Here is a 72,089-nt window from a genome sequence, read left to right as displayed (position 1 = left end):
GTATGAACGTACGTTTGAGCATAAGAGTCTCAACTTTACTAATGCTGAACTGGTAGGAATTGGCTAAAATGATGATGGTAAATAATCTATTCATCGTTTTTATTATTTCCATTAACTGTAGCATAACCCTTCCTCTCTCAACTTATCAGCTGGCTTAATTGCTATCGGTGTACCATATCCTAACACAAATGAATTGAGAAGGGTTCACTGCCACTTGTCTGGCAAAAAGATCTATATATCTATGTCCTAATGTATGTGCTACAGTTGTTTAGAGAGTGTTAGCAAGTGAGGCGTGGGATTCAAAGTAGTATGGGAGGTTAAAATTACAAATTGGGATTTGATTTTCTAATGAGCTGTTGATTTTCACAATAATATAGACTCCATGGTATTGATCTGTTTACCCTTTGTAAAAATTGTGCTAACAGTGGACTTTTCCATCTGCAGATTATACTGAATGGCCAGCAGTGGCAGCGTTTCACCACAGAATTTCTCTGCCTTGCCGAGACTGAAGAAAAAAAAAAAAAGCAAGTCTTCCGGCATACGGCATCATTTGACCAATTTATATGGTAAGTAAAACTCACAATCATTCCTTTAGGCATTAAAAAGACGTTCACAGCTTTTGAATTTCCTCATTACCTTCTAGTGGGAGCCTGTGCCTGAATATATTTTCTTTCAATATAGAAGTAATATGGATCACATTGTGTTGGTCATGATAGCTAACAAAAACTGACTGCCTTCAACACTACTAAAGCCTGCTTTAGATCCTAGTGCTAGCAATGTTCCACTTGTGGAATTTGCTGCCTTTGAGTTTGAAATGCACTATCTCACTTGAGAACGATAGTGTTTCCTTCTCACAGAAGGAAGCTCATTTAACGTCTTCCCCTGCACTTTGTATGTTGGACTCTGATACTCAAGATGGATTGGTATAAAGGATAATCTCTATTTTTGTATCCCCATCCACTTTCAAAAAGGCCCCTATGCTTTGAGTGGTTCAGAGTCCTTTATCATTCCCCCTCCTACTTGCCTTACAAACACAGATAGTAACCTACTGCATACCTTCTGAAATCTCATCCTCCTCTGTGGTCAGCTTCCACAAGGACAATTGGTCCACTGGTGCTCTGACGTCATAAAGCTAAAGCAAGAATGTTATCTGACCTGAGGGCCACTCTGTTGCCTAGCAAGCTGACATCATAAAGCAAAAACAAGATGTTGTCTGACATGAGGGCCACTCTGTTGCCTATTAATCAGTAGGATACATTCATCTTGGTAATTAAATGAGTAGTAGGGTAGACAGGATGCCCTACTACAAACTAAGATGTTAAGATGAAAGAAATTGGGCACTTTCTGAGACTTCTGAATTTGTATGAACGTACGTTTGAGCATAAGAGTCTCAACTTTACTATTGCTGAACTGGTAGGAATTGGCTAAAATGAGGATGGTAAATAATCTATTCATCGTTTTTATTATTTCCATTAACTGTAGCATAACCCTTCCTCTCTCAACTTATCAGCTGGCTTAATTGCTATCGGTGTACCATATCCTTACACAAATGAATTGAGAAGGGTTCACTGCCACTTGTCTGGCAAAAAGATCTATAGATCTATGTCCTAATGTATGTGCTACAGTTGTTTAGAGAGTGTTAGCAAGTGAGGCGTGGGATTCAAAGAAGTATGGGAGGTTAAAATTACAAATTGGGATTTGATTTTCTAATGAGCTGTTGATTTTCACAATAATATAGACTCCATGGTATTGATCTGTTTACCCTTTGTAAAAATTGTGCTAACAGTGGACTTTTCCATCTGCAGATTATACTGAATGGCCAGCAGTGGCAGCGTTTCACCACAGAATTTCTCTGCCTTGCCGAGACTGAAGAAAAAAAAAAAAAGCAAGTCTTCCGGCATACGGCATCATTTGACCAATTTATATGGTAAGTAAAACTCACAATCATTCCTTTAGGCATTAAAAAGACGTTCACAGCTTTTGAATTTCCTCATTACCTTCTAGTGGGAGCCTGTGCCTGAATATATTTTCTTTCAATATAGAAGTAATATGGATCACATTGTGTTGGTCATGATAGCTAACAAAAACTGACTGCCTTCAACACTACTAAAGCCTGCTTTAGATACTAGTGCTAGCAATGTTCCACTTGAGGAATTTGCTGCCTTTGAGTTTGAAATGCACTATCTCACTTGAGAACGATAGTGTTTCCTTCTCACAGAAGGAAGCTCATTTAACGTCTTCCCCTGCACTTTGTATGTTGGACTCAGATACTCAAGATGGATTGGTATAAAGGATAATCTCTATTTTTGTATCCCCATCCACTTTCAAAAAGGCCCCTATGCTTTGAGTGGTTCAGAGTCCTTTATCATTCCCCCTCCTACTTGCCTTACAAACACAGATAGTAACCTACTGCATACCTTCTGAAATCTCATCCTCCTCTGTGGTCAGCTTCCACAAGGACAATTGGTCCACTGGTGCTCTGACGTCATAAAGCTAAAGCAAGAATGTTGTCTGACCTGAGGGCCACTCTGTTGCCTAGCAAGCTGACATCATAAAGCAAAAACAAGATGTTGTCTGACATGAGGGCCACTCTGTTGCCTATTAATCAGTAGGATACATTCATCTTGGTAATTAAATGAGTAGTAGGGTAGACAGGATGCCCTACTACAAACTAAGATGTTAAGATGAAAGAAATTGGGCACTTTCTGAGACTTCTGAATTTGTATGAACGTACGTTTGAGCATAAGAGTCTCAACTTTACTATTGCTGAACTGGTAGGAATTGGCTAAATTGAGGATGGTAAATAATCTATTCATCGTTTTTATTATTTCCATTAACTGTAGCATAACCCTTCCTCTCTCAACTTATCAGCTGGCTTAATTGCTATCGGTGTACCATATCCTAAAACAAATGAATTGAGAAGGGTTCACTGCCACTTGTCTGGCAAAAAGATCTATAGATCTATGTCCTAATGTATGTGCTACAGTTGTTTAGAGAGTGTTAGCAAGTGAGGCGTGGGATTCAAAGAAGTATGGGAGGTTAAAATTACAAATTGGGATTTGATTTTCTAATGAGCTGTTGATTTTCACAATAATATAGACTCCATGGTATTGATCTGTTTACCCTTTGTAAAAATTGTGCTAACAGTGGACTTTTCCATCTGCAGATTATACTGAATGGCCAGCAGTGGCAGCGTTTCACCACAGAATTTCTCTGCCTTGCCGAGACTGAAGAAAAAAAAAAAAAGCAAGTCTTCCGGCATACGGCATCATTTGACCAATTTATATGGTAAGTAAAACTCACAATCATTCCTTTAGGCATTAAAAAGACGTTCACAGCTTTTGAATTTCCTCATTACCTTCTAGTGGGAGCCTGTGCCTGAATATATTTTCTTTCAATATAGAAGTAATATGGATCACATTGTGTTGGTCATGATAGCTAACAAAAACTGACTGCCTTCAACACTACTAAAGCCTGCTTTAGATCCTAGTGCTAGCAATGTTCCACTTGTGGAATTTGCTGCCTTTGAGTTTGAAATGCACTATCTCACTTGAGAACGATAGTGTTTCCTTCTCACAGAAGGAAGCTCATTTAACGTCTTCCCCTGCACTTTGTATGTTGGACTCTGATACTCAAGATGGATTGGTATAAAGGATAATCTCTATTTTTGTATCCCCATCCACTTTCAAAAAGGCCCCTATGCTTTGAGTGGTTCAGAGTCCTTTATCATTCCCCCTCCTACTTGCCTTACAAACACAGATAGTAACCTACTGCATACCTTCTGAAATCTCATCCTCCTCTGTGGTCAGCTTCCACAAGGACAATTGGTCCACTGGTGCTCTGACGTCATAAAGCTAAAGCAAGAATGTTATCTGACCTGAGGGCCACTCTGTTGCCTAGCAAGCTGACATCATAAAGCAAAAACAAGATGTTGTCTGACATGAGGGCCACTCTGTTGCCTATTAATCAGTAGGATACATTCATCTTGGTAATTAAATGAGTAGTAGGGTAGACAGGATGCCCTACTACAAACTAAGATGTTAAGATGAAAGAAATTGGGCACTTTCTGAGACTTCTGAATTTGTATGAACGTACGTTTGAGCATAAGAGTCTCAACTTTACTATTGCTGAACTGGTAGGAATTGGCTAAATTGAGGATGGTAAATAATCTATTCATCGTTTTTATTATTTCCATTAACTGTAGCATAACCCTTCCTCTCTCAACTTATCAGCTGGCTTAATTGCTATCGGTGTACCATATCCTAACACAAATGAATTGAGAAGGGTTCACTGCCACTTGTCTGGCAAAAAGATCTATAGATCTATGTCCTAATGTATGTGCTACAGTTGTTTAGAGAGTGTTAGCAAGTGAGGCGTGGGATTCAAAGAAGTATGGGAGGTTAAAATTACAAATTGGGATTTGATTTTCTAATGAGCTGTTGATTTTCACAATAATATAGACTCCATGGTATTGATCTGTTTACCCTTTGTAAAAATTGTGCTAACAGTGGACTTTTCCATCTGCAGATTATACTGAATGGCCAGCAGTGGCAGCGTTTCACCACAGAATTTCTCTGCCTTGCCGAGACTGAAGAAAAAAAAAAGCAAATCTTCCGGCATACGGCATCATTTGACCAATTTATATGGTAAGTAAAACTCACAATCATTCCTTTAGGCATTAAAAAGACGTTCACAGCTTTTGAATTTCCTCATTACCTTCTAGTGGGAGCCTGTGCCTGAATATAATTTCTGTCAATATGGAAGTAATATGGCTCACATTGTGTTGGTCATGATAGCTAACAAAAACTGACTGCCTTCAACACTACTAAAGCCTGCTTTAGATCCTGGTGCTAGCAATGTTCCACTTGGGGAATTTGCTGCCTTTGAGTTTGAAATGCACTATCTCACTTTAGAACGATAGTGTTTCCTTCTCACAGAAGGAAGCTCATTTAACGTCTTCCCCTGCACTTTGTATGTTGGACTCTGATACTCAAGATGGATTGGTATTAAGGATAATCTCTATTTTTGTATCCCCATCCACTTTCAAAAAGGCCCCTATGCTTTGAGTGGTTCATAGTCCTTTACCATTCCCCCTCCTACTTGCCTTACAAACACAGATAGTAACCTACTGCATACCTTCTGAAATCTCATCCTCCTGTGTGGTCAGCTTCCACAAGGACAATTGGTCCACTGGTGCTCTGACGTCATAAAGCTAAAGCAAGAATGTTGTCTGACCTGAGGGCCACTCTGTTGCCTAGCAAGCTGACATCATAAAGCAAAAAGAAGATGTTGTCTGACATGAGGGCCACTCTGTTGCCTATTAATCAGTAGGATACATTCATCTTGGTAATTAAATGAGTAGTAGGGTAGACAGGATGCCCTACTACGAACTAAGATGTTAAGATGAAAGAAATTGGGGCACTTTCTGAGACTTCTGAATTTGTATGAACGTACGTTTGAGCATAAGAGTCTCAACTTTACTAATGCTGAACTGGTAGGAATTGGCTAAAATGATGATGGTAAATAATCTATTCATCGTTTTTATTATTTCCATTAACTGTAGCATAACCCTTCCTCTCTCAACTTATCAGCTGGCTTAATTGCTATCGGTGTACCATATCCTAACACAAATGAATTGAGAAGGGTTCACTGCCACTTGTCTGGCAAAAAGATCTATATATCTATGTCCTAATGTATGTGCTACAGTTGTTTAGAGAGTGTTAGCAAGTGAGGCGTGGGATTCAAAGTAGTATGGGAGGTTAAAATTACAAATTGGGATTTGATTTTCTAATGAGCTGTTGATTTTCACAATAATATAGACTCCATGGTATTGATCTGTTTACCCTTTGTAAAAATTGTGCTAACAGTGGACTTTTCCATCTGCAGATTATACTGAATGGCCAGCAGTGGCAGCGTTTCACCACAGAATTTCTCTGCCTTGCCGAGACTGAAGAAAAAAAAAAAAAGCAAGTCTTCCGGCATACGGCATCATTTGACCAATTTATATGGTAAGTAAAACTCACAATCATTCCTTTAGGCATTAAAAAGACGTTCACAGCTTTTGAATTTCCTCATTACCTTCTAGTGGGAGCCTGTGCCTGAATATATTTTCTTTCAATATAGAAGTAATATGGATCACATTGTGTTGGTCATGATAGCTAACAAAAACTGACTGCCTTCAACACTACTAAAGCCTGCTTTAGATCCTAGTGCTAGCAATGTTCCACTTGTGGAATTTGCTGCCTTTGAGTTTGAAATGCACTATCTCACTTGAGAACGATAGTGTTTCCTTCTCACAGAAGGAAGCTCATTTAACGTCTTCCCCTGCACTTTGTATGTTGGACTCTGATACTCAAGATGGATTGGTATAAAGGATAATCTCTATTTTTGTATCCCCATCCACTTTCAAAAAGGCCCCTATACTTTGAGTGGTTCAGAGTCCTTTATCATTCCCCCTCCTACTTGCCTTACAAACACAGATAGTAACCTACTGCATACCTTCTGAAATCTCATCCTCCTCTGTGGTCAGCTTCCACAAGGACAATTGGTCCACTGGTGCTCTGACGTCATAAAGCTAAAGCAAGAATGTTATCTGACCTGAGGGCCACTCTGTTGCCTAGCAAGCTGACATCATAAAGCAAAAACAAGATGTTGTCTGACATGAGGGCCACTCTGTTGCCTATTAATCAGTAGGATACATTCATCTTGGTAATTAAATGAGTAGTAGGGTAGACAGGATGCCCTACTACAAACTAAGATGTTAAGATGAAAGAAATTGGGCACTTTCTGAGACTTCTGAATTTGTATGAACGTACGTTTGAGCATAAGAGTCTCAACTTTACTATTGCTGAACTGGTAGGAATTGGCTAAAATGAGGATGGTAAATAATCTATTCATCGTTTTTATTATTTCCATTAACTGTAGCATAACCCTTCCTCTCTCAACTTATCAGCTGGCTTAATTGCTATCGGTGTACCATATCCTTACACAAATGAATTGAGAAGGGTTCACTGCCACTTGTCTGGCAAAAAGATCTATAGATCTATGTCCTAATGTATGTGCTACAGTTGTTTAGAGAGTGTTAGCAAGTGAGGCGTGGGATTCAAAGAAGTATGGGAGGTTAAAATTACAAATTGGGATTTGATTTTCTAATGAGCTGTTGATTTTCACAATAATATAGACTCCATGGTATTGATCTGTTTACCCTTTGTAAAAATTGTGCTAACAGTGGACTTTTCCATCTGCAGATTATACTGAATGGCCAGCAGTGGCAGCGTTTCACCACAGAATTTCTCTGCCTTGCCGAGACTGAAGAAAAAAAAAAAAGCAAGTCTTCCGGCATACGGCATCATTTGACCAATTTATATGGTAAGTAAAACTCACAATCATTCCTTTAGGCATTAAAAAGACGTTCACAGCTTTTGAATTTCCTCATTACCTTCTAGTGGGAGCCTGTGCCTGAATATATTTTCTTTCAATATAGAAGTAATATGGATCACATTGTGTTGGTCATGATAGCTAACAAAAACTGACTGCCTTCAACACTACTAAAGCCTGCTTTAGATCCTAGTGCTAGCAATGTTCCACTTGTGGAATTTGCTGCCTTTGAGTTTGAAATGCACTATCTCACTTGAGAACGATAGTGTTTCCTTCTCACAGAAGGAAGCTCATTTAACGTCTTCCCCTGCACTTTGTATGTTGGACTCTGATACTCAAGATGGATTGGTATAAAGGATAATCTCTATTTTTGTATCCCCATCCACTTTCAAAAAGGCCCCTATGCTTTGAGTGGTTCAGAGTCCTTTATCATTCCCCCTCCTACTTGCCTTACAAACACAGATAGTAACCTACTGCATACCTTCTGAAATCTCATCCTCCTCTGTGGTCAGCTTCCACAAGGACAATTGGTCCACTGGTGCTCTGACGTCATAAAGCTAAAGCAAGAATGTTATCTGACCTGAGGGCCACTCTGTTGCCTAGCAAGCTGACATCATAAAGCAAAAACAAGATGTTGTCTGACATGAGGGCCACTCTGTTGCCTATTAATCAGTAGGATACATTCATCTTGGTAATTAAATGAGTAGTAGGGTAGACAGGATGCCCTACTACAAACTAAGATGTTAAGATGAAAGAAATTGGGCACTTTCTGAGACTTCTGAATTTGTATGAACGTACGTTTGAGCATAAGAGTCTCAACTTTACTATTGCTGAACTGGTAGGAATTGGCTAAAATGAGGATGGTAAATAATCTATTCATCGTTTTTATTATTTCCATTAACTGTAGCATAACCCTTCCTCTCTCAACTTATCAGCTGGCTTAATTGCTATCGGTGTACCATATCCTTACACAAATGAATTGAGAAGGGTTCACTGCCACTTGTCTGGCAAAAAGATCTATAGATCTATGTCCTAATGTATGTGCTACAGTTGTTTAGAGAGTGTTAGCAAGTGGGGCGTGGGATTCAAAGAAGTATGGGAGGTTAAAATTACAAATTGGGATTTGATTTTCTAAGGAGCTGTTGATTTTCACAATAATATAGACTCCATGGTATTGATCTGTTTACCCTTTTAAAAATTGTGCTAACAGTGGACTTTTCCATCTGCAGATTATACTGAATGGCCAGCAGTGGCAGCGTTTCACCACAGAATTTCTCTGCCTTGCCGAGACTGAAGAAAAAAAAAAAGCAAATCTTCCGGCATACGGCATCATTTGACCAATTTATATGGTAAGTAAAACTCACAATCATTCCTTTAGGCATTAAAAAGACGTTCACAGCTTTTGAATTTCCTCATTACCTTCTAGTGGGAGCCTGTGCCTGAATATAATTTCTGTCAATATGGAAGTAATATGGCTCACATTGTGTTGGTCATGATAGCTAACAAAAACTGACTGCCTTCAACACTACTAAAGCCTGCTTTAGATCCTGGTGCTAGCAATGTTCCACTTGGGGAATTTGCTGCCTTTGAGTTTGAAATGCACTATCTCACTTTAGAACGATAGTGTTTCCTTCTCACAGAAGGAAGCTCATTTAACGTCTTCCCCTGCACTTTGTATGTTGGACTCTGATACTCAAGATGGATTGGTATTAAGGATAATCTCTATTTTTGTATCCCCATCCACTTTCAAAAAGGCCCCTATGCTTTGAGTGGTTCATAGTCCTTTACCATTCCCCCTCCTACTTGCCTTACAAACACAGATAGTAACCTACTGCATACCTTCTGAAATCTCATCCTCCTGTGTGGTCAGCTTCCACAAGGACAATTGGTCCACTGGTGCTCTGACGTCATAAAGCTAAAGCAAGAATGTTGTCTGACCTGAGGGCCACTCTGTTGCCTAGCAAGCTGACATCATAAAGCAAAAAGAAGATGTTGTCTGACATGAGGGCCACTCTGTTGCCTATTAATCAGTAGGATACATTCATCTTGGTAATTAAATGAGTAGTAGGGTAGACAGGATGCCCTACTACGAACTAAGATGTTAAGATGAAAGAAATTGGGGCACTTTCTGAGACTTCTGAATTTGTATGAACGTACGTTTGAGCATAAGAGTCTCAACTTTACTAATGCTGAACTGGTAGGAATTGGCTAAAATGATGATGGTAAATAATCTATTCATCGTTTTTATTATTTCCATTAACTGTAGCATAACCCTTCCTCTCTCAACTTATCAGCTGGCTTAATTGCTATCGGTGTACCATATCCTAACACAAATGAATTGAGAAGGGTTCACTGCCACTTGTCTGGCAAAAAGATCTATATATCTATGTCCTAATGTATGTGCTACAGTTGTTTAGAGAGTGTTAGCAAGTGAGGCGTGGGATTCAAAGTAGTATGGGAGGTTAAAATTACAAATTGGGATTTGATTTTCTAATGAGCTGTTGATTTTCACAATAATATAGACTCCATGGTATTGATCTGTTTACCCTTTGTAAAAATTGTGCTAACAGTGGACTTTTCCATCTGCAGATTATACTGAATGGCCAGCAGTGGCAGCGTTTCACCACAGAATTTCTCTGCCTTGCCGAGACTGAAGAAAAAAAAAAAAAGCAAGTCTTCCGGCATACGGCATCATTTGACCAATTTATATGGTAAGTAAAACTCACAATCATTCCTTTAGGCATTAAAAAGACGTTCACAGCTTTTGAATTTCCTCATTACCTTCTAGTGGGAGCCTGTGCCTGAATATATTTTCTTTCAATATAGAAGTAATATGGATCACATTGTGTTGGTCATGATAGCTAACAAAAACTGACTGCCTTCAACACTACTAAAGCCTGCTTTAGATCCTAGTGCTAGCAATGTTCCACTTGTGGAATTTGCTGCCTTTGAGTTTGAAATGCACTATCTCACTTGAGAACGATAGTGTTTCCTTCTCACAGAAGGAAGCTCATTTAACGTCTTCCCCTGCACTTTGTATGTTGGACTCTGATACTCAAGATGGATTGGTATAAAGGATAATCTCTATTTTTGTATCCCCATCCACTTTCAAAAAGGCCCCTATGCTTTGAGTGGTTCAGAGTCCTTTATCATTCCCCCTCCTACTTGCCTTACAAACACAGATAGTAACCTACTGCATACCTTCTGAAATCTCATCCTCCTCTGTGGTCAGCTTCCACAAGGACAATTGGTCCACTGGTGCTCTGACGTCATAAAGCTAAAGCAAGAATGTTATCTGACCTGAGGGCCACTCTGTTGCCTAGCAAGCTGACATCATAAAGCAAAAACAAGATGTTGTCTGACATGAGGGCCACTCTGTTGCCTATTAATCAGTAGGATACATTCATCTTGGTAATTAAATGAGTAGTAGGGTAGACAGGATGCCCTACTACAAACTAAGATGTTAAGATGAAAGAAATTGGGCACTTTCTGAGACTTCTGAATTTGTATGAACGTACGTTTGAGCATAAGAGTCTCAACTTTACTATTGCTGAACTGGTAGGAATTGGCTAAAATGAGGATGGTAAATAATCTATTCATCGTTTTTATTATTTCCATTAACTGTAGCATAACCCTTCCTCTCTCAACTTATCAGCTGGCTTAATTGCTATCGGTGTACCATATCCTTACACAAATGAATTGAGAAGGGTTCACTGCCACTTGTCTGGCAAAAAGATCTATAGATCTATGTCCTAATGTATGTGCTACAGTTGTTTAGAGAGTGTTAGCAAGTGAGGCGTGGGATTCAAAGAAGTATGGGAGGTTAAAATTACAAATTGGGATTTGATTTTCTAATGAGCTGTTGATTTTCACAATAATATAGACTCCATGGTATTGATCTGTTTACCCTTTGTAAAAATTGTGCTAACAGTGGACTTTTCCATCTGCAGATTATACTGAATGGCCAGCAGTGGCAGCGTTTCACCACAGAATTTCTCTGCCTTGCCGAGACTGAAGAAAAAAAAAAAAAGCAAGTCTTCCGGCATACGGCATCATTTGACCAATTTATATGGTAAGTAAAACTCACAATCATTCCTTTAGGCATTAAAAAGACGTTCACAGCTTTTGAATTTCCTCATTACCTTCTAGTGGGAGCCTGTGCCTGAATATATTTTCTTTCAATATAGAAGTAATATGGATCCCATTGTGTTGGTCATGATAGCTAACAAAAACTGACTGCCTTCAACACTACTAAAGCCTGCTTTAGATCCTAGTGCTAGCAATGTTCCACTTGAGGAATTTGCTGCCTTTGAGTTTGAAATGCACTATCTCACTTGAGAACGATAGTGTTTCCTTCTCACAGAAGGAAGCTCATTTAACGTCTTCCCCTTCACTTTGTATGTTGGACTCAGATACTCAAGATGGATTGGTATAAAGGATAATCTCTATTTTTGTATCCCAATCCACTTTCAAAAAGGCCCCTATGCTTTGAGTGGTTCAGAGTCCTTTATCATTCCCCCTCCTACTTGCCTTACAAACACAGATAGTAACCTACTGCATACCTTCTGAAATCTCATCCTCCTCTGTGGTCAGCTTCCACAAGGACAATTGGTCCACTGGTGCTCTGACGTCATAAAGCTAAAGCAAGAATGTTGTCTGACCTGAGGGCCACTCTGTTGCCTAGCAAGCTGACATCATAAAGCAAAAACAAGATGTTGTCTGACATGAGGGCCACTCTGTTGCCTATTAATCAGTAGGATACATTCATCTTGGTAATTAAATGAGTAGTAGGGTAGACAGGATGCCCTACTACAAACTAAGATGTTAAGATGAAAGAAATTGGGGCACTTTCTGAGACTTCTGAATTTGTATGAACGTACGTTTGAGCATAAGAGTCTCAACTTTACTATTGCTGAACTGGTAGGAATTGGCTAAAATGAGGATGGTAAATAATCTATTCATCGTTTTTATTATTTCCATTAACTGTAGCATAACCCTTCCTCTCTCAACTTATCAGCTGGCTTAATTGCTATCGGTGTACCATATTTTAACACAAATGAATTGAGAAGGGTTCACTGCCACTTGTCTGGCAAAAAGATCTATAGATCTATGTCCTAATGTATGTGCTACAGTTGTTTAGAGAGTGTTAGCAAGTGAGGCGTGGGATTCAAAGAAGTATGGGAGGTTAAAATTACAAATTGGGATTTGATTTTCTAAGGAGCTGTTGATTTTCACAATAATATAGACTCCATGGTATTGATCTGTTTACCCTTTTAAAAATTGTGCTAACAGTGGACTTTTCCATCTGCAGATTATACTGAATGGCCAGCAGTGGCAGCGTTTCACCACAGAATTTCTCTGCCTTGCCGAGACTGAAGAAAAAAAAAAAAGCAAATCTTCCGGCATACGGCATCATTTGACCAATTTATATGGTAAGTAAAACTCACAATCATTCCTTTAGGCATTAAAAAGACGTTCACAGCTTTTGAATTTCCTCATTACCTTCTAGTGGGAGCCTGTGCCTGAATATATTTTCTTTCAATATAGAAGTAATATGGATCACATTGTGTTGGTCATGATAGCTAACAAAAACTGACTGCCTTCAACACTACTAAAGCCTGCTTTAGATCCTAGTGCTAGCAATGTTCCACTTGTGGAATTTGCTGCCTTTGAGTTTGAAATGCACTATCTCACTTGAGAACGATAGTGTTTCCTTCTCACAGAAGGAAGCTCATTTAACGTCTTCCCCTGCACTTTGTATGTTGGACTCTGATACTCAAGATGGATTGGTATAAAGGATAATCTCTATTTTTGTATCCCCATCCACTTTCAAAAAGGCCCCTATGCTTTGAGTGGTTCAGAGTCCTTTATCATTCCCCCTCCTACTTGCCTTACAAACACAGATAGTAACCTACTGCATACCTTCTGAAATCTCATCCTCCTGTGTGGTCAGCTTCCACAAGGACAATTGGTCCACTGGTGCTCTGACGTCATAAAGCTAAAGCAAGAATGTTGTCTGACCTGAGGGCCACTCTGTTGCCTAGCAAGCTGACATCATAAAGCAAAAAGAAGATGTTGTCTGACATGAGGGCCACTCTGTTGCCTATTAATCAGTAGGATACATTCATCTTGGTAATTAAATGAGTAGTAGGGTAGACAGGATGCCCTACTACGAACTAAGATGTTAAGATGAAAGAAATTGGGGCACTTTCTGAGACTTCTGAATTTGTATGAACGTACGTTTGAGCATAAGAGTCTCAACTTTACTAATGCTGAACTGGTAGGAATTGGCTAAAATGAGGATGGTAAATAATCTATTCATCGTTTTTATTATTTCCATTAACTGTAGCATAACCCTTCCTCTCTCAACTTATCAGCTGGCTTAATTGCTATCGGTGTACCATATCCTAACACAAATGAATTGAGAAGGGTTCACTGCCACTTGTCTGGCAAAAAGATCTATAGATCTATGTCCTAATGTATGTGCTACAGTTGTTTAGAGAGTGTTAGCAAGTGAGGCGTGGGATTCAAAGAAGTATGGGAGGTTAAAATTACAAATTGGGATTTGATTTTCTAATGAGCTGTTGATTTTCACAATAATATAGACTCCATGGTATTGATCTGTTTACCCTTTGTAAAAATTGTGCTAACAGTGGACTTTTCCATCTGCAGATTATACTGAATGGCCAGCAGTGGCAGCGTTTCACCACAGAATTTCTCTGCCTTGCCGAGACTGAAGAAAAAAAAAAAAAGCAAGTCTTCCGGCATACGGCATCATTTGACCAATTTATATGGTAAGTAAAACTCACAATCATTCCTTTAGGCATTAAAAAGACGTTCACAGCTTTTGAATTTCCTCATTACCTTCTAGTGGGAGCCTGTGCCTGAATATATTTTCTTTCAATATAGAAGTAATATGGATCACATTGTGTTGGTCATGATAGCTAACAAAAACTGACTGCCTTCAACACTACTAAAGCCTGCTTTAGATCCTAGTGCTAGCAATGTTCCACTTGTGGAATTTGCTGCCTTTGAGTTTGAAATGCACTATCTCACTTGAGAACGATAGTGTTTCCTTCTCACAGAAGGAAGCTCATTTAACGTCTTCCCCTGCACTTTGTATGTTGGACTCTGATACTCAAGATGGATTGGTATAAAGGATAATCTCTATTTTTGTATCCCCATCCACTTTCAAAAAGGCCCCTATGCTTTGAGTGGTTCAGAGTCCTTTATCATTCCCCCTCCTACTTGCCTTACAAACACAGATAGTAACCTACTGCATACCTTCTGAAATCTCATCCTCCTCTGTGGTCAGCTTCCACAAGGACAATTGGTCCACTGGTGCTCTGACGTCATAAAGCTAAAGCAAGAATGTTATCTGACCTGAGGGCCACTCTGTTGCCTAGCAAGCTGACATCATAAAGCAAAAACAAGATGTTGTCTGACATGAGGGCCACTCTGTTGCCTATTAATCAGTAGGATACATTCATCTTGGTAATTAAATGAGTAGTAGGGTAGACAGGATGCCCTACTACAAACTAAGATGTTAAGATGAAAGAAATTGGGCACTTTCTGAGACTTCTGAATTTGTATGAACGTACGTTTGAGCATAAGAGTCTCAACTTTACTATTGCTGAACTGGTAGGAATTGGCTAAAATGAGGATGGTAAATAATCTATTCATCGTTTTTATTATTTCCATTAACTGTAGCATAACCCTTCCTCTCTCAACTTATCAGCTGGCTTAATTGCTATCGGTGTACCATATCCTTACACAAATGAATTGAGAAGGGTTCACTGCCACTTGTCTGGCAAAAAGATCTATAGATCTATGTCCTAATGTATGTGCTACAGTTGTTTAGAGAGTGTTAGCAAGTGAGGCGTGGGATTCAAAGAAGTATGGGAGGTTAAAATTACAAATTGGGATTTGATTTTCTAATGAGCTGTTGATTTTCACAATAATATAGACTCCATGGTATTGATCTGTTTACCCTTTGTAAAAATTGTGCTAACAGTGGACTTTTCCATCTGCAGATTATACTGAATGGCCAGCAGTGGCAGCGTTTCACCACAGAATTTCTCTGCCTTGCCGAGACTGAAGAAAAAAAAAAAAAGCAAGTCTTCCGGCATACGGCATCATTTGACCAATTTATATGGTAAGTAAACCTCACAATCATTCCTTTAGGCATTAAAAAGACGTTCACAGCTTTTGAATTTCCTCATTACCTTCTAGTGGGAGCCTGTGCCTGAATATAATTTCTGTCAATATGGAAGTAATATGGCTCACATTGTGTTGGTCATGATAGCTAACAAAAACTGACTGCCTTCAACACTACTAAAGCCTGCTTTAGATCCTGGTGCTAGCAATGTTCCACTTGGGGAATTTGCTGCCTTTGAGTTTGAAATGCACTATCTCACTTTAGAACGATAGTGTTTCCTTCTCACAGAAGGAAGCTCATTTAACGTCTTCCCCTGCACTTTGTATGTTGGACTCTGATACTCAAGATGGATTGGTATTAAGGATAATCTCTATTTTTGTATCCCCATCCACTTTCAAAAAGGCCCCTATGCTTTGAGTGGTTCATAGTCCTTTACCATTCCCCCTCCTACTTGCCTTACAAACACAGATAGTAACCTACTGCATACCTTCTGAAATCTCATCCTCCTGTGTGGTCAGCTTCCACAAGGACAATTGGTCCACTGGTGCTCTGACGTCATAAAGCTAAAGCAAGAATGTTGTCTGACCTGAGGGCCACTCTGTTGCCTAGCAAGCTGACTTGCCCCAGTATTGGAACTTTCATAGATTCCCATGCTTTGTATCATTCCCCGTCGTCGGAATGGGAGCCTCGGTAAATAGTAAAAAACTAAAGTAGTAAGCACAAAGTGAAAAAATAGGCCTAGGCCTCATCTCATTTTGTAGCTTATCCACCTCTTTGTGTAAAAGAGACCAAATTCCTGCAGCAGCCAATCAGAGCAGCCTCACCCCATAGAACCTTCCTGAGAGAAGCTCAGAGCCTCAGATTTTCTACCGCACGTTGTGCAAGGGAGTCTCCATTGAGCTCTGCTCAGTTTTCTTCAGTTTTTTCTTCAACAACTTGGATTTTTTCTCAACATGTCGGAGAGGAAAGCCCTTTTTAGAGCCTGTGCCACCTGCTCTAAGAAGAGGTTGTTTGTCGAGGACAAACATGAGGATTGTATCTACTGTTTGTATCCGGACCACAAACCGTTAGACTGTCCGATTTGCAGATCCTTCTCAGCCAAGACCCAGAGGGACAGAGAAGGACGTCTCCTCACATGGCTTCAGAAGGTGAAGGACCGAAAGGACATTATCTCTTCGGACAGTGAGGGCTCCTCGTCTATGGTGTCATCCAGGAGGTCTCAAAAGAGGGGTAGGTCCCCCCTTTCTGCTTCAGACGAGTCCCGTCACAAGGCCTTACCAGGGACCTCTGATAGGTCTGACAGGCCGGCTGCCCAAAAATCTCCTCACCGAGGTGAAAAGGAGAGGCAGGGTAAGCCTGAGGAACTTCTGACATCAAAAAAGGTGAGAAAGGCTTCTACAGTCTCTTCGCCTTCCTCAGAGAAGGATCGTGGGGTCAAAAAACCTTCAACCCCGATTCAGGAGGTGGCTTCAGACAAGAAGCATAAACCGTCGACGACTAAACTCCCAGGTACGTCGTCTACGAGTGTTAAAAAGGACAACTCTACCAAGGTTGCCTCGTCGACGGGCTCGTCGACGATGGCTGCGTCGACGCCGTCTCCGTCGACTGCTTTCAAGGCTCCGGAATCCTGCTCGTCGTCGACGAGGGTGACCACCTCCACGTCGACGACAATGTCTGCAAAGCTGCCGTCGACGGCGGTGTCGTCGACGAGGACGACTTCGACGACGACGATATCGACGACGCCGGTTGCCATGCTGATGACGACGAGCTCGTCGACGGTCCCGTCGACGATTCCACCATCGTCGACGATGAGCTTCACCTCGTCGACGACACTATCCTCGTCGACGAAGACAGTTTCTATGTCTACGCTTCCACTGTCGACACTGATACAGAAGACCTCCCCGTCGACGACGGCCTCGTCGACGAGGGCCTCGTCGACGACGACCTCGTCGACGATGGAATTGGCGGGAAAACATGTTTTTTCGCTGAAAAGGAAGCATATCACGCCAGAGATGACGTCTCCTCGCCAGGTTCAGAAGCTACCACCAACACTACTATTGGAGGATGACTCTGAGGAAGAGACTTTCAGTGAATTTGGGCAGGCCTATAGCCCTTCTGACCTCCAGGTTAAGGTGCAGGAGTTTAGCTCTGAGGAGGAGCAGATGGAACGACAGCACTATGCTCCAGAACATTATTATGAGGGGGAATGTACTGCTTCCAGGCAGGTGCCTCCACAACAACCGATGCGTCAGTTACCCGAGGGTATGGTGGCAATACCATCCGCTTTAGTGACGGATTTACAACTTATGTTGCGGGATTACAAGCAACGTTTCCCGACGCCTCCGGAAGGCCAGCAAGTGCGCTCCACGACACCTCCGCCTCAGACATTGCGTCCTGTGGCAGACCATTCTTTACCCTCAAGAGAGCGTGCCGCTGCGCTGGAAGGGCGCCCTCAAGAGGTAGTGCAGGTGCAGGACACTGATGATGATGATGATGCTGCGTCTTCAGATGCAGACCAGCAAGCGTATCCTGATCAGGATCAACAGACGCCATGGAATACTACTGACCCTATGGATCCGGACAACACCGACCCGGATAATATTACTTCGCCTCCAGCGGATGTTGGAGGGTTTCACAACTTAATGGACAGGGCATCCAAAAGATTTGGTCTCCCAGTGACCACAGTGCAATCGGATTGCTTTTTATATGACTTTAAAGAACCATTCAGGAAGTCAGTGAGGTCCATTCCAATCATCGAGCATGTCTGGTCTGAGGGCTTGAAGGCTATGCATAATCCGGCTACAGTCCTCCCGGTACTTCCGAGACTAGAAAAGAAGTATAAGGCACCGGATGGCAGTCCAGCATGTTTACTTGGCCAACCGAAACCGGATTCGGTCATTTCGCAGGCTGCCCAGAGCAAGTCCAAAAATCCTTCTGCGCCGATGACTACGCCGCCGGATAAGGAGGGCAGGCGCCTAGACAATGTGGGCAAGAGGTTTTCAGCTATGGCCAGTCTCCTGGTTCGGGCGGCCAATGCGTTAGCGATTCTGGGACGCTATGATCGACAAATGTGGTGCGATCTGGCCCCATTTGTTGACGAACTGCAGGATTCGTCTAAGGAAGATGTCAAGAAAATTTTGCTCGAAGGGGAGCGGGCCTCTTCGGAAGTCATTGATGTGGCAATGGATATTGCAACCACCGCATTCCGTGCACTAGCTGGCTCGGCGGTTCTGCGACGCCAGGGGTGGTTAAAGGCCACATGGTTCAGGCAGGAGGTACAGAATAAGATCTTGGATCTGCCATATGACGGTGAGATGCTATTTGGCAAGCACGTTGATGAGGCCCTGCAGGGAATCAAAAAGGACACGGATACAGCTAAGTCCTTGGGTACATTACAGTATCGTAAGGTGCCATTCAGAGGAGCTAGAGGAAGAGGCTTTTCGTCTTACCGTGGAGGTAATCAAAATCGCTACTCCTCTGGATCTCAGTCCAGCCAGTCGTATAAACCACAATACACTCAAAGGGGCTCTTTCTCTCGCCAGCAGCCTAGAGGACGCCAGGGGCAGCAAAGGAGAGACAACACCAGGAAACAATAGCGGCCAGGTGGCTCTTTCCACTGTTCCTGTTCCCTCATTCACATCTGTGGGGGGCAGGATTTCCCATTGCCTACACAACTGGATAATTATTACATCGGATCAGTGGGTCCTCCAGATTGTCAGAGAAGGACACACATTGGAGTTTCAAGACCTTCCTCCAACAAGAGCGCCGGATGCCTTCCTTCCGAAACATCTCAGGCTCCTTCATCTCGAAGCCCACCAACTTTTCATCAAGGGGGCAGTAGAGCCTGTACCTCTTTCGCAAAAGGGAAAGGGGTTCTATTCCAGGTTCTTCCTGGTTCGGAAGACAAAGAACAAGTGGCGTCCAATTTTAGATCTACGGCAGCTCAACACTTATCTCGTGAAGTTGTCCTTCAGGATGGTCACTCTTCAGGACATCCTTCGTCTGCTCAATCCGGGGGATTACATGGCGACCCTCGATTTGGAGGACGCCTACTTCCACGTTCCTATCCATCCAGCTCACAGGCAATATCTGCGCTTTACAGTGGGCAAGAGTCACTTTCAATTCAAGGTACTGCCATTTGGTCTCCGGTCCGCCCCACGGATCTTCACAAAGGTTCTGGCTCCGGTGGCAGCTTTTCTCAGAAAACAAGCTATTCAGGTGTTTCCATACCTGGACGATTGGCTGCTGAAAGCTCCATCTGTTCAAGAAGCGTCCAGTGCAGTCCGGACGTGCAAGGATCTGTTCGAGAGGCTAGGTCTTCGCCTCAACAAGGAGAAATCGGTTTTATACCCAGCCAGGTCAACAAGGTTCCTGGGTGCCATCCTGAACACGGACAGTTGCTCAGCCCTTCCATCGGAGGAGCGCCAGACCAAACTAATGTGTTCAGCTCGTCTTCTCCAATCTCGAAAGACACTGACAGTTCGCAAGTACAAGTCGCTTCTCGGATCGATTTCATCTTGCATTCCTTTAGTTCCGCACTGCAGGCTCAGGATGCGTCCACTACAAGAGCAACTGGACAGGCAGTGGCGGCAAGTCACAGGATCCTTCGACGACAAAGTTGTCGTTACCAAAGAAATGAGAAAAGCAGGCGGCTGGTGGCTGGAAAAAGACAATCTTTCCAAGGGTTTATCGTTCCTCATTCCTCCATCTCCCCTGATTGTAACAACGGATGCTTCCATGGAAGGATGGGGAGCGGTCCTCCAGGAGCTGAAGGTCAGCGGTCACTGGAGTCCAGTGCAACGCAAGTTCCACATCAACCTCCTGGAACTTCTTGCGATCCGCTTGGCGCTTCAAGCTTTTCTTCCGAGGATTCAAAACAGGACAGTGCTGGTTCGTACGGACAACACTACAGCCATGCACTACATAAACAAACAGGGTGGCACAAGATCCTCCACCCTCTCCAAGGAAGCCCAAACGATATGGAACTGGTTGATACAGAACAACGTCGCCCTTTCGGCGGAACATCTAGCGGGGACGCTCAATGTCAGGGCGGACGCTTTGAGCCGTCAGAGGACAGTCTCTCACGAGTGGGAGCTGGATCAGACCGTTCTGGAGGATCTCTTTGCTCGATGGGGGACACCATCAATCGACCTGTTTGCGACTCCCCAGAACGCCAAATGCCTGTCCTTCGCAAGCAGGGTTCACCATCGGGAATCCTTGGGGAATGCGCTTTTGATTGCCTGGTCAGGCGCCTTTGTTTACGCTTTTCCTCCCATTCCACTGATTCCGAAGTTGGTCAGCAAACTCAAGGTGGAACCGTGCAGGATGATTTTGATCGCTCCAGCATGGCCCAGACAAGTTTGGTACTCGGAGCTACTTCTCCTCTCCCAGGACCAGCCAGTTCTCCTTCAGCCTATTCCAACTTTGCTAACAATGTCTCACGGTCAGGTTCTACATCCGGACTTGAAGTCCCTGCGATTGACAGCGTGGCTCCTGAGTTCAGAGAGTTCCAGGGATTAGATCTCCCAAGTGAATGTAGAGACATTCTGGCTCAGGCTCGGGCCCCTAGTACCAACAAGACCTATCGGGCCAAATGGAAGAGATTCTGTGTTTGGTGCCAGAAGGAAGGTTTACACCCGTATACTTCTTCTCCACACAAGCTCTTGCCTTACCTCCTTTCTCTGGCAAAATCGGGATTGGCTCCATCGTCGATAAAAGTCCATCTGGCAGCCATCTCTAGATTCAGACGTTCATCTTCAGGGCCTTTCCCTATGGTCGGCTAGGATTGTCAAACAGTTCCTGAAAGGTTTGTTCAGGGTTTTTCCTCCAGTTCGGCCACCTCCTCCAACCTGGCACTTGAATCTGGTTCTGTCATCCCTCATGAAAGCCCCTTTTGAACCTGTGCATAAGTCTGACCTTAAGTTTCTTTCCTGGAAAGTGGCTCTTCTCTTGGCCCTGACATCGGCTCGTAGAGTAAGCGAGATACAGGCTTTCACGATTGAGGAACCTTTTCTCCAGTTTAAGAATAATGTGCTGATTCTACGGACAAATCCTAAATTTATCCCGAAAGTTCCTTCGGAATTCCACCTAAATGAACCCGTGGTCTTGAAACCATTTTTTCCAAAACCTTCTTCACCTGCGGAAAGAACTCTGCACTCTCTGGACATTCACAGATGCCTGAAATTCTATCTGGAGCGAACGAAGCAGTTCAGGAAATCTTCACAGCTCTTTGTCTCCTTCAGTGCTCCACGCAAGGGTTGTGCTGTTTCGAAGGCTTGTATTTCCCGTTGGATTTCCAGTGCTATACAATTTTGTCACCAGGCGGCTGGGAAACCTCTGCAGCGAGCAGTCCGTGCTCACTCTACCAGATCCATGGCTTCATCTGCGGCGTTATTCGCAGGAGTCCCTATCAAGGACATTTGCAGGGCGGCTACGTGGAGCAGTGTCCACACCTTCACCCGCCACTATTGTCTGGATTCTTCTGTGAGGGAGGATGCAGCAGTGGGCCAAGCAGTCCTGAGGAACCTTTTCCAATAAGTCGGTGAGCTTTCCTTTCTATCCCGCCTTCCTTGGCATATTTTGTATACTGCATTATTGTCATATTTCATGATCCTATGTGTTATACTGTTTTACAGAGATGTGTCACATTTTCAGGTTTAGGTATGACAAAATATGTTTTTCTTTACTGCTAGTTACTCTGATACAAAGCATGGGAATCTATGAAAGTTCCAATACTGGGGCAAGAAAACAAGTTACTTACCTGTAACTTTGGTTCCCCAGTATTGGTAACTTTCATAGATTCCCATGCGCCCACCCGCCTCCCCTGGGAAAGCTCACTCTTCTGATCTTGATGGATAGCTATATACAACGGCTACGAAAATCTGAGGCTCTGAGCTTCTCTCAGGAAGGTTCTATGGGGTGAGGCTGCTCTGATTGGCTGCTGCAGGAATTTGGTCTCTTTTACACAAAGAGGTGGATAAGCTACAAAATGAGATGAGGCCTAGGCCTATTTTTTCACTTTGTGCTTACTACTTTAGTTTTTTACTATTTACCGAGGCTCCCATTCCGACGACGGGGAATGATACAAAGCATGGGAATCTATGAAAGTTACCAATACTGGGGAACCAAAGTTACAGGTAAGTAACTTGTTTTCATCATAAAGCAAAAAGAAGATGTTGTCTGACATGAGGGCCACTCTGTTGCCTATTAATCAGTAGGATACATTCATCTTGGTAATTAAATGAGTAGTAGGGTAGACAGGATGCCCTACTACGAACTAAGATGTTAAGATGAAAGAAATTGGGGCACTTTCTGAGACTTCTGAATTTGTATGAACGTACGTTTGAGCATAAGAGTCTCAACTTTACTAATGCTGAACTGGTAGGAATTGGCTAAAATGATGATGGTAAATAATCTATTCATCGTTTTTATTATTTCCATTAACTGTAGCATAACCCTTCCTCTCTCAACTTATCAGCTGGCTTAATTGCTATCGGTGTACCATATCCTAACACAAATGAATTGAGAAGGGTTCACTGCCACTTGTCTGGCAAAAAGATCTATATATCTATGTCCTAATGTATGTGCTACAGTTGTTTAGAGAGTGTTAGCAAGTGAGGCGTGGGATTCAAAGTAGTATGGGAGGTTAAAATTACAAATTGGGATTTGATTTTCTAATGAGCTGTTGATTTTCACAATAATATAGACTCCATGGTATTGATCTGTTTACCCTTTGTAAAAATTGTGCTAACAGTGGACTTTTCCATCTGCAGATTATACTGAATGGCCAGCAGTGGCAGCGTTTCACCACAGAATTTCTCTGCCTTGCCGAGACTGAAGAAAAAAAAAAAAAGCAAGTCTTCCGGCATACGGCATCATTTGACCAATTTATATGGTAAGTAAAACTCACAATCATTCCTTTAGGCATTAAAAAGACGTTCACAGCTTTTGAATTTCCTCATTACCTTCTAGTGGGAGCCTGTGCCTGAATATATTTTCTTTCAATATAGAAGTAATATGGATCACATTGTGTTGGTCATGATAGCTAACAAAAACTGACTGCCTTCAACACTACTAAAGCCTGCTTTAGATCCTAGTGCTAGCAATGTTCCACTTGTGGAATTTGCTGCCTTTGAGTTTGAAATGCACTATCTCACTTGAGAACGATAGTGTTTCCTTCTCACAGAAGGAAGCTCATTTAACGTCTTCCCCTGCACTTTGTATGTTGGACTCTGATACTCAAGATGGATTGGTATAAAGGATAATCTCTATTTTTGTATCCCCATCCACTTTCAAAAAGGCCCCTATGCTTTGAGTGGTTCAGAGTCCTTTATCATTCCCCCTCCTACTTGCCTTACAAACACAGATAGTAACCTACTGCATACCTTCTGAAATCTCATCCTCCTCTGTGGTCAGCTTCCACAAGGACAATTGGTCCACTGGTGCTCTGACGTCATAAAGCTAAAGCAAGAATGTTATCTGACCTGAGGGCCACTCTGTTGCCTAGCAAGCTGACATCATAAAGCAAAAACAAGATGTTGTCTGACATGAGGGCCACTCTGTTGCCTATTAATCAGTAGGATACATTCATCTTGGTAATTAAATGAGTAGTAGGGTAGACAGGATGCCCTACTACAAACTAAGATGTTAAGATGAAAGAAATTGGGCACTTTCTGAGACTTCTGAATTTGTATGAACGTACGTTTGAGCATAAGAGTCTCAACTTTACTATTGCTGAACTGGTAGGAATTGGCTAAAATGAGGATGGTAAATAATCTATTCATCGTTTTTATTATTTCCATTAACTGTAGCATAACCCTTCCTCTCTCAACTTATCAGCTGGCTTAATTGCTATCGGTGTACCATATCCTTACACAAATGAATTGAGAAGGGTTCACTGCCACTTGTCTGGCAAAAAGATCTATAGATCTATGTCCTAATGTATGTGCTACAGTTGTTTAGAGAGTGTTAGCAAGTGAGGCGTGGGATTCAAAGAAGTATGGGAGGTTAAAATTACAAATTGGGATTTGATTTTCTAATGAGCTGTTGATTTTCACAATAATATAGACTCCATGGTATTGATCTGTTTACCCTTTGTAAAAATTGTGCTAACAGTGGACTTTTCCATCTGCAGATTATACTGAATGGCCAGCAGTGGCAGCGTTTCACCACAGAATTTCTCTGCCTTGCCGAGACTGAAGAAAAAAAAAAAAAGCAAGTCTTCCGGCATACGGCATCATTTGACCAATTTATATGGTAAGTAAAACTCACAATCATTCCTTTAGGCATTAAAAAGACGTTCACAGCTTTTGAATTTCCTCATTACCTTCTAGTGGGAGCCTGTGCCTGAATATATTTTCTGTCAATATGGAAGTAATATGGCTCACATTGTGTTGGTCATGATAGCTAACAAAAACTGACTGCCTTCAACACTACTAAAGCCTGCTTTAGATCCTGGTGCTAGCAATGTTCCACTTGGGGAATTTGCTGCCTTTGAGTTTGAAATGCACTATCTCACTTTAGAACGATAGTGTTTCCTTCTCACAGAAGGAAGCTCATTTAACGTCTTCCCCTGCACTTTGTATGTTGGACTCTGATACTCAAGATGGATTGGTATTAAGGATAATCTCTATTTTTGTATCCCCATCCACTTTCAAAAAGGCCCCTATGCTTTGAGTGGTTCATAGTCCTTTACCATTCCCCCTCCTACTTGCCTTACAAACACAGATAGTAACCTACTGCATACCTTCTGAAATCTCATCCTCCTGTGTGGTCAGCTTCCACAAGGACAATTGGTCCACTGGTGCTCTGACGTCATAAAGCTAAAGCAAGAATGTTGTCTGACCTGAGGGCCACTCTGTTGCCTAGCAAGCTGACATCATAAAGCAAAAAGAAGATGTTGTCTGACATGAGGGCCACTCTGTTGCCTATTAATCAGTAGGATACATTCATCTTGGTAATTAAATGAGTAGTAGGGTAGACAGGATGCCCTACTACGAACTAAGATGTTAAGATGAAAGAAATTGGGGCACTTTCTGAGACTTCTGAATTTGTATGAACGTACGTTTGAGCATAAGAGTCTCAACTTTACTAATGCTGAACTGGTAGGAATTGGCTAAAATGAGGATGGTAAATAATCTATTCATCGTTTTTATTATTTCCATTAACTGTAGCATAACCCTTCCTCTCTCAACTTATCAGCTGGCTTAATTGCTATCGGTGTACCATATCCTAACACAAATGAATTGAGAAGGGTTCACTGCCACTTGTCTGGCAAAAAGATCTATAGATCTATGTCCTAATGTATGTGCTACAGTTGTTTAGAGAGTGTTAGCAAGTGAGGCGTGGGATTCAAAGAAGTATGGGAGGTTAAAATTACAAATTGGGATTTGATTTTCTAATGAGCTGTTGATTTTCACAATAATATAGACTCCATGGTATTGATCTGTTTACCCTTTGTAAAAATTGTGCTAACAGTGGACTTTTCCATCTGCAGATTATACTGAATGGCCAGCAGTGGCAGCGTTTCACCACAGAATTTCTCTGCCTTGCCGAGACTGAAGAAAAAAAAAAAAAGCAAGTCTTCCGGCATACGGCATCATTTGACCAATTTATATGGTAAGTAAAACTCACAATCATTCCTTTAGGCATTAAAAAGACGTTCACAGCTTTTGAATTTCCTCATTACCTTCTAGTGGGAGCCTGTGCCCGAATATATTTTCTTTCAATATAGAAGTAATATGGATCACATTGTGTTGGTCATGATAGCTAACAAAAACTGACTGCCTTCAACACTACTAAAGCCTGCTTTAGATCCTAGTGCTAGCAATGTTCCACTTGAGGAATTTGCTGCCTTTGAGTTTGAAATGCACTATCTCACTTGAGAACGATAGTGTTTCCTTCTCACAGAAGGAAGCTCATTTAACGTCTTCCCCTGCACTTTGTATGTTGGACTCAGATACTCAAGATGGATTGGTATAAAGGATAATCTCTATTTTTGTATCCCCATCCACTTTCAAAAAGGCCCCTATGCTTTGAGTGGTTCAGAGTCCTTTATCATTCCCCCTCCTACTTGCCTTACAAACACAGATAGTAACCTACTGCATACCTTCTGAAATCTCATCCTCCTCTGTGGTCAGCTTCCACAAGGACAATTGGTCCACTGGTGCTCTGACGTCATAAAGCTAAAGCAAGAATGTTGTCTGACCTGAGGGCCACTCTGTTGCCTAGCAAGCTGACATCATAAAGCAAAAACAAGATGTTGTCTGACATGAGGGCCACTCTGTTGCCTATTAATCAGTAGGATACATTCATCTTGGTAATTAAATGAGTAGTAGGGTAGACAGGATGCCCTACTACAAACTAAGATGTTAAGATGAAAGAAATTGGGCACTTTCTGAGACTTCTGAATTTGTATGAACGTACGTTTGAGCATAAGAGTCTCAATTTTACTATTGCTGAACTGGTAGGATTTGGCAAAAATGAGGATGGTAAATAATCTATTCATCATTTTTATTATTTCCATTAACTGTAGCATAACCCTTCCTCTCTCAACTTATCAGCTGGCTTATTTGCTATCAGTGTACCATATCCTAACACAAATGAATTGAGAAGGGTTCACTGCCACTTGTCTGGGAAAAAGATCTATAGATCTATGTCCTAATGTATGTGCTACAGTTGTTTAGAGAGTGTTAGCAAGTGAGGCGTGGGATTCAAAGAAGTATGGGAGGTTAAAATTACAAATTGGGATTTGATTTTCTAATGAGCTGTTGATTTTCACAATAATATAGACTCCATAGTATTGATCTGTTTACCCTTTGTAAAAATGGTACTAACAGTGGACTTTTCCATCTGCAGATTATACTGAATGGCCAGCAGTGGCAGCGTTTCACCACAGAATTTCTCTGCCTTGCCGAGACTGAAGAAAAAAAAAAAACAAATCTTCCGGCATACGGCATCATTTGACCAATTTATATGGTAAGTAAACCTCACAATCATTCCTTTAGGCATTAAAAAGACGTTCACAGGTTTTGAATTTCCTCATTACCTTCTAGTGGGAGCCTGTGCCTGAATATAATTTCTGTCAATATGGAAGTAATATGGCTCACATTGTGTTGGTCATGATAGTTAACAAAAACTGACTGCCTTCAACACTACTAAAGCCTGCTTTAGATCCTGGTGCTAGCAATGTTCCACTTGAGGAATTTGCTGCCTTTGAGTTTGAAATGCACTATCTCACTTTAGAACGATAGTGTTTCCTTCTCACAGAAGGAAGCTCATTTAACGTCTTCCCCTGCACTTTGTATGATGGACTCTGATACTCAAGACGGATTGGTATTAAGGATAATCTCTATTTTTGTATCCCCATCCACTTTCAAAAAGGCCCCTATGCTTTGAGTGGTTCAGAGTCCTTTATCATTCCCCCTCCTACTTGCCTTACAAACATAGATAGTAACCTACGGCATACCTTCTGAAATCTCATCCTCCTGTGTGGTCAGCTTCCACAAGGACAATTGGTCCACTGGTGCTCTGACGTCATAAAGCTAAAGCAAGAATGTTGTCTGACTTGAGGGCCACTCTCTTGCCTAGCAAGCTGACATCATAAAGCAAAAACAAGATGTTGTCTGACATGAGGGCCACTCTGTTGCCTATTAATCAGTAGGATACATTCATCTTGGTAATTAAATGAGTAGTAGGGTAGACAGGATGCCCTACTACAAACTAAGATGTTAAGATGAAAGAAATTGGGCACTTTCTGAGACTTCTGAATTTGTATGAACGTACGTTTGAGCATAAGAGTCTCAACTTTACTATTGCTGAACTGGTAGGAATTGGCTAAAATGAGGATGGTAAATAATCTATTCATCGTTTTTATTATTTCCATTAACTGTAGCATAACCCTTCCTCTCTCAACTTATCAGCTGGCTTAATTGCTATCGGTGTACCATATCCTTACACAAATGAATTGAGAAGGGTTCACTGCCACTTGTCTGGCAAAAAGATCTATAGATCTATGTCCTAATGTATGTGCTACAGTTGTTTTGAGAGTGTTAGCAAGTGAGGCGTGGGATTCAAAGAAGTATGGGAGGTTAAAATTACAAATTGGGATTTGATTTTCTAATGAGCTGTTGATTTTCACAATAATATAGACTCCATGGTATTGATCTGTTTACCCTTTGTAAAAATTGTGCTAACAGTGGACTTTTCCATCTGCAGATTATACTGAATGGCCAGCAGTGGCAGCGTTTCACCACAGAATTTCTCTGCCTTGCCGAGACTGAAGAAAAAAAAAAATAAGCAAGTCTTCCGGCATACGGCATCATTTGACCAATTTATATGGTAAGTAAAACTCACAATCATTCCTTTAGGCATTAAAAAGACGTTCACAGCTTTTGAATTTCCTCATTACCTTCTAGTGGGAGCCTGTGCCTGAATATATTTTCTTTCAATATAGAAGTAATATGGATCACATTGTGTTGGTCATGATAGCTAACAAAAACTGACTGCCTTCAACACTACTAAAGCCTGCTTTAGATCCTAGTGCTAGCAATGTTCCACTTGAGGAATTTGCTGCCTTTGAGTTTGAAATGCACTATCTCACTTGAGAACGATAGTGTTTCCTTCTCACAGAAGGAAGCTCATTTAACGTCTTCCCCTGCACTTTGTATGTTGGACTCGGATACTCAAGATGGATTGGTATAAAGGATAATCTCTATTTTTGTATCCCCATCCACTTTCAAAAAGGCCCCTATGCTTTGAGTGGTTCAGAGTCCTTTATCATTCCCCCTCCTACTTGCCTTACAAACACAGATAGTAACCTACTGCATACCTTCTGAAATCTCATCCTCCTCTGTGGTCAGCTTCCACAAGGACAATTGGTCCACTGGTGCTCTGACGTCATAAAGCTAAAGCAAGAATGTTGTCTGACCTGAGGGCCACTCTGTTGCCTAGCAAGCTGACATCATAAAGCAAAAACAAGATGTTGTCTGACATGAGGGCCACTCTGTTGCCTATTAATCAGTAGGATACATTCATCTTGGTAATTAAATGAGTAGTAGGGTAGACAGGATGCCCTACTACAAACTAAGATGTTAAGATGAAAGAAATTGGGCACTTTCTGAGACTTCTGAATTTGTATGAACGTACGTTTGAGCATAAGAGTCTCAACTTTACTATTGCTGAACTGGTAGGAATTGGCTAAATTGAGGATGGTAAATAATCTATTCATCGTTTTTATTATTTCCATTAACTGTAGCATAACCCTTCCTCTCTCAACTTATCAGCTGGCGTAATTGCTATCGGTGTACCATATCCTAACACAAATGAATTGAGAAGGGTTCACTGCCACTTGTCTGGCAAAAAGATCTATAGATCTATGTCCTAATGTATGTGCTACAGTTGTTTAGAGAGTGTTAGCAAGTGAGGCGTGGGATTCAAAGAAGTATGGGAGGTTAAAATTACAAATTGGGATTTGATTTTCTAATGAGCTGTTGATTTTCACAATAATATAGACTCCATGGTATTGATCTGTTTACCCTTTGTAAAAATTGTGCTAACAGTGGGCTTTTCCATCTGCAGATTATACTGAATGGCCAGCAGTGGCAGCGTTTCACCACAGAATTTCTCTGCCTTGCCGAGACTGAAGAAAAAAAAAAAAGCAAGTCTTCCGGCATACGGCATCATTTGACCAATTTATATGGTAAGTAAAACTCACAATCATTCCTTTAGGCATTAAAAAGACATTCACAGCTTTTGAATTTCCTCATTACCTTCTAGTGGGAGCCTGTGCCTGAATATAATTTCTGTCAATATGGAAGTAATATGGCTCACATTGTGTTGGTCATGATAGTTAACAAAAACTGACTGCCTTCAACACTACTAAAGCCTGCTTTAGATCCTGGTGCTAGCAATGTTCCACTTGGGGAATTTGCTGCCTTTGAGTTTGAAATGCACTATCTCACTTTAGAACGATAGTGTTTCCTTCTCACAGAAGGAAGCTCATTTAACGTCTTCCCCTGCACTTTGTATGATGGACTCCGATACTCAAGACGGATTGGTATTAAGGATAATCTCTATTTTTGTATCCCCATCCACTTTCAAAAAGGCCCCTATGCTTTGAGTGGTTCAGAGTCCTTTATCATTCCCCCTCCTACTTGCCTTACAAACACAGATAGTAACCTACGGCATACCTTCTGAAATCTCATCCTCCTGTGTGGTCAGCTTCCACAAGGACAATTGGTCCACTGGTGCTCTGACGTCATAAAGCTAAAGCAAGAATGTTGTCTGACCTGAGGGCCACTCTGTTGCCTAGCAAGCTGACATCATAAAGCAAAAACAAGATGTTGTCTGACATCAGGGCCACTCTGTTGCCTATTAATCAGTAGGATACATTCATCTTGGTAATTAAATGAGTAGTAGGGTAGACCAGATGCCCTACTACAAACTAAGATGTTAAGATGAAAGAAATTGAGGCACTTTCTGAGACTTCTGAATTTGTATGAACGTACGTTTGAGCATAAGAGTCTCAACTTTACTATTGCTGAACTGGTAGGAATTGGCTAAAATGAGGATGGTAAATAATCTATTCATCGTTTTTATTATTTCCATTAACTGTAGCATAACCCTTCCTCTCTCAACTTATCAGCTGGCTTAATTGCTATCGGTGTACCATATCCTAACACAAATGAATTGAGAAGGGTTCACTGCCACTTGTCTGGCAAAAAGATCTATAGATCTATGTCCTAATGTATGTGCTACAGTTGTTTAGAGAGTGTTAGCAAGTGAGGCGTGGGATTCAAAGAAGTATGGGAGGTTAAAATTACAAATTGGGATTTGATTTTCTAATGAGCTGTTGATTTTCACAATAATATAGACTCCATGGTATTGATCTGTTTACCCTTTGTAAAAATTGTGCTAACAGTGGACTTTTCCATCTGCAGATTATACTGAATGGCCAGCAGTGGCAGCGTTTCACCACAGAATTTCTCTGCCTTGCCGAGACTGAAGAAAAAAAACAAAAGCAAGTCTTCCGGCATACGGCATCATTTGACCAATTTATATGGTAAGTAAAACTCACAATCATTCCTTTAGGCATTAAAAAGACGTTCACAGCTTTTGAATTTCCTCATTACCTTCTAGTGGGAGCCTGTGCCTGAATATATTTTCTTTCAATATAGAAGTAATATGGATCACATTGTGTTGGTCATGATAGCTAACAAAAACTGACTGCCTTCAACACTACTAAAGCCTGCTTTAGATCCTAGTGCTAGCAATGTTCCACTTGAGGAATTTGCTGCCTTTGAGTTTGAAATGCACTATCTCACTTGAGAACGATAGTGTTTCCTTCTCACAGAAGGAAGCTCATTTAACGTCTTCCCCTGCACTTTGTATGTTGGACTCAGATACTCAAGATGGATTGGTATAAAGGATAATCTCTATTTTTGTATCCCCATCCACTTTCAAAAAGGCCCCTATGCTTTGAGTGGTTCAGAGTCCTTTATCATTCCCCCTCCTACTTGCCTTACAAACACAGATAGTAACCTACTGCATACCTTCTGAAATCTCATCCTCCTCTGTGGTCAGCTTCCACAAGGACAATTGGTCCACTGGTGCTCTGACGTCATAAAGCTAAAGCAAGAATGTTGTCTGACCTGAGGACACTCTGTTGCCTAGCAAGCTGACATCATAAAGCAAAAACAAGATGTTGTCTGACATGAGGGCCACTCTGTTGCCTATTAATCAGTAGGATACATTCATCTTGGTAATTAAATGAGTAGTAGGGTAGACAGGATGCCCTACTACAAACTAAGATGTTAAGATGAAAGAAATTGGGCACTTTCTGAGACTTCTGAATTTGTATGAACGTACGTTTGAGCATAAGAGTCTCAACTTTACTATTGCTGAACTGGTAGGAATTGGCTAAATTGAGGATGGTAAATAATCTATTCATCGTTTTCATTATTTCCATTAACTGTAGCATAACCCTTCCTCTCTCAACTTATTAGCTGGCTTAATTGCTATCGGTGTACCATATCCTAACACAAATGAATTGAGAAGGGTTCACTGCCACTTGTCTGGCAAAAAGATCTATAGATCTATGTCCTAATGTATGTGCTACAGTTGTTTAGAGAGTGTTAGCAAGTGAGGCGTGGGATTCAAAGAAGTATGGGAGGTTAAAATTACAAATTGGGATTTGATTTTCTAATGAGCTGTTGATTTTCACAATAATATAGACTCCATGGTATTGATCTGTTTACCCTTTGTAAAAATTGTGCTAACAGTGGGCTTTTCCATCTGCAGATTATACTGAATGGCCAGCAGTGGCAGCGTTTCACCACAGAATTTCTCTGCCTTGCCGAGACTGAAGAAAAAAAAAAAGCAAGTCTTCCGGCATACGGCATCATTTGACCAATTTATATGGTAAGTAAAACTCACAATCATTCCTTTAGGCATTAAAAAGACGTTCACAGCTTTTGAATTTCCTCATTACCTTCTAGTGGGAGCCTGTGCCTGAATATAATTTCTGTCAATATGGAAGTAATATGGCTCACATTGTGTTGGTCATGATAGTTAACAAAAACTGACTGCCTTCAACACTACTAAAGCCTGCTTTAGATCCTGGTGCTAGCAATGTTCCACTTGGGGAATTTGCTGCCTTTGAGTTTGAAATGCACTATCTCACTTTAGAACGATAGTGTTTCCTTCTCACAGAAGGAAGCTCATTTAACGTCTTCCCCTGCACTTTGTATGATGGACTCCGATACTCAAGACGGATTGGTATTAAGGATAATCTCTATTTTTGTATCCCCATCCACTTTCAAAAAGGCCCCTATGCTTTGAGTGGTTCAGAGTCCTTTATCATTCCCCCTCCTACTTGCCTTACAAACACAGATAGTAACCTACTGCATACCTTCTGAAATCTCATCCTCCTCTGTGGTCAGCTTCCACAAGGACAATTGGTCCACTGGTGCTCTGACGTCATAAAGCTAAAGCAAGAATGTTGTCTGACCTGAGGGCCACTCTGTTGCCTAGCAAGCTGACATCATAAAGCAAAAACAAGATGTTGTCTGACATGAGGGCCACTCTGTTGCCTATTAATCAGTAGGATACATTCATCTTGGTAATTAAATGAGTAGTAGGGTAGACAGGATGCCCTACTACAAACTAAGATGTTAAGATGAAAGAAATTGGGCACTTTCTGAGACTTCTGAATTTGTATGAACGTACGTTTGAGCATAAGAGTCTCAACTTTACTATTGCTGAACTGGTAGGAATTGGCTAAAATGAGGATGGTAAATAATCTATTCATCGTTTTTATTATTTCCATTAACTGTAGCATAACCCTTCCTCTCTCAACTTATCAGCTGGCTTAATTGCTATCGGTGTACCATATCCTTACACAAATGAATTGAGAAGGGTTCACTGCCACTTGTCTGGCAAAAAGATCTATAGATCTATGTCCTAATGTATGTGCTACAGTTGTTTAGAGAGTGTTAGCAAGTGAGGCGTGGGATTCAAAGAAGTATGGGAGGTTAAAATTACAAATTGGGATTTGATTTTCTAATGAGCTGTTGATTTTCACAATAATATAGACTCCATGGTATTGATCTGTTTACCCTTTGTAAAAATTGTGCTAACAGTGGACTTTTCCATCTGCAGATTATACTGAATGGCCAGCAGTGGCAGCGTTTCACCACAGAATTTCTCTGCCTTGCCGAGACTGAAGAAAAAAAAAAAAAGCAAGTCTTCCGGCATACGGCATCATTTGACCAATTTATATGGTAAGTAAAACTCACAATCATTCCTTTAGGCATTAAAAAGACGTTCACAGCTTTTGAATTTCCTCATTACCTTCTAGTGGGAGCCTGTGCCTGAATATATTTTCTTTCAATATAGAAGTAATATGGATCACATTGTGTTGGTCATGATAGCTAACAAAAACTGACTGCCTTCAACACTACTAAAGCCTGCTTTAGATCCTAGTGCTAGCAATGTTCCACTTGTGGAATTTGCTGCCTTTGAGTTTGAAATGCACTATCTCACTTGAGAACGATAGTGTTTCCTTCTCACAGAAGGAAGCTCATTTAACGTCTTCCCCTGCACTTTGTATGTTGGACTCAGATACTCAAGATGGATTGGTATAAAGGATAATCTCTATTTTTGTATCCCCATCCACTTTCAAAAAGGCCCCTATGCTTTGAGTGGTTCAGAGTCCTTTATCATTCCCCCTCCTACTTGCCTTACAAACACAGATAGTAACCTACTGCATACCTTCTGAAATCTCATCCTCCTCTGTGGTCAGCTTCCACAAGGACAATTGGTCCACTGGTGCTCTGACGTCATAAAGCTAAAGCAAGAATGTTGTCTGACTTGAGGGCCACTCTGTTGCCTAGCAAGCTGACATCATAAAGCAAAAACAAGATGTTGTCTGACATGAGGGCCACTCTGTTGCCTATTAATCAGTAGGATACATTCATCTTGGTAATTAAATGAGTAGTAGGGTAGACAGGATGCCCTACTACAAACTAAGATGTTAAGATGAAAGAAATTGGGCACTTTCTGAGACTTCTGAATTTGTATGAACGTACGTTTGAGCATAAGAGTCTCAACTTTACTATTGCTGAACTGGTAGGAATTGGCTAAATTGAGGATGGTAAATAATCTATTCATCGTTTTCATTATTTCCATTAACTGTAGCATAACCCTTCCTCTCTCAACTTATTAGCTGGCTTAATTGCTATCGGTGTACCATATCCTAACACAAATGAATTGAGAAGGGTTCACTGCCACTTGTCTGGCAAAAAGATCTATAGATCTATGTCCTAATGTATGTGCTACAGTTGTTTAGAGAGTGTTAGCAAGTGAGGCGTGGGATTCAAAGAAGTATGGGAGGTTAAAATTACAAATTGGGATTTGATTTTCTAATGAGCTGTTGATTTTCACAATAATATAGACTCCATGGTATTGATCTGTTTACCCTTTGTAAAAATTGTGCTAACAGTGGGCTTTTCCATCTGCAGATTATACAGAATGGCCAGCAGTGGCAGCGTTTCACCACAGAATTTCTCTGCCTTGCCGAGACTGAAGAAAAAAAAAAAAGCAAGTCTTCCGGCATACGGCATCATTTGACCAATTTATATGGTAAGTAAAACTCACAATCATTCCTTTAGGCATTAAAAAGACGTTCACAGCTTTTGAATTTCCTCATTACCTTCTAGTGGGAGCCTGTGCCTGAATATAATTTCTGTCAATATGGAAGTAATATGGCTCACATTGTGTTGGTCATGATAGTTAACAAAAACTGACTGCCTTCAACACTACTAAAGCCTGCTTTAGATCCTGGTGCTAGCAATGTTCCACTTGGGGAATTTGCTGCCTTTGAGTTTGAAATGCACTATCTCACTTTAGAACGATAGTGTTTCCTTCTCACAGAAGGAAGCTCATTTAACGTCTTCCCCTGCACTTTGTATGATGGACTCCGATACTCAAGACGGATTGGTATTAAGGATAATCTCTATTTTTGTATCCCCATCCACTTTCAAAAAGGCCCCTATGCTTTGAGTGGTTCAGAGTCCTTTATCATTCCCCCTCCTACTTGCCTTACAAACACAGATAGTAACCTACTGCATACCTTCTGAAATCTCATCCTCCTCTGTGGTCAGCTTCCACAAGGACAATTGGTCCACTGGTGCTCTGACGTCATAAAGCTAAAGCAAGAATGTTGTCTGACCTGAGGGCCACTCTGTTGCCTAGCAAGCTGACATCATAAAGCAAAAACAAGATGTTGTCTGACATGAGGGCCACTCTGTTGCCTATTAATCAGTAGGATACATTCATCTTGGTAATTAAATGAGTAGTAGGGTAGACAGGATGCCCTACTACAAACTAAGATGTTAAGATGAAAGAAATTGGGCACTTTCTGAGACTTCTGAATTTGTATGAACGTACGTTTGAGCATAAGAGTCTCAACTTTACTATTGCTGAACTGGTAGGAATTGGCTAAATTGAGGATGGTAAATAATCTATTCATCGTTTTTATTATTTCCATTAACTGTAGCATAACCCTTCCTCTCTCAACTTATCAGCTGGCGTAATTGCTATCGGTGTACCATATCCTAACACAAATGAATTGAGAAGGGTTCACTGCCACTTGTCTGGCAAAAATATCTATAGATCTATGTCCTAATGTATGTGCTACAGTTGTTTAGAGAGTGTTAGCAAGTGAGGCGTGGGATTCAAAGAAGTATGGGAGGTTAAAATTACAAATTGGGATTTGATTTTCTAATGAGCTGTTGATTTTCACAATAATATAGACTCCATGGTATTGATCTGTTTACCCTTTGTAAAAATTGTGCTAACAGTGGGCTTTTCCATCTGCAGATTATACTGAATGGCCAGCAGTGGCAGCGTTTCACCACAGAATTTCTCTGCCTTGCCGAGACTGAAGAAAAAAAAAAAAGCAAGTCTTCCGGCATACGGCATCATTTGACCAATTTATATGGTAAGTAAAACTCACAATCATTCCTTTAGGCATTAAAAAGACGTTCACAGCTTTTGAATTTCCTCATTACCTTCTAGTGGGAGCCTGTGCCTGAATATAATTTCTGTCAATATGGAAGTAATATGGCTCACATTGTGTTGGTCATGATAGTTAACAAAAACTGACTGCCTTCAACACTACTAAAGCCTGCTTTAGATCCTGGTGCTAGCAATGTTCCACTTGGGGAATTTGCTGCCTTTGAGTTTGAAATGCACTATCTCACTTTAGAACGATAGTGTTTCCTTCTCACAGAAGGAAGCTCATTTAACGTCTTCCCCTGCACTTTGTATGATGGACTCCGATACTCAAGACGGATTGGTATTAAGGATAATCTCTATTTTTGTATCCCCATCCACTTTCAAAAAGGCCCCTATGCTTTGAGTGGTTCAGAGTCCTTTATCATTCCCCTCCTACTTGCCTTACAAACACAGATAGTAACCTACGGCATACCTTCTGAAATCTCATCCTCCTGTGTGGTCAGCTTCCACAAGGACAATTGGTCCACTGGTGCTCTGACGTCATAAAGCTAAAGCAAGAATGTTGTCTGACCTGAGGGCCACTCTGTTGCCTAGCAAGCTGACATCATAAAGCAAAAACAAGATGTTGTCTGACATCAGGGCCACTCTGTTGCCTATTAATCAGTAGGATACATTCATCTTGGTAATTAAATGAGTAGTAGGGTAGACCGGATGCCCTACTACAAACTAAGATGTTAAGATGAAAGAAATTGAGGCACTTTCTGAGACTTCTGAATTTGTATGAACGTACGTTTGAGCATAAGTCTCAACTTTACTATTGCTGAACTGGTAGGAATTGGCTAAAATGAGGATGGTAAATAATCTATTCATCGTTTTTATTATTTCCATTAACTGTAGCATAACCCTTCCTCTCTCAACTTATCAGCTGGCTTAATTGCTATCGGTGTACCATATCCTAACACAAATGAATTGAGAAGGGTTCACTGCCACTTGTCTGGCAAAAAGATCTATAGATCTATGTCCTAATGTATGTGCTACAGTTGTTTAGAGAGTGTTAGCAAGTGAGGCGTGGGATTCAAAGAAGTATGGGAGGTTAAAATTACAAATTGGGATTTGATTTTCTAATGAGCTGTTGATTTTCACAATAATATAGACTCCATAGTATTGATCTGTTTACCCTTTGTAAAAATTGTGCTAACAGTGGACTTTTCCATCTGCAGATTATACTGAATGGCCAGCAGTGGCAGCGTTTCACCACAGAATTTCTCTGCCTTGCCGAGACTGAAGAAAAAAAAAAAAAGCAAGTCTTCCGGCATACGGCATCATTTGACCAATTTATATGGTAAGTAAAACTCACAATCATTCCTTTAGGCATTAAAAAGACGTTCACAGCTTTTGAATTTCCTCATTACCTTCTAGTGGGAGCCTGTGCCTGAATATATTTTCTTTCAATATAGAAGTAATATGGATCACATTGTGTTGGTCATGATAGCTAACAAAAACTGACTGCCTTCAACACTACTAAAGCCTGCTTTAGATCCTAGTGCTAGCAATGTTCCACTTGTGGAATTTGCTGCCTTTGAGTTTGAAATGCACTATCTCACTTGAGAACGATAGTGTTTCCTTCTCACAGAAGGAAGCTCATTTAACGTCTTCCCCTGCACTTTGTATGTTGGACTCTGATACTCAAGATGGATTGGTATAAAGGATAATCTCTATTTTTGTATCCCCATCCACTTTCAAAAAGGCCCCTATGCTTTGAGTGGTTCAGAGTCCTTTATCATTCCCCCTCCTACTTGCCTTACAAACACAGATAGTAACCTACTGCATACCTTCTGAAATCTCATCCTCCTCTGTGGTCAGCTTCCACAAGGACAATTGGTCCACTGGTGCTCTGACGTCATAAAGCTAAAGCAAGAATGTTATCTGACCTGAGGGCCACTCTGTTGCCTAGCAAGCTGACATCATAAAGCAAAAACAAGATGTTGTCTGACATGAGGGCCACTCTGTTGCCTATTAATCAGTAGGATACATTCATCTTGGTAATTAAATGAGTAGTAGGGTAGACAGGATGCCCTACTACAAACTAAGATGTTAAGATGAAAGAAATTGGGCACTTTCTGAGACTTCTGAATTTGTATGAACGTACGTTTGAGCATAAGAGTCTCAACTTTACTATTGCTGAACTGGTAGGAATTGGCTAAAATGAGGATGGTAAATAATCTATTCATCGTTTTTATTATTTCCATTAACTGTAGCATAACCCTTCCTCTCTCAACTTATCAGCTGGCTTAATTGCTATCGGTGTACCATATCCTTACACAAATGAATTGAGAAGGGTTCACTGCCACTTGTCTGGCAAAAAGATCTATAGATCTATGTCCTAATGTATGTGCTACAGTTGTTTAGAGAGTGTTAGCAAGTGAGGCGTGGGATTCAAAGAAGTATGGGAGGTTAAAATTACAAATTGGGATTTGATTTTCTAATGAGCTGTTGATTTTCACAATAATATAGACTCCATGGTATTGATCTGTTTACCCTTTGTAAAAATTGTGCTAACAGTGGACTTTTCCATCTGCAGATTATACTGAATGGCCAGCAGTGGCAGCGTTTCACCACAGAATTTCTCTGCCTTGCCGAGACTGAAGAAAAAAAAAAAAAGCAAGTCTTCCGGCATACGGCATCATTTGACCAATTTATATGGTAAGTAAAACTCACAATCATTCCTTTAGGCATTAAAAAGACGTTCACAGCTTTTGAATTTCCTCATTACCTTCTAGTGGGAGCCTGTGCCTGAATATATTTTCTGTCAATATGGAAGTAATATGGCTCACATTGTGTTGGTCATGATAGCTAACAAAAACTGACTGCCTTCAACACTACTAAAGCCTGCTTTAGATCCTGGTGCTAGCAATGTTCCACTTGGGGAATTTGCTGCCTTTGAGTTTGAAATGCACTATCTCACTTTAGAACGATAGTGTTTCCTTCTCACAGAAGGAAGCTCATTTAACGTCTTCCCCTGCACTTTGTATGTTGGACTCTGATACTCAAGATGGATTGGTATTAAGGATAATCTCTATTTTTGTATCCCCATCCACTTTCAAAAAGGCCCCTATGCTTTGAGTGGTTCATAGTCCTTTACCATTCCCCCTCCTACTTGCCTTACAAACACAGATAGTAACCTACTGCATACCTTCTGAAATCTCATCCTCCTGTGTGGTCAGCTTCCACAAGGACAATTGGTCCACTGGTGCTCTGACGTCATAAAGCTAAAGCAAGAATGTTGTCTGACCTGAGGGCCACTCTGTTGCCTAGCAAGCTGACATCATAAAGCAAAAAGAAGATGTTGTCTGACATGAGGGCCACTCTGTTGCCTATTAATCAGTAGGATACATTCATCTTGGTAATTAAATGAGTAGTAGGGTAGACAGGATGCCCTACTACGAACTAAGATGTTAAGATGAAAGAAATTGGGGCACTTTCTGAGACTTCTGAATTTGTATGAACGTACGTTTGAGCATAAGAGTCTCAACTTTACTAATGCTGAACTGGTAGGAATTGGCTAAAATGAGGATGGTAAATAATCTATTCATCGTTTTTATTATTTCCATTAACTGTAGCATAACCCTTCCTCTCTCAACTTATCAGCTGGCTTAATTGCTATCGGTGTACCATATCCTAACACAAATGAATTGAGAAGGGTTCACTGCCACTTGTCTGGCAAAAAGATCTATAGATCTATGTCCTAATGTATGTGCTACAGTTGTTTAGAGAGTGTTAGCAAGTGAGGCGTGGGATTCAAAGAAGTATGGGAGGTTAAAATTACAAATTGGGATTTGATTTTCTAATGAGCTGTTGATTTTCACAATAATATAGACTCCATGGTATTGATCTGTTTACCCTTTGTAAAAATTGTGCTAACAGTGGACTTTTCCATCTGCAGATTATACTGAATGGCCAGCAGTGGCAGCGTTTCACCACAGAATTTCTCTGCCTTGCCGAGACTGAAGAAAAAAAAAAAAAGCAAGTCTTCCGGCATACGGCATCATTTGACCAATTTATATGGTAAGTAAAACTCACAATCATTCCTTTAGGCATTAAAAAGACGTTCACAGCTTTTGAATTTCCTCATTACCTTCTAGTGGGAGCCTGTGCCCGAATATATTTTCTTTCAATATAGAAGTAATATGGATCACATTGTGTTGGTCATGATAGCTAACAAAAACTGACTGCCTTCAACACTACTAAAGCCTGCTTTAGATCCTAGTGCTAGCAATGTTCCACTTGAGGAATTTGCTGCCTTTGAGTTTGAAATGCACTATCTCACTTGAGAACGATAGTGTTTCCTTCTCACAGAAGGAAGCTCATTTAACGTCTTCCCCTGCACTTTGTATGTTGGACTCAGATACTCAAGATGGATTGGTATAAAGGATAATCTCTATTTTTGTATCCCCATCCACTTTCAAAAAGGCCCCTATGCTTTGAGTGGTTCAGAGTCCTTTATCATTCCCCCTCCTACTTGCCTTACAAACACAGATAGTAACCTACTGCATACCTTCTGAAATCTCATCCTCCTCTGTGGTCAGCTTCCACAAGGACAATTGGTCCACTGGTGCTCTGACGTCATAAAGCTAAAGCAAGAATGTTGTCTGACCTGAGGGCCACTCTGTTGCCTAGCAAGCTGACATCATAAAGCAAAAACAAGATGTTGTCTGACATGAGGGCCACTCTGTTGCCTATTAATCAGTAGGATACATTCATCTTGGTAATTAAATGAGTAGTAGGGTAGACAGGATGCCCTACTACAAACTAAGATGTTAAGATGAAAGAAATTGGGCACTTTCTGAGACTTCTGAATTTGTATGAACGTACGTTTGAGCATAAGAGTCTCAATTTTACTATTGCTGAACTGGTAGGATTTGGCAAAAATGAGGATGGTAAATAATCTATTCATCATTTTTATTATTTCCATTAACTGTAGCATAACCCTTCCTCTCTCAACTTATCAGCTGGCTTATTTGCTATCAGTGTACCATATCCTAACACAAATGAATTGAGAAGGGTTCACTGCCACTTGTCTGGGAAAAAGATCTATAGATCTATGTCCTAATGTATGTGCTACAGTTGTTTAGAGAGTGTTAGCAAGTGAGGCGTGGGATTCAAAGAAGTATGGGAGGTTAAAATTACAAATTGGGATTTGATTTTCTAATGAGCTGTTGATTTTCACAATAATATAGACTCCATAGTATTGATCTGTTTACCCTTTGTAAAAATGGTACTAACAGTGGACTTTTCCATCTGCAGATTATACTGAATGGCCAGCAGTGGCAGCGTTTCACCACAGAATTTCTCTGCCTTGCCGAGACTGAAGAAAAAAAAAAAACAAATCTTCCGGCATACGGCATCATTTGACCAATTTATATGGTAAGTAAACCTCACAATCATTCCTTTAGGCATTAAAAAGACGTTCACAGGTTTTGAATTTCCTCATTACCTTCTAGTGGGAGCCTGTGCCTGAATATAATTTCTGTCAATATGGAAGTAATATGGCTCACATTGTGTTGGTCATGATAGTTAACAAAAACTGACTGCCTTCAACACTACTAAAGCCTGCTTTAGATCCTGGTGCTAGCAATGTTCCACTTGAGGAATTTGCTGCCTTTGAGTTTGAAATGCACTATCTCACTTTAGAACGATAGTGTTTCCTTCTCACAGAAGGAAGCTCATTTAACGTCTTCCCCTGCACTTTGTATGATGGACTCTGATACTCAAGACGGATTGGTATTAAGGATAATCTCTATTTTTGTATCCCCATCCACTTTCAAAAAGGCCCCTATGCTTTGAGTGGTTCAGAGTCCTTTATCATTCCCCCTCCTACTTGCCTTACAAACATAGATAGTAACCTACGGCATACCTTCTGAAATCTCATCCTCCTGTGTGGTCAGCTTCCACAAGGACAATTGGTCCACTGGTGCTCTGACGTCATAAAGCTAAAGCAAGAATGTTGTCTGACTTGAGGGCCACTCTCTTGCCTAGCAAGCTGACATCATAAAGCAAAAACAAGATGTTGTCTGACATGAGGGCCACTCTGTTGCCTATTAATCAGTAGGATACATTCATCTTGGTAATTAAATGAGTAGTAGGGTAGACAGGATGCCCTACTACAAACTAAGATGTTAAGATGAAAGAAATTGGGCACTTTCTGAGACTTCTGAATTTGTATGAACGTACGTTTGAGCATAAGAGTCTCAACTTTACTATTGCTGAACTGGTAGGAATTGGCTAAAATGAGGATGGTAAATAATCTATTCATCGTTTTTATTATTTCCATTAACTGTAGCATAACCCTTCCTCTCTCAACTTATCAGCTGGCTTAATTGCTATCGGTGTACCATATCCTTACACAAATGAATTGAGAAGGGTTCACTGCCACTTGTCTGGCAAAAAGATCTATAGATCTATGTCCTAATGTATGTGCTACAGTTGTTTTGAGAGTGTTAGCAAGTGAGGCGTGGGATTCAAAGAAGTATGGGAGGTTAAAATTACAAATTGGGATTTGATTTTCTAATGAGCTGTTGATTTTCACAATAATATAGACTCCATGGTATTGATCTGTTTACCCTTTGTAAAAATTGTGCTAACAGTGGACTTTTCCATCTGCAGATTATACTGAATGGCCAGCAGTGGCAGCGTTTCACCACAGAATTTCTCTGCCTTGCCGAGACTGAAGAAAAAAAAAAATAAGCAAGTCTTCCGGCATACGGCATCATTTGACCAATTTATATGGTAAGTAAAACTCACAATCATTCCTTTAGGCATTAAAAAGACGTTCACAGCTTTTGAATTTCCTCATTACCTTCTAGTGGGAGCCTGTGCCTGAATATATTTTCTTTCAATATAGAAGTAATATGGATCACATTGTGTTGGTCATGATAGCTAACAAAAACTGACTGCCTTCAACACTACTAAAGCCTGCTTTAGATCCTAGTGCTAGCAATGTTCCACTTGAGGAATTTGCTGCCTTTGAGTTTGAAATGCACTATCTCACTTGAGAACGATAGTGTTTCCTTCTCACAGAAGGAAGCTCATTTAACGTCTTCCCCTGCACTTTGTATGTTGGACTCGGATACTCAAGATGGATTGGTATAAAGGATAATCTCTATTTTTGTATCCCCATCCACTTTCAAAAAGGCCCCTATGCTTTGAGTGGTTCAGAGTCCTTTATCATTCCCCCTCCTACTTGCCTTACAAACACAGATAGTAACCTACTGCATACCTTCTGAAATCTCATCCTCCTCTGTGGTCAGCTTCCACAAGGACAATTGGTCCACTGGTGCTCTGACGTCATAAAGCTAAAGCAAGAATGTTGTCTGACCTGAGGGCCACTCTGTTGCCTAGCAAGCTGACATCATAAAGCAAAAACAAGATGTTGTCTGACATGAGGGCCACTCTGTTGCCTATTAATCAGTAGGATACATTCATCTTGGTAATTAAATGAGTAGTAGGGTAGACAGGATGCCCTACTACAAACTAAGATGTTAAGATGAAAGAAATTGGGCACTTTCTGAGACTTCTGAATTTGTATGAACGTACGTTTGAGCATAAGAGTCTCAACTTTACTATTGCTGAACTGGTAGGAATTGGCTAAATTGAGGATGGTAAATAATCTATTCATCGTTTTTATTATTTCCATTAACTGTAGCATAACCCTTCCTCTCTCAACTTATCAGCTGGCGTAATTGCTATCGGTGTACCATATCCTAACACAAATGAATTGAGAAGGGTTCACTGCCACTTGTCTGGCAAAAAGATCTATAGATCTATGTCCTAATGTATGTGCTACAGTTGTTTAGAGAGTGTTAGCAAGTGAGGCGTGGGATTCAAAGAAGTATGGGAGGTTAAAATTACAAATTGGGATTTGATTTTCTAATGAGCTGTTGATTTTCACAATAATATAGACTCCATGGTATTGATCTGTTTACCCTTTGTAAAAATTGTGCTAACAGTGGGCTTTTCCATCTGCAGATTATACTGAATGGCCAGCAGTGGCAGCGTTTCACCACAGAATTTCTCTGCCTTGCCGAGACTGAAGAAAAAAAAAAAAGCAAGTCTTCCGGCATACGGCATCATTTGACCAATTTATATGGTAAGTAAAACTCACAATCATTCCTTTAGGCATTAAAAAGACATTCACAGCTTTTGAATTTCCTCATTACCTTCTAGTGGGAGCCTGTGCCTGAATATAATTTCTGTCAATATGGAAGTAATATGGCTCACATTGTGTTGGTCATGATAGTTAACAAAAACTGACTGCCTTCAACACTACTAAAGCCTGCTTTAGATCCTGGTGCTAGCAATGTTCCACTTGGGGAATTTGCTGCCTTTGAGTTTGAAATGCACTATCTCACTTTAGAACGATAGTGTTTCCTTCTCACAGAAGGAAGCTCATTTAACGTCTTCCCCTGCACTTTGTATGATGGACTCCGATACTCAAGACGGATTGGTATTAAGGATAATCTCTATTTTTGTATCCCCATCCACTTTCAAAAAGGCCCCTATGCTTTGAGTGGTTCAGAGTCCTTTATCATTCCCCCTCCTACTTGCCTTACAAACACAGATAGTAACCTACGGCATACCTTCTGAAATCTCATCCTCCTGTGTGGTCAGCTTCCACAAGGACAATTGGTCCACTGGTGCTCTGACGTCATAAAGCTAAAGCAAGAATGTTGTCTGACCTGAGGGCCACTCTGTTGCCTAGCAAGCTGACATCATAAAGCAAAAACAAGATGTTGTCTGACATCAGGGCCACTCTGTTGCCTATTAATCAGTAGGATACATTCATCTTGGTAATTAAATGAGTAGTAGGGTAGACCGGATGCCCTACTACAAACTAAGATGTTAAGATGAAAGAAATTGAGGCACTTTCTGAGACTTCTGAATTTGTATGAACGTACGTTTGAGCATAAGAGTCTCAACTTTACTATTGCTGAACTGGTAGGAATTGGCTAAAATGAGGATGGTAAATAATCTATTCATCGTTTTTATTATTTCCATTAACTGTAGCATAACCCTTCCTCTCTCAACTTATCAGCTGGCTTAATTGCTATCGGTGTACCATATCCTAACACAAATGAATTGAGAAGGGTTCACTGCCACTTGTCTGGCAAAAAGATCTATAGATCTATGTCCTAATGTATGTGCTACAGTTGTTTAGAGAGTGTTAGCAAGTGAGGCGTGGGATTCAAAGAAGTATGGGAGGTTAAAATTACAAATTGGGATTTGATTTTCTAATGAGCTGTTGATTTTCACAATAATATAGACTCCATGGTATTGATCTGTTTACCCTTTGTAAAAATTGTGCTAACAGTGGACTTTTCCATCTGCAGATTATACTGAATGGCCAGCAGTGGCAGCGTTTCACCACAGAATTTCTCTGCCTTGCCGAGACTGAAGAAAAAAAACAAAAGCAAGTCTTCCGGCATACGGCATCATTTGACCAATTTATATGGTAAGTAAAACTCACAATCATTCCTTTAGGCATTAAAAAGACGTTCACAGCTTTTGAATTTCCTCATTACCTTCTAGTGGGAGCCTGTGCCTGAATATATTTTCTTTCAATATAGAAGTAATATGGATCACATTGTGTTGGTCATGATAGCTAACAAAAACTGACTGCCTTCAACACTACTAAAGCCTGCTTTAGATCCTAGTGCTAGCAATGTTCCACTTGAGGAATTTGCTGCCTTTGAGTTTGAAATGCACTATCTCACTTGAGAACGATAGTGTTTCCTTCTCACAGAAGGAAGCTCATTTAACGTCTTCCCCTGCACTTTGTATGTTGGACTCAGATACTCAAGATGGATTGGTATAAAGGATAATCTCTATTTTTGTATCCCCATCCACTTTCAAAAAGGCCCCTATGCTTTGAGTGGTTCAGAGTCCTTTATCATTCCCCCTCCTACTTGCCTTACAAACACAGATAGTAACCTACTGCATACCTTCTGAAATCTCATCCTCCTCTGTGGTCAGCTTCCACAAGGACAATTGGTCCACTGGTGCTCTGACGTCATAAAGCTAAAGCAAGAATGTTGTCTGACCTGAGGACACTCTGTTGCCTAGCAAGCTGACATCATAAAGCAAAAACAAGATGTTGTCTGACATGAGGGCCACTCTGTTGCCTATTAATCAGTAGGATACATTCATCTTGGTAATTAAATGAGTAGTAGGGTAGACAGGATGCCCTACTACAAACTAAGATGTTAAGATGAAAGAAATTGGGCACTTTCTGAGACTTCTGAATTTGTATGAACGTACGTTTGAGCATAAGAGTCTCAACTTTACTATTGCTGAACTGGTAGGAATTGGCTAAATTGAGGATGGTAAATAATCTATTCATCGTTTTCATTATTTCCATTAACTGTAGCATAACCCTTCCTCTCTCAACTTATTAGCTGGCTTAATTGCTATCGGTGTACCATATCCTAACACAAATGAATTGAGAAGGGTTCACTGCCACTTGTCTGGCAAAAAGATCTATAGATCTATGTCCTAATGTATGTGCTACAGTTGTTTAGAGAGTGTTAGCAAGTGAGGCGTGGGATTCAAAGAAGTATGGGAGGTTAAAATTACAAATTGGGATTTGATTTTCTAATGAGCTGTTGATTTTCACAATAATATAGACTCCATGGTATTGATCTGTTTACCCTTTGTAAAAATTGTGCTAACAGTGGGCTTTTCCATCTGCAGATTATACTGAATGGCCAGCAGTGGCAGCGTTTCACCACAGAATTTCTCTGCCTTGCCGAGACTGAAGAAAAAAAAAAAAGCAAGTCTTCCGGCATACGGCATCATTTGACCAATTTATATGGTAAGTAAAACTCACAATCATTCCTTTAGGCATTAAAAAGACGTTCACAGCTTTTGAATTTCCTCATTACCTTCTAGTGGGAGCCTGTGCCTGAATATAATTTCTGTCAATATGGAAGTAATATGGCTCACATTGTGTTGGTCATGATAGTTAACAAAAACTGACTGCCTTCAACACTACTAAAGCCTGCTTTAGATCCTGGTGCTAGCAATGTTCCACTTGGGGAATTTGCTGCCTTTGAGTTTGAAATGCACTATCTCACTTTAGAACGATAGTGTTTCCTTCTCACAGAAGGAAGCTCATTTAACGTCTTCCCCTGCACTTTGTATGATGGACTCCGATACTCAAGACGGATTGGTATTAAGGATAATCTCTATTTTTGTATCCCCATCCACTTTCAAAAAGGCCCCTATGCTTTGAGTGGTTCAGAGTCCTTTATCATTCCCCCTCCTACTTGCCTTACAAACACAGATAGTAACCTACTGCATACCTTCTGAAATCTCATCCTCCTCTGTGGTCAGCTTCCACAAGGACAATTGGTCCACTGGTGCTCTGACGTCATAAAGCTAAAGCAAGAATGTTGTCTGACCTGAGGGCCACTCTGTTGCCTAGCAAGCTGACATCATAAAGCAAAAACAAGATGTTGTCTGACATGAGGGCCACTCTGTTGCCTATTAATCAGTAGGATACATTCATCTTGGTAATTAAATGAGTAGTAGGGTAGACAGGATGCCCTACTACAAACTAAGATGTTAAGATGAAAGAAATTGGGCACTTTCTGAGACTTCTGAATTTGTATGAACGTACGTTTGAGCATAAGAGTCTCAACTTTACTATTGCTGAACTGGTAGGAATTGGCTAAAATGAGGATGGTAAATAATCTATTCATCGTTTTTATTATTTCCATTAACTGTAGCATAACCCTTCCTCTCTCAACTTATCAGCTGGCTTAATTGCTATCGGTGTACCATATCCTTATACAAATGAATTGAGAAGGGTTCACTGCCACTTGTCTGGCAAAAAGATCTATAGATCTATGTCCTAATGTATGTGCTACAGTTGTTTAGAGAGTGTTAGCAAGTGAGGCGTGGGATTCAAAGAAGTATGGGAGGTTAAAATTACAAATTGGGATTTGATTTTCTAATGAGCTGTTGATTTTCACAATAATATAGACTCCATGGTATTGATCTGTTTACCCTTTGTAAAAATTGTGCTAACAGTGGACTTTTCCATCTGCAGATTATACTGAATGGCCAGCAGTGGCAGCGTTTCACCACAGAATTTCTCTGCCTTGCCGAGACTGAAGAAAAAAAAAAAAAGCAAGTCTTCCGGCATACGGCATCATTTGACCAATTTATATGGTAAGTAAAACTCACAATCATTCCTTTAGGCATTAAAAAGACGTTCACAGCTTTTGAATTTCCTCATTACCTTCTAGTGGGAGCCTGTGCCTGAATATATTTTCTTTCAATATAGAAGTAATATGGATCACATTGTGTTGGTCATGATAGCTAACAAAAACTGACTGCCTTCAACACTACTAAAGCCTGCTTTAGATCCTAGTGCTAGCAATGTTCCACTTGAGGAATTTGCTGCCTTTGAGTTTGAAATGCACTATCTCACTTGAGAACGATAGTGTTTCCTTCTCACAGAAGGAAGCTCATTTAACGTCTTCCCCTGCACTTTGTATGTTGGACTCAGATACTCAAGATGGATTGGTATAAAGGATAATCTCTATTTTTGTATCCCCATCCACTTTCAAAAAGGCCCCTATGCTTTGAGTGGTTCAGAGTCCTTTATCATTCCCCCTCCTACTTGCCTTACAAACACAGATAGTAACCTACTGCATACCTTCTGAAATCTCATCCTCCTCTGTGGTCAGCTTCCACAAGGACAATTGGTCCACTGGTGCTCTGACGTCATAAAGCTAAAGCAAGAATGTTGTCTGACCTGAGGGCCACTCTGTTGCCTAGCAAGCTGACATCATAAAGCAAAAACAAGATGTTGTCTGACATGAGGGCCACTCTGTTGCCTATTAATCAGTAGGATACATTCATCTTGGTAATTAAATGAGTAGTAGGGTAGACAGGATGCCCTACTACAAACTAAGATGTTAAGATGAAAGAAATTGGGCACTTTCTGAGACTTCTGAATTTGTATGAACGTACGTTTGAGCATAAGAGTCTCAACTTTACTATTGCTGAACTGGTAGGAATTGGCTAAATTGAGGATGGTAAATAATCTATTCATCGTTTTCATTATTTCCATTAACTGTAGCATAACCCTTCCTCTCTCAACTTATTAGCTGGCTTAATTGCTATCGGTGTACCATATCCTAACACAAATGAATTGAGAAGGGTTCACTGCCACTTGTCTGGCAAAAAGATCTATAGATCTATGTCCTAATGTATGTGCTACAGTTGTTTAGAGAGTGTTAGCAAGTGAGGCGTGGGATTCAAAGAAGTATGGGAGGTTAAAATTACAAATTGGGATTTGATTTTCTAATGAGCTGTTGATTTTCACAATAATATAGACTCCATGGTATTGATCTGTTTACCCTTTGTAAAAATTGTGCTAACAGTGGGCTTTTCCATCTGCAGATTATACAGAATGGCCAGCAGTGGCAGCGTTTCACCACAGAATTTCTCTGCCTTGCCGAGACTGAAGAAAAAAAAAAAAGCAAGTCTTCCGGCATACGGCATCATTTGACCAATTTATATGGTAAGTAAAACTCACAATCATTCCTTTAGGCATTAAAAAGACGTTCACAGCTTTTGAATTTCCTCATTACCTTCTAGTGGGAGCCTGTGCCTGAATATAATTTCTGTCAATATGGAAGTAATATGGCTCACATTGTGTTGGTCATGATAGTTAACAAAAACTGACTGCCTTCAACACTACTAAAGCCTGCTTTAGATCCTGGTGCTAGCAATGTTCCACTTGGGGAATTTGCTGCCTTTGAGTTTGAAATGCACTATCTCACTTTAGAACGATAGTGTTTCCTTCTCACAGAAGGAAGCTCATTTAACGTCTTCCCCTGCACTTTGTATGATGGACTCCGATACTCAAGACGGATTGGTATTAAGGATAATCTCTATTTTTGTATCCCCATCCACTTTCAAAAAGGCCCCTATGCTTTGAGTGGTTCAGAGTCCTTTATCATTCCCCCTCCTACTTGCCTTACAAACACAGATAGTAACCTACTGCATACCTTCTGAAATCTCATCCTCCTCTGTGGTCAGCTTCCACAAGGACAATTGGTCCACTGGTGCTCTGACGTCATAAAGCTAAAGCAAGAATGTTGTCTGACCTGAGGGCCACTCTGTTGCCTAGCAAGCTGACATCATAAAGCAAAAACAAGATGTTGTCTGACATGAGGGCCACTCTGTTGCCTATTAATCAGTAGGATACATTCATCTTGGTAATTAAATGAGTAGTAGGGTAGACAGGATGCCCTACTACAAACTAAGATGTTAAGATGAAAGAAATTGGGCACTTTCTGAGACTTCTGAATTTGTATGAACGTACGTTTGAGCATAAGAGTCTCAACTTTACTATTGCTGAACTGGTAGGAATTGGCTAAATTGAGGATGGTAAATAATCTATTCATCGTTTTTATTATTTCCATTAACTGTAGCATAACCCTTCCTCTCTCAACTTATCAGCTGGCGTAATTGCTATCGGTGTACCATATCCTAACACAAATGAATTGAGAAGGGTTCACTGCCACTTGTCTGGCAAAAATATCTATAGATCTATGTCCTAATGTATGTGCTACAGTTGTTTAGAGAGTGTTAGCAAGTGAGGCGTGGGATTCAAAGAAGTATGGGAGGTTAAAATTACAAATTGGGATTTGATTTTCTAATGAGCTGTTGATTTTCACAATAATATAGACTCCATGGTATTGATCTGTTTACCCTTTGTAAAAATTGTGCTAACAGTGGGCTTTTCCATCTGCAGATTATACTGAATGGCCAGCAGTGGCAGCGTTTCACCACAGAATTTCTCTGCCTTGCCGAGACTGAAGAAAAAAAAAAAAGCAAGTCTTCCGGCATACGGCATCATTTGACCAATTTATATGGTAAGTAAAACTCACAATCATTCCTTTAGGCATTAAAAAGACGTTCACAGCTTTTGAATTTCCTCATTACCTTCTAGTGGGAGCCTGTGCCTGAATATAATTTCTGTCAATATGGAAGTAATATGGCTCACATTGTGTTGGTCATGATAGTTAACAAAAACTGACTGCCTTCAACACTACTAAAGCCTGCTTTAGATCCTGGTGCTAGCAATGTTCCACTTGGGGAATTTGCTGCCTTTGAGTTTGAAATGCACTATCTCACTTTAGAACGATAGTGTTTCCTTCTCACAGAAGGAAGCTCATTTAACGTCTTCCCCTGCACTTTGTATGATGGACTCCGATACTCAAGACGGATTGGTATTAAGGATAATCTCTATTTTTGTATCCCCATCCACTTTCAAAAAGGCCCCTATGCTTTGAGTGGTTCAGAGTCCTTTATCATTCCCCTCCTACTTGCCTTACAAACACAGATAGTAACCTACGGCATACCTTCTGAAATCTCATCCTCCTGTGTGGTCAGCTTCCACAAGGACAATTGGTCCACTGGTGCTCTGACGTCATAAAGCTGAAGCAAGAATGTTGTCTGACCTGAGGGCCACTCTGTTGCCTAGCAAGCTGACATCATAAAGCAAAAACAAGATGTTGTCTGACATCAGGGCCACTCTGTTGCCTATTAATCAGTAGGATACATTCATCTTGGTAATTAAATGAGTAGTAGGGTAGACCGGATGCCCTACTACAAACTAAGATGTTAAGATGAAAGAAATTGAGGCACTTTCTGAGACTTCTGAATTTGTATGAACGTACGTTTGAGCATAAGTCTCAACTTTACTATTGCTGAACTGGTAGGAATTGGCTAAAATGAGGATGGTAAATAATCTATTCATCGTTTTTATTATTTCCATTAACTGTAGCATAACCCTTCCTCTCTCAACTTATCAGCTGGCTTAATTGCTATCGGTGTACCATATCCTAACACAAATGAATTGAGAAGGGTTCACTGCCACTTGTCTGGCAAAAAGATCTATAGATCTATGTCCTAATGTATGTGCTACAGTTGTTTAGAGAGTGTTAGCAAGTGAGGCGTGGGATTCAAAGAAGTATGGGAGGTTAAAATTACAAATTGGGATTTGATTTTCTAATGAGCTGTTGATTTTCACAATAATATAGACTCCATAGTATTGATCTGTTTACCCTTTGTAAAAACTGTGCTAACAGTGGACTTTTCCATCTGCAGATTATACTGAATGGCCAGCAGTGGCAGCGTTTCACCACAGAATTTCTCTGCCTTGCCGAGACTGAAGAAAAAAAAAAAAAGCAAATCTTCCGGCATACGGCATCATTTGACCAATTTATATGGTAAGTAAAACTCACAATCATTCCTTTAGGCATTAAAAAGACGTTCACAGCTTTTGAATTTCCTCATTACCTTCTAGTGGGAGCCTGTGCCTGAATATATTTTCTTTCAATATAGAAGTAATATGGATCACATTGTGTTGGTCATGATAGCTAACAAAAACTGACTGCCTTCAACACTACTAAAGCCTGCTTTAGATCCTAGTGCTAGCAATGTTCCACTTGTGGAATTTGCTGCCTTTGAGTTTGAAATGCACTATCTCACTTGAGAACGATAGTGTTTCCTTCTCACAGAAGGAAGCTCATTTAACGTCTTCCCCTGCACTTTGTATGTTGGACTCTGATACTCAAGATGGATTGGTATAAAGGATAATCTCTATTTTTGTATCCCCATCCACTTTCAAAAAGGCCCCTATGCTTTGAGTGGTTCAGAGTCCTTTATCATTCCCCCTCCTACTTGCCTTACAAACACAGATAGTAACCTACTGCATACCTTCTGAAATCTCATTCTCCTCTGTGGTCAGCTTCCACAAGGACAATTGGTCCACTGGTGCTCTGACGTCATAAAGCTAAAGCAAGAATGTTATCTGACCTGAGGGCCACTCTGTTGCCTAGCAAGCTGACATCATAAAGCAAAAACAAGATGTTGTCTGACATGAGGGCCACTCTGTTGCCTATTAATCAGTAGGATACATTCATCTTGGTAATTAAATGAGTAGTAGGGTAGACAGGATGCCCTACTACAAACTAAGATGTTAAGATGAAAGAAATTGGGCACTTTCTGAGACTTCTGAATTTGTATGAACGTACGTTTGAGCATAAGAGTCTCAACTTTACTATTGCTGAACTGGTAGGAATTGGCTAAAATGAGGATGGTAAATAATCTATTCATCGTTTTTATTATTTCCATTAACTGTAGCATAACCCTTCCTCTCTCAACTTATCAGCTGGCTTAATTGCTATCGGTGTACCATATCCTTACACAAATGAATTGAGAAGGGTTCACTGCCACTTGTCTGGCAAAAAGATCTATAGATCTATGTCCTAATGTATGTGCTACAGTTGTTTAGAGAGTGTTAGCAAGTGAGGCGTGGGATTCAAAGAAGTATGGGAGGTTAAAATTACAAATTGGGATTTGATTTTCTAATGAGCTGTTGATTTTCACAATAATATAGACTCCATGGTATTGATCTGTTTACCCTTTGTAAAAATTGTGCTAACAGTGGACTTTTCCATCTGCAGATTATACTGAATGGCCAGCAGTGGCAGCGTTTCACCACAGAATTTCTCTGCCTTGCCGAGACTGAAGAAAAAAAAAAAAAGCAAGTCTTCTGGCATACGGCATCATTTGACCAATTTATATGGTAAGTAAAACTCACAATCATTCCTTTAGGCATTAAAAAGACGTTCACAGCTTTTGAATTTCCTCATTACCTTCTAGTGGGAGCCTGTGCCTGAATATATTTTCTTTCAATATAGAAGTAATATGGATCACATTGTGTTGGTCATGATAGCTAACAAAAACTGACTGCCTTCAACACTACTAAAGCCTGCTTTAGATCCTAGTGCTAGCAATGTTCCACTTGAGGAATTTGCTGCCTTTGAGTTTGAAATGCACTATCTCACTTGAGAACGATAGTGTTTCCTTCTCACAGAAGGAAGCTCATTTAACGTCTTCCCCTGCACTTTGTATGTTGGACTCAGATACTCAAGATGGATTGGTATAAAGGATAATCTCTATTTTTGTATCCCCATCCACTTTCAAAAAGGCCCCTATGCTTTGAGTGGTTCAGAGTCCTTTATCATTCCCCCTCCTACTTGCCTTACAAACACAGATAGTAACCTACTGCATACCTTCTGAAATCTCATCCTCCTGTGTGGTCAGCTTCCACAAGGACAATTGGTCCACTGGTGCTCTGATGTCATAAAGCTAAAGCAAGAATGTTGTCTGACCTGAGGGCCACTCTGTTGCCTAGCAAGCTGACATCATAAAGCAAAAACAAGATGTTGTCTGACATGAGGGCCACTCTGTTGCCTATTAATCAGTAGGATACATTCATCTTGGTAATTAAATGAGTAGTAGGGTAGACAGGATGCCCTACTACAAACTAAGATGTTAAGATGAAAGAAAGTGGGCACTTTCTGAGACTTCTGAATTTGTATGAACGTACGTTTGAGCATAAGAGTCTCAACTTTACTATTGCTGAACTGGTAGGAATTGGCTAAAATGAGGATGGTAAATAATCTATTCATCGTTTTCATTATTTCCATTAACTGTAGCATAACCCTTCCTCTCTCAACTTATTAGCTGGCTTAATTGCTATCGGTGTACCATATCCTAACACAAATGAATTGAGAAGGGTTCACTGCCACTTGTCTGGCAAAAAGATCTATAGATCTATGTCCTAATGTATGTGCTACAGTTGTTTAGAGAGTGTTAGCAAGTGAGGCGTGGGATTCAAAGAAGTATGGGAGGTTAAAATTACAAATTGGGATTTGATTTTCTAATGAGCTGTTGATTTTCACAATAATATAGACTCCATGGTATTGATCTGTTTACCCTTTGTAAAAATTGTGCTAACAGTGGGCTTTTCCATCTGCAGATTATACTGAATGGCCAGCAGTGGCAGCGTTTCACCACAGAATTTCTCTGCCTTGCCGAGACTGAAGAAAAAAAAAAAAGCAAGTCTTCCGGCATACGGCATCATTTGACCAATTTATATGGTAAGTAAAACTCACAATCATTCCTTTAGGCATTAAAAAGACGTTCACAGCTTTTGAATTTCCTCATTACCTTCTAGTGGGAGCCTGTGCCTGAATATAATTTCTGTCAATATGGAAGTAATATGGCTCACATTGTGTTGGTCATGATAGTTAACAAAAACTGACTGCCTTCAACACTACTAAAGCCTGCTTTAGATCCTGGTGCTAGCAATGTTCCACTTGGGGAATTTGCTGCCTTTGAGTTTGAAATGCACTATCTCACTTTAGAACGATAGTGTTTCCTTCTCACAGAAGGAAGCTCATTTAACGTCTTCCCCTGCACTTTGTATGATGGACTCCGATACTCAAGACGGATTGGTATTAAGGATAATCTCTATTTTTGTATCCCCATCCACTTTCAAAAAGGCCCCTATGCTTTGAGTGGTTCAGAGTCCTTTATCATTCCCCCTCCTACTTGCCTTACAAACACAGATAGTAACCTACTGCATACCTTCTGAAATCTCATCCTCCTCTGTGGTCAGCTTCCACAAGGACAATTGGTCCACTGGTGCTCTGACGTCATAAAGCTAAAGCAAGAATGTTGTCTGACCTGAGGGCCACTCTGTTGCCTAGCAAGCTGACATCATAAAGCAAAAACAAGATGTTGTCTGACATGAGGGCCACTCTGTTGCCTATTAATCAGTAGGATACATTCATCTTGGTAATTAAATGAGTAGTAGGGTAGACAGGATGCCCTACTACAAACTAAGATGTTAAGATGAAAGAAATTGGGCACTTTCTGAGACTTCTGAATTTGTATGAACGTACGTTTGAGCATAAGAGTCTCAACTTTACTATTGCTGAACTGGTAGGAATTGGCTAAAATGAGGATGGTAAATAATCTATTCATTGTTTTTATTATTTCCATTAACTGTAGCATAACCCTTCCTCTCTCAACTTATCAGCTGGCTTAATTGCTATCGGTGTACCATATCCTTACACAAATGAATTGAGAAGGGTTCACTGCCACTTGTCTGGCAAAAAGATCTATAGATCTATGTCCTAATGTATGTGCTACAGTTGTTTAGAGAGTGTTAGCAAGTGAGGCGTGGGATTCAAAGAAGTATGGGAGGTTAAAATTACAAATTGGGATTTGATTTTCTAATGAGCTGTTGATTTTCACAATAATATAGACTCCATGGTATTGATCTGTTTACCCTTTGTAAAAATTGTGCTAACAGTGGACTTTTCCATCTGCAGATTATACTGAATGGCCAGCAGTGGCAGCGTTTCACCACAGAATTTCTCTGCCTTGCCGAGACTGAAGAAAAAAAAAAAAAGCAAGTCTTCCGGCATACGGCATCATTTGACCAATTTATATGGTAAGTAAAACTCACAATCATTCCTTTAGGCATTAAAAAGACGTTCACAGCTTTTGAATTTCCTCATTACCTTCTAGTGGGAGCCTGTGCCTGAATATATTTTCTTTCAATATAGAAGTAATATGGATCACATTGTGTTGGTCATGATAGCTAACAAAAACTGACTGCCTTCAACACTACTAAAGCCTGCTTTAGATCCTAGTGCTAGCAATGTTCCACTTGAGGAATTTGCTGCCTTTGAGTTTGAAATGCACTATCTCACTTGAGAACGATAGTGTTTCCTTCTCACAGAAGGAAGCTCATTTAACGTCTTCCCCTGCACTTTGTATGTTGGACTCAGATACTCAAGATGGATTGGTATAAAGGATAATCTCTATTTTTGTATCCCCATCCACTTTCAAAAAGGCCCCTATGCTTTGAGTGGTTCAGAGTCCTTTATCATTCCCCCTCCTACTTGCCTTACAAACACAGATAGTAACCTACTGCATACCTTCTGAAATCTCATCCTCCTCTGTGGTCAGCTTCCACAAGGACAATTGGTCCACTGGTGCTCTGACGTCATAAAGCTAAAGCAAGAATGTTGTCTGACCTGAGGGCCACTCTGTTGCCTAGCAAGCTGACATCATAAAGCAAAAACAAGATGTTGTCTGACATGAGGGCCACTCTGTTGCCTATTAATCAGTAGGATACATTCATCTTGGTAATTAAATGAGTAGTAGGGTAGACAGGATGCCCTACTACAAACTAAGATGTTAAGATGAAAGAAATTGGGCACTTTCTGAGACTTCTGAATTTGTATGAACGTACGTTTGAGCATAAGAGTCTCAACTTTACTATTGCTGAACTGGTAGGAATTGGCTAAATTGAGGATGGTAAATAATCTATTCATCGTTTTCATTATTTCCATTAACTGTAGCATAACCCTTCCTCTCTCAACTTATTAGCTGGCTTAATTGCTATCGGTGTACCATATCCTAACACAAATGAATTGAGAAGGGTTCACTGCCACTTGTCTGGCAAAAAGATCTATAGATCTATGTCCTAATGTATGTGCTACAGTTGTTTAGAGAGTGTTAGCAAGTGAGGCGTGGGATTCAAAGAAGTATGGGAGGTTAAAATTACAAATTGGGATTTGATTTTCTAATGAGCTGTTGATTTTCACAATAATATAGACTCCATGGTATTGATCTGTTTACCCTTTGTAAAAATTGTGCTAACAGTGGGCTTTTCCATCTGCAGATTATACTGAATGGCCAGCAGTGGCAGCGTTTCACCACAGAATTTCTCTGCCTTGCCGAGACTGAAGAAAAAAAAAAAAGCAAGTCTTCCGGCATACGGCATCATTTGACCAATTTATATGGTAAGTAAAACTCACAATCATTCCTTTAGGCATTAAAAAGACGTTCACAGCTTTTGAATTTCCTCATTACCTTCTAGTGGGAGCCTGTGCCTGAATGTAATTTCTGTCAATATGGAAGTAATATGGATCCCATTGTGTTGGTCATGATAGCTAACAAAAACTGACTGCCTTCAACACTACTAAAGCCTGCTTTAGATCCTAGTGCTAGCAATGTTCCACTTGAGGAATTTGCTGCCTTTGAGTTTGAAATGCACTATCTCACTTGAGAACGATAGTGTTTCCTTCTCACAGAAGGAAGCTCATTTAACGTCTTCCCCTGCACTTTGTATGATGGACTCCGATACTCAAGACGGATTGGTATTAAGGATAATCTCTATTTTTGTATCCCCATCCACTTTCAAAAAGGCCCCTATGCTTTGAGTGGTTCAGAGTCCTTTATCATTCCCCCTCCTACTTGCCTTACAAACACAGATAGTAACCTACTGCATACCTTCTGAAATCTCATCCTCCTCTGTGGTCAGCTTCCACAAGGACAATTGGTCCACTGGTGCTCTGACGTCATAAAGCTAAAGCAAGAATGTTGTCTGACCTGAGGGCCACTCTGTTGCCTAGCAAGCTGACATCATAAAGCAAAAACAAGATGTTGTCTGACATGAGGGCCACTCTGTTGCCTATTAATCAGTAGGATACATTCATCTTGGTAATTAAATGAGTAGTAGGGTAGACAGGATGCCCTACTACAAACTAAGATGTTAAGATGAAAGAAATTGGGCACTTTCTGAGACTTCTGAATTTGTATGAACGTACGTTTGAGCATAAGAGTCTCAACTTTACTATTGCTGAACTGGTAGGAATTGGCTAAAATGAGGATGGTAAATAATCTATTCATTGTTTTTATTATTTCCATTAACTGTAGCATAACCCTTCCTCTCTCAACTTATCAGCTGGCTTAATTGCTATCGGTGAACCATATCCTTACACAAATGAATTGAGAAGGGTTCACTGCCACTTGTCTGGCAAAAAGATCTATAGATCTATGTCCTAATGTATGTGCTACAGTTGTTTAGAGAGTGTTAGCAAGTGAGGCGTGGGATTCAAAGAAGTATGGGAGGTTAAAATTACAAATTGGGATTTGATTTTCTAATGAGCTGTTGATTTTCACAATAATATAGACTCCATGGTATTGATCTGTTTACCCTTTGTAAAAATTGTGCTAACAGTGGACTTTTCCATCTGCAGATTATACTGAATGGCCAGCAGTGGCAGCGTTTCACCACAGAATTTCTCTGCCTTGCCGAGACTGAAGAAAAAAAAAAAAAGCAAGTCTTCCGGCATACGGCATCATTTGACCAATTTATATGGTAAGTAAAACTCACAATCATTCCTTTAGGCATTAAAAAGACGTTCACAGCTTTTGAATTTCCTCATTACCTTCTAGTGGGAGCCTGTGCCTGAATATATTTTCTTTCAATATAGAAGTAATATGGATCACATTGTGTTGGTCATGATAGCTAACAAAAACTGACTGCCTTCAACACTACTAAAGCCTGCTTTAGATCCTAGTGCTAGCAATGTTCCACTTGAGGAATTTGCTGCCTTTGAGTTTGAAATGCACTATCTCACTTGAGAACGATAGTGTTTCCTTCTCACAGAAGGAAGCTCATTTAACGTCTTCCCCTGCACTTTGTATGTTGGACTCAGATACTCAAGATGGATTGGTATAAAGGATAATCTCTATTTTTGTATCCCCATCCACTTTCAAAAAGGCCCCTATGCTTTGAGTGGTTCAGAGTCCTTTATCATTCCCCCTCCTACTTGCCTTACAAACACAGATAGTAACCTACTGCATACCTTCTGAAATCTCATCCTCCTCTGTGGTCAGCTTCCACAAGGACAATTGGTCCACTGGTGCTCTGACGTCATAAAGCTAAAGCAAGAATGTTGTCTGACCTGAGGGCCACTCTGTTGCCTAGCAAGCTGACATCATAAAGCAAAAACAAGATGTTGTCTGACATGAGGGCCACTCTGTTGCCTATTAATCAGTAGGATACATTCATCTTGGTAATTAAATGAGTAGTAGGGTAGACAGGATGCCCTACTACAAACTAAGATGTTAAGATGAAAGAAATTGGGCACTTTCTGAGACTTCTGAATTTGTATGAACGTACGTTTGAGCATAAGAGTCTCAACTTTACTATTGCTGAACTGGTAGGAATTGGCTAAATTGAGGATGGTAAATAATCTATTCATCGTTTTCATTATTTCCATTAACTGTAGCATAACCCTTCCTCTCTCAACTTATTAGCTGGCTTAATTGCTATCGGTGTACCATATCCTAACACAAATGAATTGAGAAGGGTTCACTGCCACTTGTCTGGCAAAAAGATCTATAGATCTATGTCCTAATGTATGTGCTACAGTTGTTTAGAGAGTGTTAGCAAGTGAGGCGTGGGATTCAAAGAAGTATGGGAGGTTAAAATTACAAATTGGGATTTGATTTTCTAATGAGCTGTTGATTTTCACAATAATATAGACTCCATGGTATTGATCTGTTTACCCTTTGTAAAAATTGTGCTAACAGTGGGCTTTTCCATCTGCAGATTATACTGAATGGCCAGCAGTGGCAGCGTTTCACCACAGAATTTCTCTGCCTTGCCGAGACTGAAGAAAAAAAAAAAAGCAAGTCTTCCGGCATACGGCATCATTTGACCAATTTATATGGTAAGTAAAACTCACAATCATTCCTTTAGGCATTAAAAAGACGTTCACAGCTTTTGAATTTCCTCATTACCTTCTAGTGGGAGCCTGTGCCTGAATATAATTTCTGTCAATATGGAAGTAATATGGATCCCATTGTGTTGGTCATGATAGCTAACAAAAACTGACTGCCTTCAACACTACTAAAGCCTGCTTTAGATCCTAGTGCTAGCAATGTTCCACTTGAGGAATTTGCTGCCTTTGAGTTTGAAATGCACTATCTCACTTGAGAACGATAGTGTTTCCTTCTCACAGAAGGAAGCTCATTTAACGTCTTCCCCTGCACTTTGTATGTTGGACTCTGATACTCAAGATGGATTGGTATAAAGGATAATCTCTATTTTTGTATCCCCATCCACTTTCAAAAAGGCCCCTATGCTTTGAGTGGTTCAGAGTCCTTTATCATTCCCCCTCCTACTTGCCTTACAAACACAGATAGTAACCTACTGCATACCTTCTGAAATCTCATCCTCCTCTGTGGTCAGCTTCCACAAGGACAATTGGTCCACTGGTGCTCTGACGTCATAAAGCTAAAGCAAGAATGTTATCTGACCTGAGGGCCACTCTGTTGCCTAGCAAGCTGACATCATAAAGCAAAAACAAGATGTTGTCTGACATGAGGGCCACTCTGTTGCCTATTAATCAGTAGGATACATTCATCTTGGTAATTAAATGAGTAGTAGGGTAGACAGGATGCCCTACTACAAACTAAGATGTTAAGATGAAAGAAATTGGGCACTTTCTGAGACTTCTGAATTTGTATGAACGTACGTTTGAGCATAAGAGTCTCAACTTTACTATTGCTGAACTGGTAGGAATTGGCTAAAATGAGGATGGTAAATAATCTATTCATCGTTTTTATTATTTCCATTAACTGTAGCATAACCCTTCCTCTCTCAACTTATCAGCTGGCTTAATTGCTATCGGTGTACCATATCCTTACACAAATGAATTGAGAAGGGTTCACTGCCACTTGTCTGGCAAAAAGATCTATAGATCTATGTCCTAATGTATGTGCTACAGTTGTTTAGAGAGTGTTAGCAAGTGAGGCGTGGGATTCAAAGAAGTATGGGAGGTTAAAATTACAAATTGGGATTTGATTTTCTAATGAGCTGTTGATTTTCACAATAATATAGACTCCATGGTATTGATCTGTTTACCCCTTGTAAAAATTGTGCTAACAGTGGACTTTTCCATCTGCAGATTATACTGAATGGCCAGCAGTGGCAGCGTTTCACCACAGAATTTCTCTGCCTTGCCGAGACTGAAGAAAAAAAAAAAAAGCAAGTCTTCCGGCATACGGCATCATTTGACCAATTTATATGGTAAGTAAAACTCACAATCATTCCTTTAGGCATTAAAAAGACGTTCACAGCTTTTGAATTTCCTCATTACCTTCTAGTGGGAGCCTGTGCCTGAATATATTTTCTTTCAATATAGAAGTAATATGGATCACATTGTGTTGGTCATGATAGCTAACAAAAACTGACTGCCTTCAACACTACTAAAGCCTGCTTTAGATCCTAGTGCTAGCAATGTTCCACTTGAGGAATTTGCTGCCTTTGAGTTTGAAATGCACTATCTCACTTGAGAACGATAGTGTTTCCTTCTCACAGAAGGAAGCTCATTTAACGTCTTCCCCTGCACTTTGTATGTTGGACTCAGATACTCAAGATGGATTGGTATAAAGGATAATCTCTATTTTTGTATCCCCATCCACTTTCAAAAAGGCCCCTATGCTTTGAGTGGTTCAGAGTCCTTTATCATTCCCCCTCCTACTTGCCTTACAAACACAGATAGTAACCTACTGCATACCTTCTGAAATCTCATCCTCCTCTGTGGTCAGCTTCCACAAGGACAATTGGTCCACTGGTGCTCTGACGTCATAAAGCTAAAGCAAGAATGTTGTCTGACCTGAGGGCCACTCTGTTGCCTAGCAAGCTGACATCATAAAGCAAAAACAAGATGTTGTCTGACATGAGGGCCACTCTGTTGCCTATTAATCAGTAGGATACATTCATCTTGGTAATTAAATGAGTAGTAGGGTAGACAGGATGCCCTACTACAAACTAAGATGTTAAGATGAAAGAAATTGGGCACTTTCTGAGACTTCTGAATTTGTATGAACGTACGTTTGAGCATAAGAGTCTCAACTTTACTATTGCTGAACTGGTAGGAATTGGCTAAATTGAGGATGGTAAATAATCTATTCATCGTTTTTATTATTTCCATTAACTGTAGCATAACCCTTCCTCTCTCAACTTATCAGCTGGCTTAATTGCTATCGGTGTACCATATCCTAACACAAATGAATTGAGAAGGGTTCACTGCCACTTGTCTGGCAAAAAGATCTATAGATCTATGTCCTAATGTATGTGCTACAGTTGTTTAGAGAGTGTTAGCAAGTGAGGCGTGGGATTCAAAGAAGTATGGGAGGTTAAAATTACAAATTGGGATTTGATTTTCTAATGAGCTGTTGATTTTCACAATAATATAGACTCCATGGTATTGATCTGTTTACCCTTTGTAAAAATTGTGCTAACAGTGGGCTTTTCCATCTGCAGATTATACTGAATGGCCAGCAGTGGCAGCGTTTCACCACAGAATTTCTCTGCCTTGCCGAGACTGAAGAAAAAAAAAAGCAAGTCTTCCGGCATACGGCATCATTTGACCAATTTATATGGTAAGTAAAACTCACAATCATTCCTTTAGGCATTAAAAAGACGTTCACAGCTTTTGAATTTCCTCATTACCTTCTAGTGGGAGCCTGTGCCTGAATATAATTTCTGTCAATATGGAAGTAATATGGCTCACATTGTGTTGGTCATGATAGTTAACAAAAACTGACTGCCTTCAACACTACTAAAGCCTGCTTTAGATCCTAGTGCTAGCAATGTTCCACTTGAGGAATTTGCTGCCTTTGAGTTTGAAATGCACTATCTCACTTGAGAACGATAGTGTTTCCTTCTCACAGAAGGAAGCTCATTTAACGTCTTCCCCTGCACTTTGTATGATGGACTCTGATACTCAAGACGGATTGGTATTAAGGATAATCTCTATTTTTGTATCCCCATCCACTTTCAAAAAGGCCCCTATGCTTTGAGTGGTTCAGAGTCCTTTATCATTCCCCCTCCTACTTGCCTTACAAACACAGATAGTAACCTACGGCATACCTTCTGAAATCTCATCCTCCTGTGTGGTCAGCTTCCACAAGGACAATTGGTCCACTGGTGCTCTGACGTCATAAAGCTAAAGCAAGAATGTTGTCTGACCTGAGGGCCACTCTGTTGCCTAGCAAGCTGACATCATAAAGCAAAAACAAGATGTTGTCTGACATCAGGGCCACTCTGTTGCCTATTAATCAGTAGGATACATTCATCTTGGTAATTAAATGAGTAGTAGGGTAGACCGGATGCCCTACTACAAACTAAGATGTTAAGATGAAAGAAATTGAGGCACTTTCTGAGACTTCTGAATTTGTATGAACGTACGTTTGAGCATAAGAGTCTCAACTTTACTATTGCTGAACTGGTAGGAATTGGCTAAAATGAGGATGGTAAATAATCTATTCATCGTTTTTATTATTTCCATTAACTGTAGCATAACCCTTCCTCTCTCAACCTATCAGCTGGCTTAATTGCTATCGGTGTACCATATCCTAACACAAATGAATTGAGAAGGGTTCACTGCCACTTGTCTGGGAAAAAGATCTATAGATCTATGTCCTAATGTATGTGCTACAGTTGTTTAGAGAGTGTTAGCAAGTGAGGCGTGGGATTCAAAGAAGTATGGGAGGTTAAAATTACAAATTGGGATTTGATTTTCTAATGAGCTGTTGATTTTCACAATAATATAGACTCCATAGTATTGATCTGTTTACCCTTTGTAAAAATTGTGCTAACAGTGGACTTTTCCATCTGCAGATTATACTGAATGGCCAGCAGTGGCAGCGTTTCACCACAGAATTTCTCTGCCTTGCCGAGACTGAAGAAAAAAAAAAGCAAATCTTCCGGCATACGGCATCATTTGACCAATTTATATGGTAAGTAAAACTCACAATCATTCCTTTAGGCATTAAAAAGACGTTCACAGCTTTTGAATTTCCTCATTACCTTCTAGTGGGAGCCTGTGCCTGAATATAATTTCTGTCAATATGGAAGTAATATGGCTCACATTGTGTTGGTCATGATAGCTAACAAAAACTGACTGCCTTCAACACTACTAAAGCCTGCTTTAGATCCTGGTGCTAGCAATGTTCCACTTGGGGAATTTGCTGCCTTTGAGTTTGAAATGCACAATCTCACTTTAGAACGATAGTGTTTCCTTCTCACAGAAGGAAGCTCATTTAACGTCTTCCCCTGCACTTTGTATGATGGACTCTGATACTCAAGACGGATTGGTATTAAGGATAATCTCTATTTTTGTAGCCCCATCTACTTTCAAAAAGGCCCCTATGCTTTGAGTGGTTCAGAGTCCTTTATCATTCCCCCTCCTACTTGCCTTACAAACACAGATAGTAACCTACTGCATACCTTCTGAAATCTCATCCTCCTGTGTGGTCAGCTTCCACAAGGACAATTGGTCCACTGGTGCTCTGACGTCATAAAGCTAAAGCAAGAATGTTGTCTGACCTGAGGGCCACTCTGTTGCCTAGCAAGCTGACATCATAAAGCAAAAACAAGATGTTGTCTGACATGAGGGCCACTCTGTTGCCTATTAATCAGTAGGATACATTCATCTTGGTAATTAAATGAGTAGTAGGGTAGACAGGATGCCCTACTACAAACTAAGATGTTAAGATGAAAGAAATTGGGCACTTTCTGAGACTTCTGAATTTGTATGAACGTACGTTTGAGCATAAGAGTCTCAACTTTACTATTGCTGAACTGGTAGGAATTGGCTAAAATGAGGATCGTAAATCTATTCATCGTTTTTATTATTTCCATTAACTGTAGCATAACCCTTCCTCTCTCAATTTATCAGCTGGCTTAATTGCTATCGGTGTACCATATCCTAACACAAATGAATTGAGAAGGGTTCACTGCCACTTGTCTGGGAAAAAGATCTATAGATCTATGTCGTAATGTATGTGCTACAGTTGTTTAGAGAGTGTTAGCAAGTGAGGCGTGGGATTCAAAGAAGTATGGGAGGTTAAAATTACAAATTGGGATTTGATTTTCTAATGAGCTGTTGATTTTCACAATAATATAGACTCCATAGTATTGATCTGTATACCCTTTGTAAAAATTGTGCTAACAGTGGACTTTTCCATCTGCAGATTATACTGAATGGCCAGCAGTGGCAGCGTTTCACCACAGAATTTCTCTGCCTTGCCGAGACTGAAGAAAAAAAAAACGCAAATCTTCCGGCATACGGCATCATTTGACCAATTTATATGGTAAGTAAAACTGACAATCATTCCTTTAGGCATTAAAAAGACGTTCACAGCTTTTGAATTTCCTCATTACCTTCTAGTGGGAGCCTGTGCCTGAATATATTTTCTTTCAATATAGAAGTAATATGGATCACATTGTGTTGGTCATGATAGCTAACAAAAACTGACTGCCTTCAACACTACTAAAGCCTGCTTTAGATCCTAGTGCTAGCAATGTTCCACTTGAGGAATTTGCTGCCTTTGAGTTTGAAATGCACTATCTCACTTGAGAACGATAGTGTTTCCTTCTCACAGAAGGAAGCTCATTTAACGTCTTCCCCTGCACTTTGTATGTTGGACTCTGATACTCAAGATGGATTGGTATTAAGGATAATCTCTATTTTTGTATCCCCATCCACTTTCAAAAAGGCCCCTATGCTTTGAGTGGTTCATAGTCCTTTACCATTCCCCCTCCTACTTGCCTTACAAACACAGATAGTAACCTACTGCATACCTTCTAAAATCTCATCCTCCTGTGTGGTCAGCTTCCACAAGGACAATTGTTCCACTGGTGCTCTGACGTCATAAAGCTAAAGCAAGAATGTTGTCTGACCTGAGGGCCACTCTGTTGCCTAGCAAGCTGACATCATAAAGCAAAAACAAGATGTTGTCTGACATGAGGGCCACTCTGTTGCCTATTAATCAGTAGGATACATTCATCTTGGTAATTAAATGAGTAGTAGGGTAGACAGGATGCCCTACTACAAACTAAGATGTTAAGATGAAAGAAATTGGGGCACTTTCTGAGACTTCTGAATTTGTATGAACGTACGTTTGAGCATAAGAGTCTCAACTTTACTATTGCTGAACTGGTAGGAATTGGCTAAAATGAGGATGGTAAATAATCTATTCATCGTTTTTATTATTTCCATTAACTGTAGCATAACCCTTCCTCTCTCAACTTATCAGCTGGCTTAATTGCTATCGGTGTACCATATCCTAACACAAATGAATTGAGAAGGGTTCACTGCCACTTGTCTGGGAAAAAGATCTATAGATCTATGTCCTAATGTATGTGCTACAGTTGTTTAGAGAGTGTTAGCAAGTGAGGCGTGGGATTCAAAGAAGTATGGGAGGTTAAAATTACAAATTGGGATTTGATTTTCTAATGAGCTGTTGATTTTCACAATAATATAGACTCCATGGTATTGATCTGTTTACCCTTTGTAAAAATTGTGCTAACAGTGGACTTTTCCATCTGCAGATTATACTGAATGGCCAGCAGTGGCAGCGTTTCACCACAGAATTTCTCTGCCTTGCCGAGACTGAAGAAAAAAAAAAAAAGCAAGTCTTCTGGCATACGGCATCATTTGACCAATTTATATGGTAAGTAAAACTCACAATCATTCCTTTAGGCATTAAAAAGACGTTCACAGCTTTTGAATTTCCTCATTACCTTCTAGTGGGAGCCTGTGCCTGAATATATTTTCTTTCAATATAGAAGTAATATGGATCACATTGTGTTGGTCATGATAGCTAACAAAAACTGACTGCCTTCAACACTACTAAAGCCTGCTTTAGATCCTAGTGCTAGCAATGTTCCACTTGAGGAATTTGCTGCCTTTGAGTTTGAAATGCACTATCTCACTTGAGAACGATAGTGTTTCCTTCTCACAGAAGGAAGCTCATTTAACGTCTTCCCCTGCACTTTGTATGTTGGACTCAGATACTCAAGATGGATTGGTATAAAGGATAATCTCTATTTTTGTATCCCCATCCACTTTCAAAAAGGCCCCTATGCTTTGAGTGGTTCAGAGTCCTTTATCATTCCCCCTCCTACTTGCCTTACAAACACAGATAGTAACCTACTGCATACCTTCTGAAATCTCATCCTCCTCTGTGGTCAGCTTCCACAAGGACAATTGGTCCACTGGTGCTCTGACGTCATAAAGCTAAAGCAAGAATGTTGTCTGACCTGAGGGCCACTCTGTTGCCTAGCAAGCTGACATCATAAAGCAAAAACAAGATGTTGTCTGACATGAGGGCCACTCTGTTGCCTATTAATCAGTAGGATACATTCATCTTGGTAATTAAATGAGTAGTAGGGTAGACAGGATGCCCTACTACAAACTAAGATGTTAAGATGAAAGAAATTGGGCACTTTCTGAGACTTCTGAATTTGTATGAACGTACGTTTGAGCATAAGAGTCTCAACTTTACTATTGCTGAACTGGTAGGAATTGGCTAAATTGAGGATGGTAAATAATCTATTCATCGTTTTCATTATTTCCATTAACTGTAGCATAACCCTTCCTCTCTCAACTTATTAGCTGGCTTAATTGCTATCGGTGTACCATATCCTAACACAAATGAATTGAGAAGGGTTCACTGCCACTTGTCTGGCAAAAAGATCTATAGATCTATGTCCTAATGTATGTGCTACAGTTGTTTAGAGAGTGTTAGCAAGTGAGGCGTGGGATTCAAAGAAGTATGGGAGGTTAAAATTACAAATTGGGATTTGATTTTCTAATGAGCTGTTGATTTTCACAATAATATAGACTCCATGGTATTGATCTGTTTACCCTTTGTAAAAATTGTGCTAACAGTGGGCTTTTCCATCTGCAGATTATACTGAATGGCCAGCAGTGGCAGCGTTTCACCACAGAATTTCTCTGCCTTGCCGAGACTGAAGAAAAAAAAAAAAGCAAGTCTTCCGGCATACGGCATCATTTGACCAATTTATATGGTAAGTAAAACTCACAATCATTCCTTTAGGCATTAAAAAGACGTTCACAGCTTTTGAATTTCCTCATTACCTTCTAGTGGGAGCCTGTGCCTGAATATAATTTCTGTCAATATGGAAGTAATATGGCTCACATTGTGTTGGTCATGATAGTTAACAAAAACTGACTGCCTTCAACACTACTAAAGCCTGCTTTAGATCCTGGTGCTAGCAATGTTCCACTTGGGGAATTTGCTGCCTTTGAGTTTGAAATGCACTATCTCACTTTAGAACGATAGTGTTTCCTTCTCACAGAAGGAAGCTCATTTAACGTCTTCCCCTGCACTTTGTATGATGGACTCCGATACTCAAGACGGATTGGTATTAAGGATAATCTCTATTTTTGTATCCCCATCCACTTTCAAAAAGGCCCCTATGCTTTGAGTGGTTCAGAGTCCTTTATCATTCCCCCTCCTACTTGCCTTACAAACACAGATAGTAACCTACTGCATACCTTCTGAAATCTCATCCTCCTCTGTGGTCAGCTTCCACAAGGACAATTGGTCCACTGGTGCTCTGACGTCATAAAGCTAAAGCAAGAATGTTGTCTGACCTGAGGGCCACTCTGTTGCCTAGCAAGCTGACATCATAAAGCAAAAACAAGATGTTGTCTGACATGAGGGCCACTCTGTTGCCTATTAATCAGTAGGATACATTCATCTTGGTAATTAAATGAGTAGTAGGGTAGACAGGATGCCCTACTACAAACTAAGATGTTAAGATGAAAGAAATTGGGCACTTTCTGAGACTTCTGAATTTGTATGAACGTACGTTTGAGCATAAGAGTCTCAACTTTACTATTGCTGAACTGGTAGGAATTGGCTAAAATGAGGATGGTAAATAATCTATTCATCGTTTTTATTATTTCCATTAACTGTAGCATAACCCTTCCTCTCTCAACTTATCAGCTGGCTTAATTGCTATCGGTGTACCATATCCTTACACAAATGAATTGAGAAGGGTTCACTGCCACTTGTCTGGCAAAAAGATCTATAGATCTATGTCCTAATGTATGTGCTACAGTTGTTTAGAGAGTGTTAGCAAGTGAGGCGTGGGATTCAAAGAAGTATGGGAGGTTAAAATTACAAATTGGGATTTGATTTTCTAATGAGCTGTTGATTTTCACAATAATATAGACTCCATGGTATTGATCTGTTTACCCTTTGTAAAAATTGTGCTAACAGTGGACTTTTCCATCTGCAGATTATACTGAATGGCCAGCAGTGGCAGCGTTTCACCACAGAATTTCTCTGCCTTGCCGAGACTGAAGAAAAAAAAAAAAAGCAAGTCTTCCGGCATACGGCATCATTTGACCAATTTATATGGTAAGTAAAACTCACAATCATTCCTTTAGGCATTAAAAAGACGTTCACAGCTTTTGAATTTCCTCATTACCTTCTAGTGGGAGCCTGTGCCTGAATATATTTTCTTTCAATATAGAAGTAATATGGATCACATTGTGTTGGTCATGATAGCTAACAAAAACTGACTGCCTTCAACACTACTAAAGCCTGCTTTAGATCCTAGTGCTAGCAATGTTCCACTTGAGGAATTTGCTGCCTTTGAGTTTGAAATGCACTATCTCACTTGAGAACGATAGTGTTTCCTTCTCACAGAAGGAAGCTCATTTAACGTCTTCCCCTGCACTTTGTATGTTGGACTCAGATACTCAGGATGGATTGGTATAAAGGATAATCTCTATTTTTGTATCCCCATCCACTTTCAAAAAGGCCCCTATGCTTTGAGTGGTTCAGAGTCCTTTATCATTCCCCCTCCTACTTGCCTTACAAACACAGATAGTAACCTACTGCATACCTTCTGAAATCTCATCCTCCTCTGTGGTCAGCTTCCACAAGGACAATTGGTCCACTGGTGCTCTGACGTCATAAAGCTAAAGCAAGAATGTTGTCTGACCTGAGGGCCACTCTGTTGCCTAGCAAGCTGACATCATAAAGCAAAAACAAGATGTTGTCTGACATGAGGGCCACTCTGTTGCCTATTAATCAGTAGGATACATTCCTCTTGGTAATTAAATGAGTAGTAGGGTAGACAGGATGCCCTACTACAAACTAAGATGTTAAGATGAAAGAAATTGGGCACTTTCTGAGACTTCTGAATTTGTATGAACGTACGTTTGAGCATAAGAGTCTCAACTTTACTATTGCTGAACTGGTAGGAATTGGCTAAATTGAGGATGGTAAATAATCTATTCATCGTTTTCATTATTTCCATTAACTGTAGCATAACCCTTCCTCTCTCAACTTATTAGCTGGCTTAATTGCTATCGGTGTACCATATCCTAACACAAATGAATTGAGAAGGGTTCACTGCCACTTGTCTGGCAAAAAGATCTATAGATCTATGTCCTAATGTATG

The sequence above is a fragment of the Lissotriton vulgaris genome, chromosome 8, assembly GCF_964263255.1.
Source record: "Lissotriton vulgaris chromosome 8, aLisVul1.2, whole genome shotgun sequence".
In the NCBI taxonomy this organism is placed as follows: Eukaryota; Metazoa; Chordata; class Amphibia; order Caudata; family Salamandridae; genus Lissotriton; species Lissotriton vulgaris.
This window is presented reverse-complemented; position numbering follows the sequence as displayed.